Source organism: Carex rostrata, chromosome 7 (genome assembly GCF_964058835.1).
Source record: "Carex rostrata chromosome 7, lpCarRost1.2, whole genome shotgun sequence".
Taxonomy (NCBI): domain Eukaryota; kingdom Viridiplantae; phylum Streptophyta; class Magnoliopsida; order Poales; family Cyperaceae; genus Carex; species Carex rostrata.
The window spans coordinates 10,722,138-10,794,226 of NC_135924.1; the positions used below are offsets into that span (position 1 = coordinate 10,722,138).

Consider the following 72,089-nt stretch of genomic DNA (forward strand, 5'->3'; position numbering starts at 1 on the left):
CTACGCTTTTATTCTTATCTTGCAGGAAACAGATGAAAATGGAAAGAAAATATGTTTTCTGACTTTTCTACACGGGTCGGACAAGTTTTGACACGGCCCTTGTCAGACAAATATGCCAGGAAATCTGGAAATTGGGAAAGAAGTCTGAATGAAGGAAAGTCGGTCTTGGGTCTATAAAAACGTGATTCCCTGGACCAGAAGGTGTAGCGGGGCATACTGGAGCAGACCTTAGCCATCGCTGGACGGCTGACTTGGAGGTGAACTGGAGAGGAGGAAATCGCAAGAATTCCGACGAATCTTCTTCATATTTTCGGGTTTTGTCATGGATTGTCTATTTATCTTTTGTTTTGCTGTTTTCGTAACTATGTTTGAGTAGTTTTCTTTGTTTCTAGGGTTAAGATGTAATCGAATGTTTTGTTTTGCATGATAGTTATTTGATTCTTGCGTTAGAATTTGTGTTTGTTTGATTGTGTTTGATTTTAATTGCTTAGATTAAGTTGTTTGATTTTTATTGGTTTGTCACTAGATGCATGATCACATCTAAAGCACATTCTCCCCTTTAAAATCTCTCAACCAAAGCTAAGTACATGAGGTAGGTTTAGTGATCCGAAAGGTGAAACCAAATAATAGCCGAAAGGTGAACATTTCCTCTTATCGACAGATAAGAGGTTACCTTTAGTATACCAAACAAGCAACTAGGCAACTCGGACCAATATACGAAAGTTGAGGTTTGGAACCATAAGAGGGTAAATATTGCAATTCCATACTAAGTCAATAAACCAATATACGACAGTTGAGGTTTAGAAACATTAGGTCTGGTCAATTGAACCCTACACAAAGGAACAACAGAAAGAAATAGTAACTGGTGCATTAACTCGAAGTCCACACGGACCGTGTACGACAGTACACGACTTGTGTAACCTGATACGACCCATGTAGGAAACTACACGGCCCGTGTTAGGGACTGAGAGGCAGAACTGAGATAAGTCTGAAACCTTGGAAACCCCTTTTTATTTTTATTAAACAAAACCCCAAAAATATTTATTGTTTTGAATATTATTATTTATCTTTTTAAAACACCAAAATCACATTTGCAAATTCAAGAGTTTATTTAATTTAAGTAAAGTCCAATTAAGTTTCAACCGTCCCTGTGGATTGATACCTGATAATACTACGCGATTAGGATTGTACACTTACAATCTGAGTCGAAAGTGTAATCAAGGTTAAAAAGTGTAACTTGCTGTACTGAAACTTTGTGCATACGCTTTTGTGTGAACATCTCCTCTATTATAAATTAAATTGATTATTTTATTTTATGGTTATTATTCACTGAAAGCTCTAAAAATTTATTTACCGATAACCCTAAATTAATTTTTATTATAAAAAAGTCCAATTAGATAGATATATTATTTTATTGGGAAAATTTCTAGTGTGCCCATGGAAACTTTCAAAATAGCCAATTTACCCATGAATACATGATAATAGCTAATATCCCCATACAAAACAAATTTCCTTTCTTCTATCCCCTTTCATTTATTTTACTTTTTATTTAATTATTTTAAAAAGTAAATTGACCACTATATCCTTTAAAAATAAATGGAGATGTCCATTAATTTTAATTGTTTCATCATCTCCTTATCCACTTCGTCGATATCACTTTGACAGAAATAAATTGAACAATTTTCATTTCTTTTTCTTACGGTGGAAAAAGTGTAAGAGATCCTTGGCCAAATCTCATCTATCAACTCTATCAAAATTAAACAAGAGAAAGAGAAGCACAGTGAAGGATCGGATGAACAACTTGTCAAAATTAAACAACCCTGTTGGATACAGCTACCCAACTCTTTAAAATTGACAAATTTCACCTATCATTTTCTCTTTTTGCGATCTCCTCATGTCTCCTATTAAATTATTCAACTTATTCATTGTATTAATTTGACTATGGAAGCTTCTTTGACACACTATAAATGCATACCATCTATTTCAATTTCACAAAGCCTTATTTGAAGAATCTTATTCTCACTATCAATCAAAATTAAACTCGAGAAAAGATGATTGTTGTGCAATGTCTGTAGTGTGGAGGCGGCCTCCTTTTTTTGTGCCAGAGTTGATGGAACTAGAGGGCTTGAGCCCTGCCCTTATATTAATTCTAGTTTGGTGAAGGAAATGTCATGCACACTTTGTTGGAGTGAAAACGCATAGCTCTATCTGATCCGATCCTTCACTGTGCTCCTCTTTCTCTTGTCTAAATTCGTTTTAGTTGATAGATGAGATTTGGTCAAGGCAATCTCTCACACTCTCCCCCGTAAGAAATTATAAGAAAATGACATGTAAAAGGAAATGGGAACTGTTTAGTTTTTATTCCTGTTAAAGTGATACCAACAAGGTGGGTAAGAAGAAGAAGAAACAATTAAAATTAATGGACTTCTCCATTCCTTTTTAAAGGATATAGTGGTCAATTTACTTTTTCAAATAATTAAATAAAAAGTAAAATAAATGAAAGGGGATAGAAGAAAGAAACTTATGTTTTTATGGGGATATTGGATATTATGGTAGTTTTATGGGTAAATTGACTATTTTGAAAGTTTCCATGAGTACACCGGAAATTTTATGGTTATTTTTCACCGAAGACCCTAGAAATTTGTTCGCTGATATCCCTAGAAGTTTATGGGTCTTTGGAGAAAAATGATAAAAAAATAAAATACAATAATATATATGTTATTGGACTTCTCTAGAGTAAAAATAAATTTAAGGATTTCGGCAAATAGACCTCTAGAGTATTCGATGAAAAATAACTATAAAATAAAATAATATATGTGTAATTGGACTTCTTTGTAATAAAAATTAATTTAGGGCTATCGACGATTAAATTTTTAGTATCTTTAGAAAAAAATGATAAAAAAATAAAATACAATAATATATATGTTATTGGACTTCTTTGAAATAAAATAAATTTAATGATATTAGCGAATAAAATTTTAGTGTGAAAAGTAACCATAAAAAATTATATATATATATATATATAGAGAGAGAGAGAGAGAAAGAGAGAGATAGGCTAATGTGCTTTCGGTAGCATATGGACCGAAATACACACGGTCCAAATTTGAAATTTCAAAATTCAAAAAGTCGATCTGAACCGTTCATCTTGTTCTCCATATTAATATGTGCTTGGAGACCAAATTTTACATTTTTCTGAATTTTTTTACTATTTATTAAGCCACTTTGAAAATCGTTGACCCAATGGTGGCTTCTGATTTTACTGTTTTGTTAAGCCACTGTTGGATCAGCAATTTTCAAAGTGGCTTAATAAATAGTAAAAAATTCAGAAAAATATAAAATTTGGTCTTCAAGCACATATTAATATGGAGAACAAGATGAACGGTTCAGATCGACTTTTTAGATTTTGAAATTTTAAATTTGGACCGGTAGCCCATATGCTACCAAAAACGTATTAGTCACTCTCTCTCTCTATATATATAGGGATGGGCTACGCTACTCCATGGAGTAAAACGCGTTTGTACTCCACGCCGTATTTTCATTTTGAAAATCCAAACGACCGATCAGGACCGTTAGATGTGATCTCTATATTGAAATGTGTTTGGAGACCAAATTTTATATTTTTTGGATTTTTTTTACTATTTATTAAGCATTTTTCAAAATTTCTGTTTGGCTGTGAACAGTAAAAAACAGTTAAATTTTCTGGACCATCGGATCAGCAATTTTAAAAAATACTTAATAAATAGTAACAAAATTTCAAAAAAATGTAAAATTTGATCTCCAAGCACATTTTAATATGGAGATCACATCTAACGGTTCGGATCGGTCGTTTGAATTTTCAAAATAAAAATATGGCGGCGTGAGCACCAACTCATTTTACTCCATGGAGTAGCGTAGCCCATCCCATATATATATAATTGGACTTCTTTGTAATAAAAAATAATTTAGAGTTATCGGCGAATAAACTTGTAGAGTTTTTGGTGAGTAATAACCATAAAATAAAATAATCAATTGAATTTATAATTATATCTCCAAATTTGCTATCAAATGATTTGTATCTTATGAGAAAAACCAAAAATATGAAAAAATAACGAATTATTTGAAAATTTCAAACTTCAAAGTTTAAAAAAAAAATGGGACCGCATCTTGAGGATGCAGACTCTATTAATGGTCCGCATTCTCTAGACACAGTCCTTATTAAATAGGTTTGCATCTACAGGGTGTGGTTGTGTCAAATTTCAAAATTTTCAAAAATGATGATTTATTTATTTATTATTATTATTATTATTATTATTTTTTAGAAATGACATTTTCAAAAATTTCAAACCGGATTCCTACTGAACAGCTGTGAAATAAGTGGAATAATTTCTTTAGAAAAACCTTTAAGTTAATTCAGAATAAGTTACTGCACATCTTTAAGTAAAATAGCTTAGAGTAACATTTACCTTACAATTTTTTCTCTTTTTATTAGCTTACTCTACATATCGACCAAGCTCCGACCAAACATAATCAGTCCAATCTAGCTTAGCTTGGACTACGTAATTAAGCTGAAGTAACTTTACTCCAGAACTAAACATGATGATAGTTATAATTTATTTGGTGGTAATCAAGGGCGGATCCAGAATTTTGATTAGGGGTAGGTACAAAATATTAACAAGAGTACAATTTTTTCTCTTAATGAATCAGAGCAAAGTAGTATATAGGGATCTAAAAAAGTCACGGCACAATACGGTTCCGTCAAGGCACATGTGTCGGTTACGTGCTATGACTCACGCATTCAGTGTCATGACCACCTTCTGTCAAGGCACATCACGCAAAAGATTTAGTCACAACACAACACATGCGGTCACGTATAATTAGGATCGTTAGATCTTAATCGAATGGTGAATCATGAATAAACTAACATAAATTATGAAAGAAATAGTTAAACTTGACCAAACCTGACAGGTCACATCATGGCGTGATTAACATTCTCTGACCATTCACGTGCCATGACCATCCTTCTAAATTTAGTCACCAGTACGACGCGACACGTGATCCAATTCACAGTACATATTCATATACTTAGTAGTTGATCTCTTTTTTCTCTTAACAAATCAACGATTCTTCTAAGTGGAGTAGTGAATCAGACTGTCTTTTTTTTTCTTTTACGCGGATTGATCTGGATTGATTTTTTTTTCGTACAATTTTATTCTACTGAATCATAAATTAAATTCAGAATAGACACTACCTCTATTCAGAGGTAGCGACAAGCGTCTAAATTTTTTTTTTCTAATCCCATTTGGGTCCTCCAGTACTGGTGGTAGCACAAGCTTCCAAATGGACTTGACAAGCGAAATAGTGCTGTGCTTAATACACGGAGCTAGTGAACTGCTCTCGGCTAAGGGCAGGGCGGGCATACCCGGGCACGAGCACGGGTAGAGGTCGGGCACGGGTATCACGGGTAGACGGGTATCTCGGATTTTTTTTTCAAAAACTGTGCCCTGCCCGTCCTATACCCGTGCCCGTTGTACCCTTGAGGGGTAGGGCGGTCCGGTCTGATTTTTTTTTTTTCTGTTTTTTTTCTATTTTTTTCTATTTTTTTTAACAGTGTCGTATAAATATTATTACGTGTTTATAATTCGACTTTTAAAATATGAATAGTTCAATATTAAATAATATATATATATATATATATATATATATATATACACACACACACACACACACATAAAATTATGAAGTCACATCTTTATAATTCCTACATAAATAAAATTTGTAACTTATATATAAAAATTATTCTTGCGAAAATTTGTATGTTTATTTTGTTAGTGTAATAATCTAGAAGTCAATAATACGATAATTTATCATAAAGCTTTGTTCATGAATTGGATGATTAATATCATTTTGTTGCCTTGAATATTATTGAATTTATGGATCATTTCGAGTTCATGATTGAAATTGTGAAACTCCATAATATAGATAATATATACTCTTAAAAAGTCACTGACCAAGGTAATTAGCAGGAACACTAATTACCGCGATAAGGTTAGTATGTAGATTAAAAGATGGTTAAGTTGTACAAACCACCTGACACGAGATGTCATTTTAATCACATAGATACATGTTCTAGGAACATGGTATTTGACAGACCCCGAATGAAACATTAAATAGAATTGTGTTCGTGTCATTTATGTTTTCATTCAGTGTCAAGTTCTACAGTATGAGGTATTCATCTTTCCTACTAAGAAATGTATATGTGTGATTGTTATCAAACGCTGTCGGTAAAATGCAGTTATAACTGTAGCTCTTCGGTATACATGGCTTAGCTGAGGTAGTGATGGTTTACCAAGAATACTATTTGTCCCTCGTATCTCTATACGAGCTATAGCTTCAATGGGCCCCTTGATAGAGTAAGATTATCTGCTAGCGGTATAATTACAAGAGTAATTATATTTGATAATCTGCTCAAGATCAAGAAAAGATTCAGTTAGCAAGGATGACACACATCTACCTTGAAACTAATCTGATAGCTATGAGACAGAAGAACAGACACAAGTAAATTGTTTACTGGATCGTGATATTGTACTGTATAGCATCATCTGTGTAATTGGATGGTCATGATGTGTTGCCAGATGCCGCTCATGATTATAGAAGTTAAAACAGTTTTAACTCTGTTTACCAACATAACACAGATCCTATTGGGTCACACCATATAGGAGTTAATCGGAGAATCTTATTGTGATTGATTATAAATTGGTTATGATCAATAGTAAGATGGTTATAATTAATTATACGTGTTATAATTAAATTATAAATGTTATGTAAAAATAACAAGCAAAAACATTGGTTAATTTATAAACGTGTGTGACACGTTGTATAAAAGTTAACCGGTTAATTTATAAATGTGCATGACACATTGTATAAATTACCGAAACAACAACCGCAAGAAAAATATATATAATTGTTCAGAATAATTATACGAATATTATTTGTATTCGGGCCGAGGGCATTCGGGTCTTTTCAGATTCGTCCTTATCCGCATGACATGTCATCAATCCTATCCAGATGACACGTCGTCGATACCGAAACAAACAACCGCAGAAAAATATATATAATTGTTCAGAATAATTATACGAATATTATTTGTATTCGGGCCGAGGGCATCCGGGTCTTTTCAGATTCGTGCTTATCCGCATGACATGTCATCGATCCTATCCAGATGACACGTCATCGATCTTATCCACATGACATGTCATCCTTATCCATTCAATGACATATCTTGTAAATAGGCCGAACTTGGAGGGCATTTTGGTCTTTTGGCAACCGACCCTAAACCCTATAAATAGGGGTGGAGGGGTAGAGAGAAATTTGCTAATTCACTCATACCGTTTCGTGTCGAAACGGATCGGTATTTTCTCTCTTTCTCGGTTTCTCTCCCAAATAGTGTTTCGGTTGAGAAAAAAAAGTTATATGTAGTTGACGTATAATCTTACGAGTTGTTGTGAGGTATATTTACGGGATCGATGAATAGTGTTTTATCGAATTTCGTGGTATGTCAATTTTGCATATTGATGAAACTGAGCAACCAAAAATTCGTGTTTACGGGTTTTCGTCTTTTTCCCATGAATAGTGTTTTTGCAGAATTTCGCGGTTTACGATATTTCTGGCAGAAGAAATAAATCGCTCTCCGGTTAGTTCTGCTGGATAACCGATAAAGGTATCACACGTGTGATACTCCGAGTCGATTACTTCCCTGGTGAGGCTCTACTCGCTCGGTCTGCATTCCAACTGTGATTTGGAAACAAGGTATAAATATGTTATATTAATCTATTTAATTGGTAAGTAGATTAAAGTTTTAGAAATCAATCATGGAGTAGATCTGTAAAATGATTAAATTGGGTTTTGATGCCAAAGGAGTGGTGAAGGTGGACCGCCTTGGAAAGTTTCCTCACATACCCCGTTTAATCCTGAGCTTAAGTTGGCCGTAGAAATTTTTGTTATACGGTCATTTCGCAACTTAAGCCTGAACGGGTTTTTGGTTACAGCACCCCGCGAAACCCAACAGTGGTATCAGAGCACAAGGCTCTCCCGCTGATTGATTTTCTAAAAGTTATAACTTATGCAAATTAGGTGCATATACCGCATATCAGTTTAATTCTTACATTTGCAGCTTAAGTTCAAAACCGATTAGAAATAAGATTTTCTTGGATCGGTTCTACCGACTAAGAAAGTTAAATTAGATTTAAGCTTTCTTTATGTTTTCTTATGAAATGTAAACTTTTATATTTCTTGGATCGGTTTTCCGACCGAGAAAGATAAAATAGGATTTTATGCTTTCTTTATGTTTTCGTTTTCAAAACTTTCAACTGCGTTTGAGTATATCTAAGAATGTGATGAAGCAATAAAGTACCCAAGTAAGAACTTCTAATCTCCACCCGTGAACGACAAGGTTAATGACAAGAAAAGTCTCGACTTTTCGTCTAACCCTCGTTTACGTGTCCTGATAGCTGGCCCAAAGGGGACTTTGTCACGTTACCAAATTACTCTATGCTTTTGAAATGACAAAATTTAGTGTAAGTTTTTGCCTTTTCGAAAACTTTCGGATAAGTAAAGTTCATCGAAGAATGTGATGAAGCAATAAAGTACCTGAGTAAGAGCTGTCATTTTCACACAAGAAAGAGATGGTTCTGTCTAGGAAAGATTGAGTCTAAGCGATCCTCGTGACCCCAATCTTTCCTGGGAGCCCCTTTCACGTGTTCTAATAGCTGGCCCAAAAGGAACTTTGTCACGTTACCAAATTGCTTTATGGACCGAAAAGAATATCTGATTTTAAAACATATAAATTGTTTATGTGCTTTAAATGGTATAAATAAGAACTGAGCATAGCTGCAAAATAAAGAATTGGTAACTGATAGATTATATACCCGACTTGGTCCCGTATATAAGTAAATTAGATTTACAGCTTAGAGTAAATTAGATTTACTGCTTTAAAATGAAAATGGGTAAAACTAGATTTACCGTCTTTCCAAGGAACCGTGAAAGAAAATTTTCTTTGAAGAAAAATATGAATGTGGGATCACATTTGGCATTGTTTTCTTTCTGACTTCCTTTCCACGGCTGCTTGCTGAAGCATATGAAAGAGGTCTTTTAAGAAAATGGAAATGCGATCATATTCACTATTCTTTCTGTCTGACTTCCTTTCCACGACTGCTTACTGAAGCATATGAAAGAGGTCTCTCAGGAAGATATAAATTGAATCACAATCGGTATTTTTCTGACAAGCAACTTTCACGTGTCCGTAACGCTGACCAAGGTCAAAATTACGAACTGAAAGAAATATACGTGACTCGGTCACATATATAGGTAAATCAGATTTACTGCTATCATATAAAAATGTATAGATTAGATTTACCGTTTTTATAAGAAACCATATAAACTACCTCTACAAGATAGACGGTAGCTAAAGTCAGTTACAAGAATTGACTGCTTAACAAAGCTAAGCGTATCAAGGAGGTACTGATAAGAACAGAAACTAATGGAGATCACATTTCGTATTCAGGACTTCCTTTCCACGACTGCTTAATGAAGCATATGAAAGAGGTCGTTATAAAGATACGAATAGAATCACATTTAGTCATTCTTACATATGCTGAGAAAAGAAAGTAATGGGGATCACATTCGATATTTTAGACTTCCTTTCCACGACTGCTTAATGAAGCATATGAAAGAGGTCGCTATAAAGATACGAATAAAATCACATTAATCGTTCTTTCTGATATAAGATAAGAAAAGAAATGGAGATCACATTCAGTATTCAAGACTTCCTTTCCATAATTGCTTAATGAAGCATATGAAAGAAGTCGCTATAAATATACGAATAGAATCACATTAGTCGTTTTTTCTGACATACCCCTTTGGAGATTGCTGGCACTGTTAAGCATAAACACCAACCCACTAATTAAGTATTATGCCCTTCCTACTCTATCCTCCTCACATCGTTGTTCATTGGTTGATGATTGAAACCTACTCAGTAGGCATCGCATTTTACCTTTGGTGGTCGAGGGTTATGTGAGACATAACAAAACAAAATAGAGTGAGGTTACTTACCGATGATTTCTAAAAGAGTTTTAGGCTCGGGGCAAAGTCTTCGTTAAATACACGTGATATTTTAACGAAACTAAGAATCACAAAGAGATGTGATTAGCAAGTTTTCTTACCTAAGATAACTGATAGCCATGATATGCATACACTGCCTTGGTTATTGGTGAAAACATGGATCTTGGTCCTACTGCAAAATGGGAATAGAACAAATTTGCAGTGGGAGTTTTATTATTGGAATAAAACATTACATGAACAAAGCTAAAATCTTTACATTAAACATTGTAGAAATATGGCTAAATAAACGTCTTTCTCTTTACGCTCCCTACTCAAAAGGTAGACATACATGAGAAAAGGGAATATATCCTAAATACACCGGTCCCTGCTTAAATAGTAGAGAGCAGCTCTGTCAGTACTCACACACTTCGTATGACAAGTGATGATGAGAAACTGGAGAAGCTTAACTGTCCGTTGAGCCACGAGTTGGCCACGGAAGTTATCCTGAACTCATTTTCTACCAGCTATTCGGAGTTCATTGTGAACTCCCATAAGCAAGAGTTGGATAAGAGCTTGCAGGAGCCCCAAGGGATGCTGAGGATCACTGATAAAGACATCGAGAATAGCTCTCATGTCCTCATGATCCAAGAAGGTGGGAAGAAGATCAAGAAAACAAAAGGGAAAAACGGCTATTAAGTACAAAGGCATAAGGAAGTTGGTTCCAGGAACGAACTCTCCCAAGATAAATGTTTCTGCTAACTCTGACTGCTATTTTAGCAATAGCAAAGGTCACTGGAAGAGAAACTGCCCGGAGTATCTTGGAGATATGAAGTTTGAGAATGTCTCAAAAGTCTCAGTCTCAAGTATTTATGTTATTGAAATTAATGTGGCGACCTCTCTTAATGATTGGGTACTGGATACCGGATCATGTGCTCATATTTGCACGAATATGCACGCACTAAGAGGAAGTTACGCAATAAGGAAGTACAACTCCGAGTTGGAAACGGAGCACAAGTTGCAGCCGTTACAGTCGGTAGAATAGAATTGTACTTGCCTAGCGGGTTTATTCTGGAACTAGAAAATGTCTATTTTGTTCCTACCATTTCTAGAAATATCATATCAATCTCGTGTTTAGAGATGAATGGTTTCTCGTTTGTTATAAAGGACAATAGATGTTCTATTTATAAAAATGAGACATATTATGGATCATCTTACTTGTTAAATGGTCTTTATATGCTAGAAATGGAAAACCCCGTGTTTAACATCAATAACAAAAGACTCAAAACGTTTCATGAAAGTATTGACTTACATGAAACATAAGTCTGAATCCTTTGACGAGTTCAAGGAATTTAAGACTAAAGTAGAAAATCAACTGAACAAAAGTATTAAGGCATTACGGTAGGACCGTGGAGGCGAATACTTGAGTTATGGTTTTCAAAACGTACTTAAAGGAATGTGAGATAGTCTCACAACTCACACCTCTAGGAACACCGCAATGTTACAGTGTTGCCAAGAAAATGAAACAAACCATGTTGGACATGATTCGTTCCATGATGAGTGACGCCACCCTTCCAAAATCATTTTGGGGACACGCACTAGATACTGCCGCACTAACGATAAATATGGTTCCATCCAAGTCAGTTGAAAAGACTCCAAACGAGTTATGGTTTGAGAAATCCCAAATATGTCTTATCTTAAAAATGGGGTTGCGAAATATTTGTCAAACGCTAGACGTCTGACAAACTTGATCCCAAATCTGACAAGTGCTTTTTCGTAGGGTATCCTAAGGAAACAAAAGGATATTACTTCTATTACCAGTCCGAGAACAAATTAGTTGTTGCTCGTCATGGTATACTTTTGGAGAACGAGTTTCTTGCAAAAGGAAGTAGTGGGAGTAATGTAATACTTGAAGAAATTCAAGATACATCACACAATACAATATCTGAACTAGATCAGATTAACCCACCTCTTGATTTTTTGGCTGATGAGCATCTGGAAGTACCAAGTCCACAAGTAGCTGTGGATGAGGTTCTAGTCCCGAGCTCAAGTACTTCAACGCAAGTTGAAGAAGAACTAGATCCGCAGATCGTTGTGGATCAAGTTCGACAGCCCGAAGAACAAGTGCTACGTAGGTCAACAAGAACAGTCCAAGCACCCGAGAGGTACTTGGGACTGCACGAGGTCTCAGTTTTTGACACTGAAGATCCTCTGACCTATGCGGAAGCAATGGATAGGCCTGACTCTGATAAATGGCTGGAGACCATAAGATCCGAAATATAGTCCATGTATGACAACACGGTCTGGAACCTAGTTGTACCACTTGGTGGGGTGAAACCCATAGCTAACAAGTGAGTTTTCAAAAGGAAAACATACATGGATGACAATATGACTATTTACAAAGCATGGCTAGTAGCGAAAAAGTTTCAAACAAATTCTGGGAATTGATGAAACTTTTTCACCTGTGGCTATGTTTAAGTCAATTCGGATACTCCTAGCAAATTGCCGCATTTCATGATGATGAAATATGGCAAATGGATGTCAAAACCGCCTTCTTAAAAGGAAATTTAAGAAGATGATGTGTATATGACAGAGCTTACGGGTTTTGAAGATCCAGAGAAAGCTGGGAAGGTATGCAAGCTTCTTGAATCCATTTATGGATTGAAGCATGCATCACGGAGTTGGAATCTTCGATTTGGCGAAAAAGTCAAAAAGCTTGACTTCGTCAGATGCGAAGAAGAATCTTATGTGTACAGAAAAACTAGTGGGAGTGCCATCGCCTTTCTTAATCTTATATGTAGATGACATACTCTTAATAGGAAACGATATTCCTCTATTGCAATTAGCCAAGTCTTCATTAAAGAAAAGTTTTCTCGATGAAGGACTTGGGCGAGGATGTCTATATACTAGGCATAAAGATCTACCGAGGTAGATCAAAGAGACTTATATGATTAAGTCAAAGCACGTACATTGACAAAGTGCTGAATCGGTTCAGCATGCAGGATTCTAAGAGAGGATTCCTGCCAATGAATCATGGTACACAGCTTAGCAAGACTTAGTGTCTTTCGACAACTGATGAGCAAAGCACTATAAGTAGAGTACCATACGCTTCGGCTATTGGCTCTATCATAAACGCCATGTTGTGCACTCGCCCTGATGTCTCGTACGCTTTGCGTGTGACGAGTAGATATCAGGCCAATCCAGGCATAAGACACTGGAATGCTGTAAAGAATATCCTTAAGTTCTTGAGGAGAACTAAGGATATGTTTCTCGTCTACAACATTATCACCTAATACGAGAGATCGTAAATATAATAAGATGTTTATAATTTAATTATAAAAGATATAATTAATATAAAGGTGATGTAAAGATATGTAGAGTTGACACAGTCAGCAACACAGCTGATCCACTCACAAAATCTCTTCCTTAAGCCAAGCACGAGATGCTTAATGCTTCTATGAGTCTGGAACACATAGAAGATTGGCTGTGAGATTTTCTCAGGATCTACGAGATCTTAGAGAATATAGAGTTTTGTATATAAGTAGGGCCTATGATGATTGGCTCCTAGCTTAAGTGGGAGATTGTTAGTGTAATAATCTAGAAGTCAATAATACGATAATTTATCATAAAGCTTTGTTCATGAATTGGATGATTAATATCATTTTGTTGCCTTGAGTATTATTGAATTTATGGATCATTTCGAGTTCATGACTGAAATTGTGAAACTCCATAATATAGATAATATATACTCTTAAAAAGTCACTGACCAAGGTAATTAGCAGGAACACTAATTACCGCGATAAGGTTAGTATGTGGATTAAAAGATGGTTAAGTTTTACAAACCACCTGACACGAGATGTCATTTTAATCACATAGATACATGTTCTAGGAACATGGTATTTGACAGACCCCGAATGAAACATTAAATAGAATTGTGTTCGTGTCATTTATGTTTTCATTCAGTGTCAAGTTCTACAGTATGAGGTATTCATCTTTCCTACTAAGAAATGTATATGTGTGATTCTTATCAAACGCTGTCGGTAAAATGCAGTTATAACGGTAGCTCTTCGGTATACATGTCTTAGCTGAGGTAGTGATGGTTTACCAAGAATACTATTTGTCCCTCGTATCTCTATACGAGCTATAGCATCACTGGGCCCCTTGATAGAGTAAGATTATCTGCTAGCGGTATAATTACAAGAGTAATTATATTTGATAATCTGCTCAAGATCAAGAACAGATTCAGTTAGCAAGGATGACACACATCTACCTTGAAACTAATCTGATAGCTATGAGACAGAAGAACAGACACAAGTAAATTGTTTACTGGATCGTGATATTGTACTGTACAGCATCATCTGTGTAATTGGATGGTCATGATGTGTTGCCAGATGCCGCTCATGATTATAGAAGTTAAAACAGTTTTAACTCTGTTTACCAACATAACACAGATCCTATTGGGTCACACCATATATGAGTTCATCGGAGAATCTTATTGTGATTGATTATAAATTGGTTATGATCAATAGTAAGATGGTTATAATTAATTATACGTGTTATAATTAAATTATAAATGTTATGTAAAAATAACAAGCAAAAACATTGGTTAATTTATAAACGTGTGTGACACGTTGTATAAAAGTTAACCGGTTAATTTATAAATGTGCAGGACACATTGTATAAATTACCGAAACAACAACCGCAAGAAAAATATATATAATTGTTCAGAATAATTATATGAATATTATTTGTATTCGGGCCGAGGGCATTCGGGTCTTTTCAGATTCGTCCTTATCCGCATGACATGTCATCAATCCTATCCAGATGACACGTCGTCGATACCGAAACAAATAACCGCAGAAAAATATATATAATTGTTCAGAATAATTATACGAATATTATTTGTATTCGGGCCGAGGGCATTCGGGTCTTTTCAAATTCGTGCTTATCCGCATGACATGTCATCGATCCTATCCAGATGACACGTCATCGATCTTATCCACATGACATGTCATCCTTATCCATTCAATGGCATATCTTGTAAATAGGCCGAACTTGGAGGGCATTTTGGTCTTTTGGCAACCGACCCTAAACCCTATAAATAGGGGTGGAGGGGTAGAGAGAAATTTGCTAATTCACTGATACCGTTTTGTGTCGAAACGGATCGGTATTTTCTCTCTTTCTCGGTTTCTCTCCCAAATAGTATTTCGGTTGAGAAAAGAAAGTTATACGTAGTTGACGTATAATCTTGCGAGTTGTTGTGAGGTATATTTACGGTATCGATGAATAGTGTTTTACCAAATTTCGCGGTATGTCAGTTTTGCATATTGATGAAACTGAGCAACCGAAAATTCGTGTTTACGGGTTTTCGTCTTTTTGCTGTGAATAGTGTTTTTGCAGAATTCCGCGGTTTACGGTATTTCTGGCAGAAGAAATAAACCGCTCTCCGGTTAGTCCTAGTGGATAACCGATAGAGGTATCACACGTGTGATACTCCGAGTCGATTCCTTCCCTGGTGAGGCTCTACTCGCTAGGTCTGCATTCCAACTGTGATTTGGAAACAAGGTATAAATATGTTATATTAATCTATTTAATTGGTAAGTAGATTAAAGTTTTAGAAATCAATCATGGAGTAGATCTGTAAAAGGATTAAATTGGGTTTTGATGCCAAAGGAATACTGAAGGTGGACCGCCTTGGAAAGTTTCCTGACATACCCCGTTTAATCCTGAGCTTAAGTTGGCCGTAGAAATTTTTGTTATACGGTCATTCCGCAACTTAAGCCTAAACGGGTTTTTGGTTACAGCACCCCGCGAAACCCAACATATTTGGCTAAGTACAAATGTATTTATTTATTTCTTTACACGAGTCCTTTTATTTTATTTTCAAATTCTCATTCGAGTTATATAGTTTCATAATTTATTTATATCTCGAAATTTTTAGTTTACATTTTAAATTGATAATATATTTTGGAAACGTTCATTTATTTTCAATAGGTATAATAAAATATAAATAAAAAATATCTTAAATCAATTACTTTAAAACAATAAAATATAAATAAAAAATTTCTTAAATCAATTACTTTAAATATAATTATGAATTATTTTAAAACAATAGATTAAAAAATAAAAGTTACCCTCCTCCTTTATTCCGGGCTTGGGACCGGCTATGTAAAATAACATATGCGGAGTTCTAACTTTTTTTTTGTTAGTAATTTTTCTTTAAAATGAATAATTTAAAAACTAATTGAAATGTTTAGAAATTTATAATTTTAAAAATAACCATAAAGATTAAAAGAGGTTAGAAATTTATACCGACACTACCTATCTAGAAGTTCTCAATCCTATACCATTCTTCACTCTCTTCTGCACCGTCTGAATCCGAAGTAAAAAAATAATTTAAAAAACAAAAAAAAAAAAAACAGAAGTAAAAACAGAATTTAAAAAACAGAATTTAAAAAACAGAAATTAAAAAACAGAAATAATAAAAAAGAATTTAAGAAACAGAAATTTAAAAAACAGAAATAAAAACAAAATTTAAAAAACAGAAATAAAAAAACAGAATTTGAAAAACAGAAATAAAAAACAGAATTTAAAACAGAAATTAAAAAAACAGAATTTAAAAAACAGAAATAAAAAAAACAGAAGTAAAAAAAGAATTTAAAAAACAGAAATAAAAAAACAGAAATAAAAAAAAAGAATTTAAAAAACAGAAATTTAAAAAACAGAAATAAAAAAAGAGAATTTAAAAAGCAGAAATTAAAAAAACAGAATTTAAAAAACAGAAATTAAAAAAATAGAAGTAAAAACAGAATTTAAAAAACAGAAATAAAAAAAAGAAGTAAAAACAGAATATAAAAAACAGAAATTAAAAAACAAAAATTAAAAAACAAAAATTAAAAAACAGAATTAAAAAAACAGAAATGAAAATCTAACCTATTCAAAACAAATTTAACATTTTCAAAAATAAAATCTAACCTATTCAAAACAAATCTAATTACTTCACATATTCAAAAAAATAAATCTAACCTATTTTTTTAACCTATTAAAAATAAATTCGAATTTCAAAAACAAAATCTAACATATCCAAAACAAATCTAATTACTTCACATCTAACAAATCCAACATAAACTAAATAAATATAACATATTCAACAAATCTAACAAATCTAACATAAAATAAATCTAACAAATATAATTACTTAACAAATCTAACATAAAATACATCTAACAATTCTAATTACTTAACATTCAATAAATCTAGCATAAACTAAATTCACTCTACAAAAATAAATTAATATAACATGAAATAAATGTAACCTTTAAATCTTGCGGAAAAATCTTACGGGAGGTGCCCAACTTCGTAATTTCTATACCTTCGTAATTCAATTTGTGGATTTGTAGAATGAATAAAATTTACAACTATATTTTTTTTAAACAATAAATTTAAAAATTGAGAATAATAAAATTTGAGAATTGAGATTGAGAGAATGTGGAGAGGAAAAGGGTTAGAGGGGTGTATTTAAAGAAAATATTGGAGGAGGAATAAATTTTGAAATTAAAAAAAAAAAAAAACCGGGGATTTGACGGGTGGATCCGGCTGGGTTTGATTTGAACCGGCGAGGGGAGGGTTGTTTGAAAAAAATTGAAATTCAAATTTTAACGGGTAAACGGGTAAGGGTACAAGGGTATACGGGTAAGGGTACACGGGTATACGGGTTTACGGGCACGGATAAACAAGTAAGGCGGTTAGGGGGTATTTTCCCTAAATGCCGGGTCCAGTCCGTCCTATACCCGTACCTGTGTACCCGCCTATACCCTTGGCTCGGGCACGAGCAGACCGGACATGGGCTGCCCCAGTGGGTGTTGTCAATACACTACACGGAGCCATCTGTCCCTATATACTAATTAGCATTGTTCCCAAATCCCAATTTCAACTATTTTTTTTTTTTTTTTTAAAACTTGGTAGTGGCTACTACTTGCGGAAGTACAATATTTAATGACCCATTCCAATTCTAGCTACCAGCATAAATGCGAGTTGCTAAGTACACAGCATCTTTTAACTACATTTCATGAACCAATTAGGGAGAATGATCGATACTGATGGAAATACAACAACGGATTTAGTCTTTTCAATTTGTCCTCTTCTTCTTGTCGTCTATGATGAAAATGAGATATTGTGTTCATGAGATTTCATCTCAATGGTTAACCATTTGAGTTATTAGTTTGGCTTCCCTCTAAACTATTTTCTATTGAATAGAGCTGTACTATTTTCTGCACTGCAAATGGGATCTTTTTTTTTTGTTGGAAAAGTGGGTATGCCACTACTTTTATTAAGAAACTAAAATCTAAATATCAAGGCTATGTTTGAATGTACTGAGAATAGCGAGAATAGCATTGTTCTGATCAATCCAAACACACTCAATTGCTATTCGGAACAGTGAGAATAGCGTTGTTCCGCTATTCCTACAAAAAGTCGGAATAGCAATTGGTGTTCTCTCAAATGTTCAATCCAAACAATATTTTTGCTATTCCAAATAGCACCACATCAACACTATTCTCACACTCTTCCAAAAATCACTATTCTCAAATAGTAGCTATTCTAGCTATTCTAGAGTGCATCCATACGTATCCCAATAGCACCATACCCGGTACCATGAGGAAATGCTTAATCCTAAAGTTTTACTACATATATAACTAATCAAAGCATCGGTAACATAAATAGTTTGTTACCACATAACCAAAAACAATTTGGTTTCTTTTCTTATTATTTATAAGATCTTTGTAGTTATTGTGTTGAGAAATCTAGGTGAGCCTTAACATTAATTTGACAGTATCAGATTATAAAAGGTTGGAGTTCGATCGTGATGAGTGTGATTCATAAAAAAGTCAAAAACCGTTTGATCTGAATTGATTGGTGGTCACTGGTCAGGCGTACTGCTCTCAGTCCCTCATGGATTTGCATAGTGGAGAAGCACCTATCATGTGAAAAACCAGAATCTACATTTATCATCCTTGGCTGATGTCCCTTTCCAAAAGGGACATAAGCATTTAATAAGCTAAAATCTCGATCGTGCAAGTTCAAGAATCCACTCTGTATCCTACCCGTCAATGAAAGCCGGGAAGAATAAGGAGTTCTCCTCATAGGCACTGTAACACTGTCTCTGATTCTCTGAAACGCAGTGTTAAATATTTTGTGGTATTGTCTCAGCTTTTGATCAACTTGGTCTCTTTTTTGGAGGATTCTCGGGGGACAGAATCTATATTTTATAAACTGAGATTTTAAAAAAAAAAAAAAGGATAGGGAGGTGATAAATGTACCCCCAACTCTATTTTTTTATCAAATTCCTCAACTAACGATTTTTAACTGGGGTTATTTTTTAGAAGGTCGCTAGTGCATTTACGGTTGACACTAGCTGAGACATACAAATCATTATATCTACACTTGCAAGTTTTTATATATAACATATTAAATCTTTATAAATACTGGACGTGTTAGCTCTTTATGAATGCTAGACAGCTAGTGCTAGTTGGCTTTAATTTGAATTGAAATTTTCCATAAATGTCGTGTATCAAATGTAGGACTAACTAGTGTAAAATATTAAAAATTCATTGATTTTAGAACTTTTATTAATACTAGTATAACTTTATACCTAATATATTAAGTCTTTATATCTAGCATATTAAGTTTTTATACACGACATATCAAGTTTTTACAATATTCAAAGTGAAAGCTTTTAAAGGGTTCAAATTGCAGTTACATACATAATATATCAAGTCTTTATAATCTATCATATGAAATATGTATAACTAACATATCAAGAAGAAGAAAAATAGAGAAGCGAACATAACTCATAAATACTTCGATATGAATCTCATTTGAAAGATAAAATCGAGTACAAGATATTCGTATATTTAAATTCGTAAAATTTCTTACATATTGTCAGAAAAAATAGATGAGATTGAACGAAGAAAAAAAGAGTGAAAAAAAATCTTTCATTTTTTTTTAACCAAAATAAAGTAAGTTAAAATAAATCAATAAGAGTAAGGCTAGGAAGCTACCGGTAGTTAAGACAACTCTTTGCTACCCCTTTTTCCACCATTTGTTTAACTTTGATATTCGTGCTGGCGATAGATGCTGAGAAAATTAACAGAGACGGAATACATCTCTCATTCTCTCTGTTAGCGAGTTACTCCATCAGTCCATCTATCCTTCCCCTACCCGTCAACCCCTCTCTCTCTGCCTAAACCCTACCTCTCCTCTCACGCTAGATTTTCTCCTCTCGCTGCCCTCTCTCGGCAGGCTGAAGCTCTCCTCTCACGCTACCCTCTCTCCAAAAATTAGGTATCTCTCTATCGGAGCTTTACTGATTCTGTTTAGATCTAATTACTTTGATTGTGGCTAATTTGATTTGAGGAATAATAGAGATTTGTTTTCTTTTTTTTTAAGAAATTGAGCAGACCCTAGTGTCAGAAATTCCTATAATATCAATCTAGTTAGCAGCCCATAAATGTAAGATTAGAAGGCACCTTCTGATGATTTTCAAGATAGAAATATATTTACATATATATTGAATTGTGAGTTCTAGTTTTTAATGAAAATAATTTAGTTTAACTATCTCTATGAGCTTGACTGTCTGTTTAGACCTGATTATCTTGTTTTTGGTTAATTCAATTAGAATAAAGATGGAAATTGGCTTTCTTGAATTTTTTTTGCAAACCCTTGAATCAAGAAATATTTTTTCAGAAATGTGAGCTTATGTTATTTTCAGGAATTTACTTTTCTTATGTTATTTAATTAGGTAATGTATGTTTCGAGAAATGTGAGCTTCCAATTCCAAATTTGGAGGAAGGCGAGATTGGAGGTAATGAGAAATAGAAAGAGAAAGATGATGTTGTAGGTAATGAGTCTGAGGAGAAAGATGTTAAAGGTGATGAGTCTAAGGAAGATGATGTTGGAGGTGATGAGAATATGGAACTTTTTGTTGGAATGGAGTTCGGTAGTGATCTTGAGGCGCGACAATATTGCTGAATTTAAATATTGCTGAAATTTTGCTGAATTTTTTGTTTGTACATGTTACATTTTACTTCGAAAATTTTGTTGTTACATTTTCTATTAGTACATGTGTGCACTCTAATTGTTACTTTGAATGAACTGTTATAAGCACGTAAAAGGACAATTTTGTCATAACTTTGGCATAACAGGAGCAATCTTGCTGAAAATAAGCATACGTTAAAGGGCAATGTTGTTATTAATCACAAGTCACCATACATCAACTAACTAAACATCAAGCACTACATTGCATGCAATTTAAAGATAAAAACAAATTCAACAACAGTATGGCTTCCTAGTTATGATATCTTTAACAACACTATGGCTTTGACATCTCTGGCAAAGAGGGCACGACACATCTTTCCTTGCATTGTTGTTTATGGTTGGCTACTCATCTTACCTAGTAAATTAAATAATTTTTTAGAAAGGAATATTACAATTAGACAACGCATTCATTCTTGCTTTAACAGTTAATCATACAAGAATAGTACACACATTTAATAAATTAAAAGACATTACCTATATACATGTATTTGATAAATTAAAAATCTACATCAGATTTCAGAATAGTACAAACACTAACACAACACTACTGGTACATGTGACCAGCGGGAAAGACAAGAAAATGGGCATGGAACTTGACTGCTACATAAACAGTCCCAAAATGACCTTTGAATCCTCAGGAAAATCTAGAAAACTCTGCACAAATATCATGCCAAGCATTTTGATATTTGATTTTGCATTTTTAAGATTTTTCTACTATTTCAATATATTTTTGAACTTCACCTTTTTCAATTTCCAGTTTCTGCTAGTTTTGTACATGAACTGCTAGTACCATAAAACTACCCTTAGAAAACCTTCTGCCAGTCTGAGCTCTGAACATCCGAAAATTCCCCAATAAATCATGCATATAGAACATGTTTTAACATGCATTTCCATATAAAGAACTTCCAATTTGACTCAGTAAATTGATCACAACAAAATTTTGAAATCAGAATGTTAGAAAGGGTAAACTGGTTGTTACAGTCAAGATATATGCTCAAAATTGATGAAACATATATCTAAAATTATGTAAAAGTTGTAAATAGACCAATCTAGAAAAATAGTAAAAAAAAAAAAAAAAACAATTTCTCCTGGATATAATTAAAGGAAAGAAATCTAAAGATCAAAATTAACCTTACAAATTGAATCTGTGGCAGCTGATAGTGTGCATGCACAGTGATGACTAGTACATGTGGTACAAACTTGATCAGCTCAAAATATCCTGAGAATTGAGTGCTTTATTGTAACCTGCTCATAAAGAAATTTTTCTTTAGAGAATATTGATCCAAAAATGAATAGCCTTTTCATGATTCTGAGGTTAAATTGACAGTCTGACACTAAAGTCAATAAAGCTTGATTGTAACCTAAAATTTATAATTAACTACTATTCCCCCCCTTTATCAACTGATTAAATTAATTGAATGAAAATAGTTCAATAATGGTTCAATAATTATTTTTGTGGAAAATGTTCACAGTTCAATAATAATGGGTTGACATCAAATTAATTGAATGCAAATATTTTTAATTCCAGTGATCACATTCAAGCCTGATTTTGACATAACATTGTATTGTATTTCAAATTGAACTCGAATGACCAAAATTGATAGAATCCTAAACTTATCAAACTCAGAGCTAGGTCTAGCTCGACCAGTATTAAAGTTTTTGCAAGTTTTAAAAAAAGACGAGGTCCTAATAAGAAATAGTCAGGCTGAGAAAGATACCTGAAGAGGGGGCTCAGTTCACATGCGGCAGAGAGGGATGGCTCGCATGGGGTTGGGGTAGCGGCCGAAGGGAAGCTAGGTCGCGAAATCGCACACTGAGGAGGAGGAGGAGGAAGGATCGCCCGGCTATTAGCTGTGAGAAGGGGGTGGGAGTAAAGGGGTCGCTAACAGAGAGAGAGAGCGAGAGTGTGTGTATTCCGTCTCCGTTACTTTTCTCAGCGCCTATCGCCAGTGTGAATATCAAAGCTAATCGAACGGTGGAAAGAGGGATAGCAAATAGTTGTCTTAACTACCGGTAGCTTCCTAGCCTTACTCAATAAATAAAGGGGGCTTGTGGGTAGATTGAGTGGCGAAGACCTGGAGGACAAGAACGTTTCTTAAAATAATTATGTAGGAGTGAAGTTCAACAAGAACAAACTCAAATGAACTATCTCTTTTTTGAATAAAGATTGAGATTAAATCATCAAATTATTTGGTATCTATAAGAAATTTTTTATCCGGATTTTGAAGTTTTAATCTCTCAGACATAAACTATTGTCTTTGCCACTGGACAAAATACTAATTCTCGAAATAAAGTATCTTAGCACAATTAAATTAAGATCAGGTGTTTTTGGATTTCTTAATAAAATTGGTGGATTACTCCACTATTAAAAAAAGAAAGATAAGGAAACAAAAATGGAAATAGGTACGATATCACAAAGACTTTGATCTTCATCGTTGGAACCGTTGTAAAAGTTTGAATCCGGTCTGTTCGTGCATTACGTATTTGGACTGAATTAGTCTGAATTCTCATCAGACGGTCCAAATATAAAACTCAACGGTAAAACGGTAAGATAATATAATATAAGCATCCGGACTTACACAGCCAGATATATTATACGAGGAAATTTGAGTAGAACTATGGTGTTCTTAAGTTTACTAAGGATTTGGTGAATTCAAGTCTAAAATTCGTCAAATCAGTTTCAAACGATGAATCTGAACCGTTGAATTCCGTCTACTTTACGAGTGATGCGTCTATATATGAAAATTTTAAACATTTGAATTAATTTAGTATCAAGTCAAGTGGTCAAAATTAGAATGTTAATAAATTAATTTTAATGCATTCATTTTTTGAACGCTTTTTGACCACTTGACTCTATGCAAAATTAAGTTTTTTTACATGTAGACGCATCGATCACTCGTAAGGTGGGTGAGTTTCAACGGTTCGGATTCATCATTTGAAGTCTATTTGACAAGTTTTAGACTTGAGTTCACAAAAAGACTTGATAAACTTAAGAACACCCTGGCTCTACGGACGAAATTTTGTTACAAATATCAGTTAAGCATTGTAAAGTCCCGACAAAATTTCATATCCTAATAAGGGCAATACTGAAAAGGGTAGTTTTCTGAGTTGAGGATTGTACAGTTTAAAGTAGAGCCGAGGAGGTTGGCATTTAAGAGGTGAATAGTGTGTTTGTTTAGCAAGACCTTTCAAATGATTGATTTGTAAAAAACAGTCTGTTGAATAGTATTGATATAAAAATTTGCCAACTTCTCAATCTACAATGATCCTTAAATGTAAGGACTCTGATAATTGTCCACAACTCTTATCTCTCTGTTGTTCTCTCAATTTTATTTGTTCAATCCCGTTTACATTTCTCATAATCTATAAAGAATTTTGCGAATCTAAAACCATGAATGTCTTCTATGCAATTTTATCTTTCAAATGAGATCCATAATGACATATTTTCGAACTCGTCGTCACACAAGTATTTATCGTAATTTAAGTATTTATACCTATGTGGTCAACTATTTTTGTTAGAGAAGTTTTGACGTAGGGACGATTGGGGAAGATTGATGCGGAGATGCAGGCTCTACGATTGGGAATAAATACTTACAAGTATAGGTATAAATACTTGCACGATGAGGTATATAAATACTTGTGTGACGATGAGCCCGAAAGTATGTCATCATGAATCTCATTTGAAAGATAAAATTGCGTAGAATATGTTCATTGTTTTAGATTTGTAAAATTCTTCATAGATCATGAAAAATGTGGACGACATTGAAAAAAGAAAAAAAAATTCATATCTAAAAACATGTATGATTCTTCTCCTCATGTAGTTTGAGTGGTCCCCTCATATAGTTATATCAAGTTAGATATGCAAGTATTAATATCTTAGTCTGCAAGTATTAATTTATTATCTTCCAAGTATTTATACCTATGAATTTAATTAAACTTGGAAAACCACAGTATTTTGAATAAATTTAATTAAACTAGTTAGTTAAGTTAGTTTATCAAAGTTAAAATCTGTTTAAGAGATGAGGGGATGAGAGTGGGGTTTCATATAATTATTCTAAATGTAATCTCATTCATATATTTAAATTTCATAATATCTAATTAGAATACAAATTAAACTATTCTCAAAATATTAGTAAAATACGTAGCGTATATATGAGAACAACATCAAATACTTTTCGTACTAAATTTTTGTATGCTTTGACTAATTTAACAAGTAAATATTATCATGAACAATAAAGTTTGTAGACTTGAATTTTAATCAAGGTTCTAAATAGCGATTATAGCGGTATAGCGGGGAGACAAAAAAAAAAAGTTATTGCGAATAGCATAGCTATAGCGGAAGCTATCACACATAGCGATTTTCCCTTTTCAAACTTTATATTCTATATTTCTACTAATTATCAACATAATCACTATTTGAAAGAGAAATAAGTACATACTAGCCATTTATTTAAAAACAAGATTGAAAACTATATAGTAATGAAATGCATAAAGAAATTCATTTTAGAATAGAAGTGTTAGGAGCATAGATTACGAATTAGGAGGGACAATTGTCATAGATTGAGAAGTTTAGAAGAGTGATGATTAGAACTAAAAGTTTCAAATGAGAATTTTAAGGATTATATCCTTCTCAGATATTTATTATTATAAGCCTGCTTGTGCAATTTGAGACGGTCTATAATTATATATATCCCTAGAATCTAAATTTTCTAGTTCCGCTGTGCCTGTATATATATATGCATATATTGCTTTCAAGTTCCAAGCAAAAAGGTTTCTGGCATTTTGCGAAGTTCTGATTATTCTCAGTAGTCTTATTCCTTCATTCCTGTCTCGTTTATCGTTTATACTGGTATGCTGTCTTGTACAGAATAACTCTATAATTTAAAACTAAAAGTTTTGGAATGATGACTTTGAACATTTAAATTTCAGAAACCCATCTTGACATCATGAGAAAGTACAAACATTAAATGCAATGATGAAGTGTAGTTGCATGGTACTGGAATTTGGACAGCATTTATAAATGGCTACGTATTACAAAACAGCATGAAAGACGTGTAGCTCAGACTCACACTTCTTATTACTATATATAGGCCTGGCACTGCACAATCTCTCTTTAGAGAAGAAACCCAACACACTAATATGCAAATGGAAACTAAATATTTATACATCTTTTTACTTCTTGTCAATGTATCAGTGCTTCAGTCAAATGCTGCGGTGCCACAGGTGCCGGCACTGATTGTGTTTGGTGACTCAATAACAGATCCAGGTAATAATAACGGGTTGCAATTCAGCTGGGCGAAGTGTAATTTTCCGCCTTACGGAAGAGATTTCAAAGATCAGAGAGCAACAGGAAGATTTAGCAATGGAAAGATCCCACCAGACTTCTTAGGTAAAACAAATTAAACCAATTTTGTAATGATTTTCTATAGTAAAAAACATTTGATAAATGTCATTATTTTTATCTAGTTGTATGAACGCAAAGGGTTAGACCGTGAATATGTCGGTCAGTTAATTATCTTTTTGCTCATTGCACCATTTACTGGTGGTTACTGGCTCTTTCATGACCCATCTGCAGAGAACTTATCCTGTACTTTTCTGTCAGTTTTTTGGATTTTTGTTGGATTAAATTGAATTTTATCATTTCATTGTGTTAGTTTGGTAATTTACAATTGGGTTAGTTCTGTGTCTAACTAGCAAAAAATGTTAACATGGAAGTGGTCAAATTTTAATGCAGCTTCTCAGCTTGGGATAAAAGAATACTTACCGGCATACCTGGATCCAGAACTGAGTGACGAGGATCTGCTAACTGGTGTAAGCTTTGCTTCAGGTGGGGCCGGTTTCGACGACATATCAGCTAAATTAGCAGTACAGCTTATATTGATTGTTTAAATTATTGTATTAAAAGACAGTTCTTATTTCTACTTTGCTATATTAACATTTTATTTTATATATATACTTTAGTCTGCTTACACACTGTGGGATCAACTACAAATGTTCAAGGAGTACAAGATAAAAATAGAAAAGGTGGCAGGAATTGAGAGAGCCTCCAAAATAGTCAGCGATAGCGTTTACCTTATATTCCTTGGGAACAATGATATAATGACCACATATTTCTCAACCAATATTAGATCAAATTATGATATTCCTTCTTACGTCAATTATTTAGTTCAAGCAGCCTCAAGTTTCAACAAGGTACACTATTTTACCAATCTTACCTATAAGCCCTTCTTTGTTTTACCTTTCTTCTGTATTTTCTTGGTTAATTTGTTGTGCAATAAAGGGAAGGCATAAATTGGGTATAATTGAGGCTAGTCAGCTTCAATTGTAAAATAATTATTCTTCGTGACAAAAAGAAATACAAAACTCATTATTTGAGAATGATTTGGATTATTAAAATTTTGATCAATAATTGGACTAAATTTTGTTGAATTTAACCCTAGTGATGGTAACTCAGTTTTGCAATAGTGCGCACTATGAAAATTTGGTAACAGTACTGAATTTTCATTAGTTCAGACTAATTAAAATGAGGGAATCAATTAAAATTTATACACATCTTTCTCCATTACAGAATTTGTACGATTTGGGGGCCCGAAATATCGCCGTATTGGGTGTACCTCCACTAGGCTGCGTGCCCGCGGTACGAACTCTGAGAGGAGGCATAACAAGAGAATGCGTAGACATCTATAACGAAGCAACGTTACTGTTTAATACAGAATTATCAGCTGAGATGACGAGGTTGGCCCCTGAGCTTCCCGGGAGCAAGATAATATACATGGATGTATACAGCATACTGCTTGATCTTATCATGAACTCATCTCATTATGGTACAGACTATATCAGTTGAAAATTTAAGCTCAGAAAAGTTTCATCAATGAGATGTGTTCCACATGTGCTGGTTCACCGTTTTCAAATACGTTTGAGTGAGGCTATGGTAATAGAAATCACTTGATTTGAAAATTGTAGACCTTCCAAAAACAGAGAATTTGTACATATACATCTAAATATAGTAAAAAAAAAATCTAAAAATTATGTAAAATTTGGTTTGAAAGTACATTTTCATATGTATATCATGTTTAACCGTTAGTAGAAATTATTTGATTTGAAAATTGTAGACCATCCAAAAACAGAGAATTTGTACATATATATCTAAATATAGTAAAAAATAATTTATAAATATGTAAAATTTGGTTTGAAAGTAATATGAATATCATGTTTAACATTTAGTAAAGAGAATTTGGATTGACTATTTACATTTTAAAAATAGAAATATGGATCCAAAGCACGGGCTGATCAGTAATATGTATATACCATAGTCTCTTCTGGTTTTATTGATTATGGAGGTATTGATGGATTGGGTTTTCTGTAGAACAAATATTTTAATTAATACTCAAATAGCAAAAGGACTGGGCCAATTGGGCTTGACGGTTCTAGACAAATAAAGGATATTATAAAATTGAACTGAAAGAGTATCAGGTGCCAGAAAAAGAATGTATTTTATATTTGCTCTGAGCCTCTGAGGTTATTTCTCAATTAATGAGGTTTGGTATTTATTTTAGGGTTTGATGAAGTAACAAGGGGCTGCTGTGGCACTGGAGAGATAGAAGCCACACTTTTGTGTAATGAAATAAGCCCTTGCACGTGCGAGGATGCATCAAAATATCTATTTTGGGACGCTTTTCATCCCACTGAGAAAGGATATGAGCTCCTAATAACTCCACTGGTCAAAAAATATTTACCTATTTTTGGTTGATTCCGGTAGTCCACTCAATTTGATAAATATTATTTTCCGAACTCTTTCGGGTTTTTTTTGAGAGGCGATTTTTTCTTTCGTCTTGCCATTAATAAGTTTGTATTTCAGTGCTGTGTAGTTTCAAAAGTGAAGATATTGTGTGATTTGTCTTGTGAACAGAAACTATTTGTTGAGGGCCTTTTTCTACTGATACAATGTCAATATAAATAAAGTATTTCATGGTGCTCAGGCAATTAAGTTAGGTAATTTTAGGGCAAAGATATTAATATAGTTGTTTTTTAAGTAAAGTTGAATATCAAACCACTCAACTGCTTTGCTTTAAGATCTATAAGAGATTTTTCATTTGTGTTTGGAATTTATGACTTCTACACATAAAGTATTATTTTGACTACTAGATTAAATATTGATTCTCTTAAATTAGTTTTTTTAATGTAATGCTATTTTGATTTTATAGTTTGTGTGTAACTAAAACTGCTCTATTAAAATATTTGTGCAAATTATGAGGGCAAGATGGTCATTCTCACTTGCCCAATTCAGCATTGACTTACAATTTGACCGCCTCATCTAGAAAGAGGAAAGAAAAGGGAATGCTATTTGAAGAGCATCAATTGAATTTTTAAATGTTGAGAGAAAACTTTCTCTATTAATTCTAGTTTTATCCTTGGCTTAATTAAGAAATGAAACAAGCCTTTACTTTCTTTCCAACTTAATTAAGAACAAAAGTTAACAAAAATAATGGGCCTCGCATGAGAAAAACATGCCTTCGTATTAAGTAACTAATATTTACTTTCATATTTTGTACAGATTGAAGATATATCTAAAAGCCTCACGAGCCAGAGTGACGCTACACCTACTATAGTCTCATCATCTTTTGCGTTTTGATCTGATAATTTTTATTTCTCTTTATCTCTACCGCTAAAAGTCAAAGATTCAGAAGAAAGTTCGATTTTTCCACAAAAAAATTAAAGCTAAATTAAAGTTTTACCTAATTCTCAGCACTAAAAAAAAGAACTTCAATTCATTTGCCGCAGATAGTACTTATCATAATACAATACTCCAATTAAAGGTCTTTGCAGCGTTATAGTAGTGTCTCCATATAACAAGAAAAGATGGTAGTTGCAACCTTAATACAATACTCCAATATAAGGTCTTTGTAGCACTCTAGTAGTGTCTCTATATGACAAGAGAAGATGGTAATTGAAAACCTAATACAACACTCCAATGTAAAGTTTTTGTAGCACTCTAATAGTGACTTTATATGGCAAGAGAAGAGGGTAGTTGTAATGATAATACAACATTTCAATTGAAGGTCTTTGCAGAACACTAGTAGTGTTTCTATATGGTAAGAAAAGAGGGTGGTTGCAACTCTAATACAACACTCAAATTGAAAGTCTTTGTAGAACTCTAGTAGAGTCACCATATGATAAGAGAAGAGGGAAATAGTAACTCTAATACAACACTCTAATTGAAGGTCTTTGCATCATACTAGTAGTGTGTTCTATATGGCAAGAGAAGATGATAGTTTCAACTCTAATACAATACTCCATTTGCATGTGTTTGCAACACTTTAGTAGTGTCTCGATATGGCAAGAGAAGAGTATCGTTGCAACTCAAATACAACACTCTAATTGAAGGTCTTTGCAGCATACTATAGTAGTGTGTTAGAAACTTTAAATACCATAATTTTTAAAAAATAGTTAACAGTTATTTAGAAATCCTTTTGAGTTTTGGGCATTTATTTATTATTATATTATTTATGATTGAAGCTATTATGTATTTAAGTTTATTAAACTAATTCGTAACTTTTGACTTTAAAATTTATTGAATCGATTTGAAATGATGAATTAAAACCATTTCAATCAATATACTTTATGAGTGATACTTTTATATTCTAAATTTATAAATTTATTTAGTATAAATCAAACTGTCAAAAATTAAAATTTATAAGTTATTTTAATACACTCATTCTTCATTATTTTTAACCGTTGAAATTTAAGCTAAATAAAATTGGAACTTACCAATTTAACATATAAACCATGGAGGAAGCAATATGGATCCAACATTTGCCGCCCCTAGTCCAGAAGTTCTTAAATAAAATATACTTTAGGTAACTGTGCTATTTTAAAAATAAATTCAAAATATGCTTGTTTTTTATAATAATTGTAAATTATGTGTCTGAAAATATTACCCCATCCAATCACAATTTCTAGCTCACATCAATTGTTAAAGAGGAGGGTTCAAATGCCTCCATGTTTTTGTGCCTCCATCATGCCTTCATCTCTCTCCATTATTTTCAAAGTTCAAACAGTCAATCCGAACCGCTCAACCTAACCTCCATACTAAAATATGTTTGGAGGCCAAATTTTATATTTTTAGGAATTTTTTTTACTATTTTTTTAGATAGGTACAAAAATACTGTTTTTAGATGGTTTAGATTTACTGATTTTGTACCTATCTAAAAAAATTTCAAAAAATATAAAATTTGGTCTCCAGACATATTTTAGTATGGAGGTTAGGTTGAGAGGTTCGGATCGACTGTTTGAACTTTGAAAATGATAAAGAAAGATGGAGGCATAATGGAGACACAAAAACATGGAGGCATTTGAACCCTCCTCATTGTTAAATAGATCAATTTTACCTGTAGAAAATTTTCCTTTAAAATTGGTAATATAGATTTTTCGAATTAAACTCTCTAGCCATCTTAATAAGGTTAAGTTTATACTAACATCACTCATTGTTTATTTACAGTTCTCTATGTTATCTTTGTTTTCTCCTTTTATAATAAAATTTCTATTTCTTTTTTTGAGATGCCTGCCAACCCAATAATTCTCCCATACAAATATACAATAACTAAATTCTCATAGAAAAATGAGTACATTTCAAATATCATATCTTTTTTGTTTCATTGTGCCTCATATTTTATATTCATTTTTAAAGTTCAAACTGTTGATCCTAACCACTCAACATGATATCCACATTAAAATATGTTTGAAGACCAAATTTTATATTTATTATAATTTTTTTATTAATGTTTTAAATGGGTACAAAATCACAGTGTTTTTATGGTTTAGAAAAGTGATTTAGTATCTATCTTAAAAAATAGTAATTTTTTTTCACAAAAATATAAAATTTGGTCTCCATGCATATTTTAATAATGATATCATATTGAGTGGTTCTGATCGACAATTCAACTTTGAAAATAAAAATATAATATATGAGGCACAATAAACCATAAAATCCACGAGGCATTGAAACCAAAAAATTACATTACCGGTACATATTGGAGAAGCACCTAGAAGCACCTATTATGTGAAACACAGGAATCTACATTTATCATCCTTGGCTGATGTCCCTTTCCAAAAGGGGCATAAGCATTTAATAAGCTAAAATTCTCAATCGTGGAAGTTCAAGAATCCACTCCTTTATATCCTACCCGTCAATGAAAGCCGGGAAGAATAAGGAGTCCTTCTCATAGGCACTGTAACACTGTCTCTGATTCTCTGATACGCAGTGTTAAATATTTTGTGGTATTGTCTCAGCTTTTGATCAAATTGTGCTCTCTTTTTTGGAGGATTTTCGGGGGACAGAGAATCTATATTTTATAAACTGAGATAAAAAAAAAAAAAAAGGATAGAGAGGTGATAAATGTACCCCAACTCTAATTTTATCAAATTCGTCAGCTAACGATTTTTAACCGGGATTATTTTTTAGAAGGTTGTTAGTGCATTTACAATTGACACTTGCTGAGACGTACAAATCTTTATATCTATACGTGCAAGTTTTTATATATAACATATCAAATCTTTATAAATACTAGACGTGTTAGCTCTTTATGACAACTGGCGCTAGTTGGCTTTAATTTGAATTGAAATCTCCCATAAATGTTATGTATCAAAAGTAGGACTAGCTAGTGTAAAATATTAAAAATTCATTGATTTTAAAACTTTTATTAATACTAGTATAACTTTATACCTAACATATCAAGTCTTTATATCTAGCATATTAAGTTTTTATACACGACATATCAAGTATTTTAAATATTCAATGTGGAAGTTTTTAAAGGGTTCAAAATGCAGTTACATAGTATGTCAAGTCTTTATAATCTATCATATGAAATATGTATAACTAACATATCAAGAAGAAGAAAAATAGAGAAGCAGACATAACTCATGAGTATTTCGGTATAAATCTCATTTGAAAGATAAAATCGAGTACAAGACGTTCATAGATTTAGATTCGTAAAATTTCTTACATATTGTTAGAAAAAATAGACGAGATTGAACGAAGAAAAAAAGAGTGAAAAAAAAATCTTTCATTTTTTTAACCAAAATAAAACAAAGTAAATTAGTAAGTTAAAATAAATAAAGGGGGCTTGTGGGTAGATTGAGGGGCGAAGACCTGAAGGACAAGAACGTTTCTCAAAATAATTATGTAGGAGTGAAGTTCAACAAGAACAAACTGAAATAAATTCTCTTTTTTGAATAAAGATTGGAGATTAAATCATCAAACTATATATATAGTATCTACAAGGAATTTTTTATCGAGATTTCAAACTTTTAACTTCTGAGGCATAAACTATTATCTTTGTCACCGAACAATACTAATTCTCGAAATGAACTATCTTAGCATAGTAAAATTAAGATAAGAAAACAAAAATGAAAATAGGTATGATATGATCACAAAGACTTTGATCTTCATTGCTGGAACCGTTGTAAAAAGTAAGCTAAGTTTGAATTTGAATCCGGTATATGTTCGTGCATTTTTTTTTAGGGTAAGGTAGCAACTTGCTATCTTACGGATTTTCATTGATAAAAAAATATTTACAAGCCAAAGGAGGCCTTTCAAAAAAGAAAAAGTGGAATTTATTTACACCTCAGTGGTCTACTATTGTAAATTTACATCTCGTTTTCAACAATTTTTATCCCATTGGTGAACTTCGCCAACAGTTTCTCGAGCCAGTATCAATGCCGGCTTGGATTGTTGGGAAAATATCCTTCTGTTTCGTTCGCGCCATAAGGCCCAAAGGCCCGCCGCCCAAGCAGTGTTCCACTGTTTTGGTGTATTATGAGGCCGCAGGTGCCATAGTTGAATGTGATTGAATGCGACGGGGGGAATGGGTCCGAGCTGAACCAATAGGAATAAAGTCCACCAGAGGGCCTGAGCGTAAAGGCACTCCCATAGGAGATGATCCGCAGTCTCCATAATATCTTGTCCGCATAGAGCACAACCTGAGATGAATATGCCACCTCGCTTACATAAAATCTCTCTCGTCAAAAGCTTATTTTGTAACATTACCCAGAGGAACACTTTGACCTTGGACGGGGCCTTGATCTTCCATAATCTAGTGTAGAAGGGGCACGTGACTCCACTGTTGTGTAGAGCTTTGTATGCTGAAGAGGTTGAGAAAACTGCAGATACCTCCCACCTCCAAGTAGTAGTGGCCGCGGTGGTATCCCGAATCACTGAGGCATTATAGAATGGGACAAGTCTCTGAAGATCTTTAATGAAGAAAAATGTGTCATTAGTCGATCGCAATTGCTCCATGCTTGAGGAATTGTAGAGCAGCTGGACTGTCTGAGCCCAAATGCTTCGTTCGTTAGTTTGGAGGATCCATATCCATTTGACAAGCAGTGCATCATTCTGTGTTTGGAGGTTCATTATACCAAGGCCACCATTCTTTTGGAGCATGCATGTTCTTTCCCAGTTGACCAAGCAATTAATTGCTTTGCAGGTTTCATTACCTTTCCAGAGGAAGTTCTGCCTGATTCTGTCAATGTGCTTGATAGCCCATTTGGGAAGCTGTAGCGCTTGCATATAGTGGAGAGGCATGGAGGAAAGAACTGATTTAATTAAAATCAGTCGCCCCCCGAAGGAGAGGAGGGCCGATTTCCAGGATGATACCCTTGCTCGGACCGTCTCAATTAGTGGTAGGTAGTCGATTTTCCTCGGTTTTTTGATTGATAGCGGCAGACCGAGATACTTGATGGGAAGATGTGAGGCGGGACTCCCTAAGATGGACTGAATTGTTGGTATGAGACCTTGGTCAACCGCAATGGGAACGAACGAACTCTTGGCCTGTTGATTTGCAAACCCGTTAGTTTCTCATAGATGGAAAGAATCAACGATACTACTTTCAAGGTTGTCGGGTGAGCCTCTGCGAATATAATTGTATCATCTGCATATTGAATCGGTTGTGGCTTTATAAAGATTGGTGGATGCATCGCCGGGAGTGAATTGGTTATGAGCCAGTTGAGTGAGTCTGCGACTATGATGAACAGTAACGGTGATAGCGGATCCCCTGACGTAGACCTCTTGTATACCGGAAAAAACATGTTTGGCTCCCGTTGACTCTAACCGCTGAGGAAGATGAGCGGAGAATATTGAGGATTGATGCGGACCATTTCGGTGGGAACCCTCGCTCAATCAATAAATTGGTGAGATAGCACCATGATACCGTATCAAACGCCTTTTCAAAGTCTACTTTGAAAAGCATCCGGACGGTCCAAATATAAACTCAACGGTCCAAATATAGAATCGTGCATTATAGAATTGTATATACCGAATTAGTCCGAATTCTCATCAGACGGTCCAAATATAAACTCAACGGTAAAACGGTAAGATAATATAAGCATCCGGACGTCTTACACAGTCAGATATTGTAACGCTTCTGAATTCGGGTATATTTTAAATTTAGAATCCAATTTGAATCAAAATAAAAATAAGAATAATATATATAGTTCAGAAAATAAATAGCAAAACGTTTTATTAATTTACATGAAAGTTATATCTAAATTCTGCATATAAATTTTAATTATGCATTTCTTAGCCCAATTAGTAAGCCCAAATTAGAAATATGCAATCCTAAGTTTAGCCCACATCCAATAATATAACCAACCAAAGTCTCTCCTCTCTTCTCATTCCCAATTGTTTCCTTTTCAATTATTCCTGTAAGTCTTTCTCTTTCTCTTTCTCTCTTCTTGGCCGCCCCCCCATCTCTTTTTGGATGCCGCCGGCCCTCCCTCTCTCTTGTTCTCCCTTGTGCCGCCGCCCCACTTCTCTCCCTTGGCTGCTGACTCGCTGACCCGAGCCCCACCCTTGGCCGCTGACCCGAGCAACCCCAAGGCCGCCAGCCCCCTAGGCCGACAGCCCCCTGGCCGAACCCCTCCCTCTCTCTCTTCTTCCCCTTGCCGCTGCCGCCGGCCACTACCCTAGCCGGACCCCTGCTGGCCGAACCACAGCCCTAGACCGGAACCCAAACCCTAGACCCGAACCCATTAACCCTAGACCCGAACCCATTAACCCTAGACCCGAACCCATTAACCCTAGACCCGAACCCATTAACCCTAGACCCGAACCCATTAACCCTAGACCCGAAACCCATTAACCCTAGAGTGTGATCCTATGAACCAAAATTTTCTTCAGGGGGCAAGCCCCCTAAGACCCCTGTAAGGGGGGCCGCCCCCCTCTAACCCCCGGCCCGCTTACCGGCAAGCGGAATCGCCGATTTAATATACGGGGTAAGGAAACCAAAACCTAAACCCAATAACCCAATATCCGAACCGAACCCCTTCCCTCTTTAAAGTCAATCAAATTAGTACGAGAATCAAGGTTAATACCAATTTAATAATATCAAATTGAATTGTGGGGGAAACTGAATTGAGGGTTTTAATTATGTATAAATTCTTTGGATTTAAAAAGAAATAAGAAGTTAATTAAGCGTTTAAAACTTAGGAGCAAACCGCGTGAATTTAGGAGACGCTGAGAATACGCGAGATCCTGACAACCGCTCAAACGAAGGCACTGAAAATACAGGTGCGGGTTCCTAGTCTTTTTACAAATAATACAAAAAATGCATGGATTGAGGTAAGTAGTCCTTTTTCTTAATCTGGTGGATAAACTGCATGTTGTGAATGTCGAACAATCGTTTGAATTTGTGTAGAATTGCATGATAGGAACTCTTGATGCATGAAATTGAATTGATAGGAATTGAATTGTGAATTTGAGAATGGGGAACTTGAATGAATCGTTTTAAATTGGGGCCGTCCGTGTGAGGCGGCTCTGCATGTGTTTTTGAAAAGCGGGCTGTCCATGTGTGGCAGCCCAGTGTGTGAACAGGACAGAACAGAACAGAACAGAACAGAACAGAACAGAACGGGTCGCCAAATTCGCGGCGGTTCGCCGGATGGGTCCCCGAAATGGCCCATCCAGAGTGTGATAATCGGGTCGTCCTTGCGTGGCGATTCGCCTGGTTTTCATGTACGGGCATGGATTCCCAGAGTGTGGAATTTTAAAACCTTTTGAAATGAGTTAAAAAGGGGCGGGAATAAAAACTGGTTATTTTAAAGTGATTTGCATATCCGAATTGATAGGGACATGGGGAAAAATTCAAAAACCTTCTTTTTATGTTATTTGGGGAATTAAATGCATTGATTTGTAAAAGCACCGGGCTGGAACTAAATTCCGCACTGAGAGTTAGTTCGATCTCTCACCGTACCACCTGTTATGTGGGTTCCAGGAAACGAAAAAGAAAGCATGGAGGAAGGCCGCGGGTGAGGAAATTAGCGGAAGTTGTTAAGATAGCCACTCTCTGTTTATTTTATATTTGTATGAACAATATATTGTGTGGACATGGCAGTGACTGTTTGACTAGCCATGTCTGACATATTGTCCCTTTTCTGTTTGTTTGTGAACTCCATTTATTTTTAAATAAAGTGGCTTGTTGAATGTTTTTATTGATGATGTATGTGATGTGCTTAACGCCTAGCGCATAAATGCGCGGCGGGTTGTCCGGGGGTGTGACAGATATATTATACGAGGAAATTTTGGTACAAATATGAAATATCAGTTAAGCCCTTAGTACATGAATTTTTGTCGCGACTTTACAATGCAATCGGGATAAGCCTAAATTTTGGAGAAGCACCTATTATGTGAAAACACCGGAATCTACATTTATCATCCTTGGCTGATGTCCCTTTCCAAAAGGGGCATAACTCATAAGCATTTAATAAGCTTATGTAATACTCTCTGATTCTCTGAAACGCAATATTTTGTGGTATTGTCTCAGCTTTTGATCAAATTGTGTTCTCTTTTTTTAAGGATTTTCGGGGGACAAAGAATCTATATTTTATGAACTGAGATAAAAAAAAAAAAAAAAAAAAGGATAGGGAGGTGATAAATGTACCCCAACTCTATTATTTTTTTTTTATCAAATTCCTCAACTAACGATTTTTAACTGGGATTATTCTTTAGAAGGTCACTAGTGTATTTACAGTTGACACTAACTGGGATGTACAAATATTTATATCTATACGTGCAAGTTTTTATATATAACATATCAAATCTTTATAAATATTGGACGTGTTAGCTCTTTATGAAGACTAGACAACTGGCGTTAGTTGGCTTTAATTTGAATTGAAATCTCCCATAAATGTTTTGTATCGAAAGTAGGTTTAGCTAGTGTTAAATATTAAAAAAAAAATTATTTTAAAACTTTTATTAATAGTAGTATGACTTTATATTTTATAGTTTATACCTAACATATACAGTCTTTATACTTAGCATGTCAAATTTTTATACATGACATATCAAGTATTTTAAATATTCAAAGTGAAAGTATTTAAAGGGTTCAAAATGCAGTTACATAATATATCAAGTCTTTATAACCTATCATATGAAATATGTATAACTAACATGTCAAGAAGAAGAAAAATAGAGAAGCGAACATAACTCATAAATACTTACACAGCCAGATATATTATACGAGGAAATTTTTGTATAAATATGAAATATCAGTTGAGCCCTTTTCAGTAATGCCCTTAGGATATGAATTTTTGTCGCGATTTTACAATGCAATAAGGTTATCAGGATAAGCCTAAATTTTGGCACAGTATGATAGTTTGCTAAACAAACACACTATTCGATTCACCTCTTAAATGCCAACCTCCTCGGCTCTACTTTAAACTGTACAATCCTCAACTCAGAAAAAGAATAACTGTACAAGAGATGTCACTAACAACTACTGTTGTTAAATCCGGACCGGATCGTATACAGCAGCTCTCTTTCAGGTTCTGTTCATTTAGAACGTTTTTGCTATCAAACCGCCGTGATTTTTAGTTTTACCCATTTTAATAAATATTTTATTAAAAATAATCAGGTTTTAGAAAAATTTATAAAAATGTCCAAACCGTACATAATATTTGCGGACCGGAATTAAAATTCCGGACCGCACATAATATTTACGGTCCGATTTTTTTTTTTTCGAATTGGGTGAAGTTTCGTACGAAAATTGACCAACATACAGTATTCATATCTCATGATCTGTTTGTATATTTCATACGAAACTTCATAGCCTTGTTCTATGATGTCAAGACTATATGTCGGTCAATTTTCATGATTTTTGGAGATGTTTTGCTATGTTATCCAGGGGTGCAAAGTTGGTCTCATAATGCACTCCTTTAGCAGTTCGGGCAATTTCTGAGACCTGATATCTCACGATCTGTTCAGAGATTTCGTACAAAACTTCATAGTCTTGTTCTATGATATCAAGACTACATGTCGGTCAATTTTCATGATTTTTGGAGATGTTTTGCTATGTTAATCAGGGGTGCAAATTTGGACTCGGAATGCACTCTTTTAGCAGTTCGGGCAATATTTGAGACCTGATATCTCACGATCTGTTCAGATGTTTCATACGAAACTTCACAGCCTTGTTCTATGATGTCAAAACTACATGTTGGTCAATTTTCATAATTTTTGGAGATGTTTTGCTATGTTAACCAGGAGTGCAAAATTGGAATCAGAATGCACTCCTTTAGAAGTTCGAGCAATTTTTGAGACCTGATATCTCACGATCTGTTCAGAGATTTCGTATGAAACTTCACAGCCTTGTTCTATGATGTCAAAACTATATGTCGGTCAATTTTTATCATTTTTGGAGATGTTTTGCTATGTTAACCAGGGGTGCAAATTGGGCTCAGAATGCACTCCTTTAACAGTTCGAGCAATTTTTGAGACCTGATATCTCATGATCTGTTTGGAGATTTCGTACGAAACTTCACAACCTTGTTTTCTTCGGGCAATTTTTACCGACATACAGTCTTGACATCATAGAACAAGGTAGTAAAGTTTCGTACGAAATCTCTATACAGATTGTGAGATACCAGGTCTCAAAAATTGCCCGAACTGCTAAAGGAGTGTATTATGAGCCCAAATTTGCACCCCCTGGTTAGCATAGCAAAACATCTCCAAAAATCATGAAAATTGAGCGACATGCAGTATTGATATCATAGAACAAGACTGTGAAGTTTCGTACGAAATCTCTGAACAGATCGTGAGATATCAGGTTTAAAAAATTGTCCGAACTGCTAAAGGAGTGCATTCTGAGCCCAAATTTGCACCCCTGGTTAACATAGCAAAACATCTCAAAAAATTATTAAAATTGACCGAAATGCAGTCATAATATTATAGAACAAGACTGTAAAGTTTCTTTACGAAATCTCAGAACAGATCGTGAGATATCAGGTCTCAAAAATTGCCCGAACTGCTAAAGGAGTGTATTATGAGTCCAAATTTGCACCCCTTGGTTAACATAGCAAAAAATCTCCAAAAATCATGAAAATTAATCGACATGCAGTCTTGATATCATAGAACAAGATTGTGAAGTTTCGTATGAAATCTCTGAACAGATCGTGAGATATCAGGTCTCAAAAATTGTCCGAACTGCTAAAGGAGTGTATTCTGAGCCCAACTTTGCACCCCTGATTAACATAGCAAAACATCTCCAAAAATCATAAAAATTGATCGACATACAGTCTTGACATCATAGAACAAGGCTAAGTTTCGTATGAAATCTCCAAACAAATCATGAGATATGAAGACTGTATGTTGGTCAATTTTCGTACGAAACTTCACTCAATTCAAAAAAAAAAAAAAATTCGGACCGTAAATATTCTGTGCGGTTCGGAATTTTAATTTCGGTCCGCAAATATTCTGTACGGTTTGGATATTTTTATAAATTTTTCTAAAACTTGGTTATTTTTAATAAAATATTTATTAAAATGGGTAAAATTAAAAATCACGGATCAAACCGGTAAAAAACCGAAATAATGAGCTGGTTCAGAGTGGTGCAAACTCACTTTAATTCTTCGGTTTCCTATAAAGGGACTGGCAGAGTGGCAGCAGCCTACCAGGTACATGTACAGTGACAGCTCAGGAGGTGTTACTCAGGACGAGGACAGCGGGGTATGGAACCGTTTTGATGCATGATGGGTTGGCATTGGAATGAACTCTGCTCCTTTTCTCAGAGGACCCTCCTATTCTCCAATCCGAACCGTTTAAAATCGATCAAACGGCTTCAATTACATTTTTTTTTGTTTCAATATAATATATTAAAACAAATCAGATGTAATTGAAACCGTTTGATTGATTTTGAACGGTTCGAATTGGAGAATAGGAGAGTCCTCCTCCTTTTCTCAAAAAAAGAGCAGATTGGCTTCCAGTTGGCATTAAATTTAGTCTTTAGATTGCTACAAAGTTAGTTGTATTTTGGGATAATAATCTGTGTTATATTTCTGATGTGAACTGATTTTTCTGGTATTTTTTCAGGCTAGCAGTTAAAAGTAGTTTTTTTTAGCTTAATAACTGTAATTGAATAATGAAGCAAAATACCAGTGGTTTGGTATTTGTGCTTATGTACCCACGGTTTATATAATGAAATCAGTGAGACATTGATCTCACTTTATATAAAAAAAAAAAAAAAATGAGCCGGTTCAGATAAAGTGATAGAAAATGACTACGCTTTTGGAACCCTACACTATCAGTACATAATCTGATAATCACATGTAGTCCGAAAGTACATACTACACTACATAGTACTGTGTTATAATTATTAGGAAGGGAAGGGTTTCTATTGGTAAAAAAAAATAAAAAAAAATTGAGAGATATTAGTCAAAAGATGGTTTAACATGTAATATTTGAACTCGATCAACGAACTACAGCTACGGGTTATTATTAAAAACAAAAAAACTAGTATTTATTTAGAACCAGGGTGTGTTCTGCAGTTTATCCAAAATATATCGGATTGACTTCAAATAAGACGAATTCAAATCTTTGAAATCAATCTACTTCACGAATGATGTGTGTACATGCAACATTTTAAATTTTTTGAATGCATTTAGTACAAAAGTCGAGCAGTCAACATTGATGAGAAAATGAATGCATTAAAATAACTTATAAAAACTTCACATTTCAATAAAAAAAAAGTGAAACATATTTTAAAATAACTTATAAAAACATCATTTGGTGCATTCATTTTTCATTAATTTTGACTGCTTGATTTTGTACTAAATAAATTTTAAAATTTGCATGTGCATACATCATTTGAGAAGTACATTTGTTCCAACATTTTGGATTTGTTTCGTTTGAAGTCAATCTAATAAATTTTGATGTTATGCTCACCAATTCTTTTAGTGAGCACAACACATCCTAATTCTACTCAATTTAATATTCTGAAACTTGCACATAATTTTAAAATAACAATTGTTATCATTTAATTATTCATTCTAAATTTTGCATCTTTTTGTAATTTGTAGAGACCCTCTATCATTTATTAAGAACATAATTTATTGTTCTTTGGAGTAGAACTAGGGTGTTCTTAAGTTCACCAAGTTCTTTGGTGAACTCAAATTTAAAATCCATCAAATCGACTTTAAATGAAAAATTTGAACCGTTAAACCCCGCTTATCTTATGAGTGATGCGTCTACGTGTGAAAATTTTAAACATTCAAATTAATTTAGTATAAAGTCAAGCGGTCGAAAAACGTTCAAAATATGAATGCATTAAAATTAATTTATTAACCTTCTAATTTTGACCGATTGACTTTATACGAAATTAATTTGAATGTTTAAAATTTTCACATGTAGATGCATCACTCGTAAGGTAGAAGAGTTTGAATGGTTCGGATTTGTCATTTAAAGCCGATTTGACATGTTTTAAAGTTGAATTCACCAAGGTGCTTGGTGAACTTAAAAACACCCTAGTTCTACTCTGTTCTTTGAGAATAACCTCTTCATAGATATGAAAGAAAAGAGTTACTGTACCTTCCTCCATAAAATAAAATTCAATAGTTTATAATTAAATTAGTATTTTCATTTTATTAAGATGCTAATATTTTAAAATATATTTATAAATTCGGTCTTATATTATATTATTAAATATATATGTATAATTTTTCACAGATATTATATAAAAAAATATGATTAGTTTGTTGCAATTCTCATATCTCATATCTGATATATATTATATGACAATAGAGCGCAAGAGAGATTGTCTAGAAGTTTTGAGTGTTTATTAAATTGCCAGCGCATTTTTTTTTTTTTAAAATCAAATTGCTTTCTCAAAAGTACTGGTCATACACAAGACCTCTAATTATTGATTTGTAATAAATAGTCTTTTGAATAATCTTGATAAAGACCTGACAACTTCTCAATCTACAATGATCATTAAATGTAATCTCATTCATATATTTAAATTTCATAATATCTAATTAGAATACAAATTAAACTATTTTCAAAATAATAGTAAAATACGTAGCGTATATTAGGGCTGCAAACGAATTAAACTTACCCCAGTTTGAGTTTGGTTTGAATTAATTTCGAACTAAGTTTGGTTTGAATTAATTTCGAATCAATTTTTTTATAAACTCAATTTCGAATCTTTTATGAACTTTTTTACGACAAAGAAGAGTGATCGTAGTCGCCAAAAGCGAGAGGTGAAAATCGTTTAGGATTTTAGAACTGAGAGCGAGGGTTACAACTTACGAGTTATGACTTATGGCTGGATGGCTTTATGTTTTAACTTTTAAGTCATCAACGGAAATCAACGGTTCACGTTACTTTGAGATTCTAACTAGAATAGTTTGCGAACCTATTTCGAACGAACCAGGTCCAGTTTGAATTTTGTTTGAAATAATTTCGAACTATTTTGAATCGAATTTTTTACAAACTTTTTCGAATCAAACTCGAATCGAATCACGAACTACGAATTTTTTGTCCAGCCCTACTTATATATGTGAACAACATCGATCAAATGCTTTTCGTACTTTATTTTTGTATGCTTTGACTAATTTAACAAGTAAATATTCTCATGAACAATAAAGTTTGTATAATTGATTTTTAATTTATAAATAATAATGAAAATACAATAAGTATATATCCTTTTGAAAGAGAAATAAGTACATACTATTTATTTACAAACAAGATTGAAAACTATATAGTAATGAAATGCATAAAGAAATTCATTTTAGAATAGAAGTGTTAGGACCATAATAATTATTTAACTTTAACAAAATTAATAGTAAGATTACGAATTAGGAGGGACAATTGTCATAGATTGAGAAGTTTATAAGAGTGATGGTTACAACTAAAAGTTTCAAATGAGAATTTTAAGGATTATATCCTTCTCAGATATTTATTAATTATTATTATAAACCTGCTTGTGCAATTTGAGACGGTCTATAATTATATATATATATATAGAATCTAAACTTTCTAGTTTGGCCGCGCCTGTATATATGCGCGCGCGTGTATATATATATATATATATATATATATATATATATATATATATATATATATATATATATATATATATATATATATATATATATATATATATATAGGACTTGGCTACAGTGCTATGGGTAGCTAAGAGGCCTCCTGTGTTACGGCTCAATATTCGACTTTTCAAAATTCTAACGGTCGATCCGAACCGTTCATCTTGTTCTCCATATTAATATGTGCTTGGAGACCAAATTTTACATTTTTTGGAAATTTTTTACTATTTTTTTAGATTTATTGAAAATCGTTGTTTTTCAGACAAATCTGGACCATAAAAAACAGTGACATTCAATAAATCTAAAAAAATAGTAAAAAATTTCCAAAAAATGTAAAATTTGGTCTCCAAACACATATTAATATGGAGAACAAGATGAACGGTTCGGATCGACCGTTAGGATTTTGAAAAGTCGAATATTGAGCCGTAGCACGGGAGGCCTCTTAGCTACCCATAGCATATTAGCCAAATCCTATATATATATATAGAGTACGGTTAACGCGCTTCCTCTAGCATATGGGCCGAAATGCTTCCGGTGGAAATTTGAAATTTCAAAATTCAAAAAGTCGATCTGAACCGTTCATCTTCTTCTCCATATTAATATCTGCTTGGAGACCAAATTTTACATTTTTCTGAATTTTTTTACTATTTATTAAGCCACTTTGAAAATTGTTGATCTAACGGTGGCTTACCAAACAGTAAAAATCAGAAGCTACCGTTGGATCAGCGATTTTCAAAATGGCTTAATAAATAGTAAAAAATTTCAGAAAAATGTAAAATTTGGTCTCCAAGCAGATATTAATATGGAGAAGAAGATGAACGGTTCAGATCGACTTTTTGGATTTTGAAATTTTAACTTTCCACCGGAAGCATTTCGGCCCATATGCTAGAGGAAGCGCGTTAGCCGTACTCTATATATATATATATATATATATATATATATATATATAAGATAAGCTAATGTGCTTTCGGTAGCATATGGGTCGAAATACACATGGTCCAAATTTGAAATTTCAAAATTCAAAAAGTCGATTTGAACCGTTCATCTTGTTCTCCATATTAATATGTGCTTGGAGACCAAATTTTACATTTTTCTGAATATTTTTACTATTTATTAAGCCAATTTGAAAATTAATGATCCAACGGTGGCTTAACAAAATAGTAAAACTATTGAATTAGCGATTTTCAAAGTGGCTTAATAAATAGTAAAAAAATTCATAAAAATGTAAAATTTGGTCTCCAAGCACATATTAATATGGAGAACAAGATGAATGGTTCAGATCGATTTTTTGAATTTTGAAATTTTAAATTTGGACTGTGTGTATTTCGGTCCATATGCTACCGAAAGCACATTAGCCTATCTCATATATATATATATATAGAGTACGGCTAACGCGCTTCCTCTAGCATATGGGCCGAAATGCTTCCGGTGGAAATTTGAAATTTCAAAATCCAAAAAGTCGATCTGAACCGTTCATCTCCTTCTCCATATTAATATCTGATTGGAGACCAAATTTTACATTTTTCTAAAAATTTTTACTATTTATTAAGCCACTTTGAAAATCACTGATCCAACGGTGGCTTAACAAAACAGTAAAACCATTGGATCAGCGATTTTCAAAGTGGCTTAATAAATAGTAAAAAATTTCAGAAAAATGTAAAATTTGGTCTCCAAACAGATATTAATATGGAGAAGGAGATGAACGGTTTAGATCGACTTTTTGGATTTTGAAATTTCAAATTTCCACCGGAAGCATTTCGGCCCATATGCTAGAGGAAGCGCGTTAGCCGTACTCTATATATATATAGAGAGAGAGAGAGAGATGGGCTATGGTGCATTGCAATGCATGAATCCCCTTATGCATTGCACTATAATCACGGATTTAAAGTCTAAACGACCGATCCGAACCGTTAGATGTTTAATCCATATTGAAATGTGCTTGGAGACCAAATTTTACATTTTTTGGAATTTTTTTACTATTTATTAAGTATTTTTGAAAATTGCTGTTTTGCTGTGAACAGTAAAAAACAGTAAAATTTTCTGGACCATCAGATCAGAAACTTTCAAAATTGCTTAATAAATAGTAAAAAAATTCAAAAAAATATAAAATTTGGTCCCCAAGTACATATTAATATGAAGAACAAGATGAACGGTTCAGATTGGTCGTTTGGACTTTAAATCCATGATTAATAGTGCAATGCATAAGAGGGTTCATGCATTGCAATGCACTATAGCCCATCTCTATATATATATATATCTATTGCTTTCAAGTTCCAAGCAGAAAGGTTTCTGGCATTTTGCAAAGTTCTGATTAGTTTCAGTAGTCTTATTACGGTCCGTTCATATATTCCTGTCTCGTTTATACTGGTATCCTGTATTGTACAGAATAACTATAATTTAAAACTAAAAGTTTTGGAATGATGACTTTAAACATTTAAATTTCAGAAACCCATCTTGACATCAGGAAGTTCATGACATTAAATGCAATGATGAAGTGTAGTTGCATGGTACTGGCATTTCGACAGCATTTATGTAAATGGCTACGTAGTACAAAACGAATTCGTATCCTCTGCATTAACTCAAAAAAGAATCTTTTGGTTAATGTATATGGACCGTCCGATCTGCTTTAAGATTCGTACGGATTAGATCCGCACTAATATAAAAGGGCTTCTTGAATTATAGACTCTGGCCGGATTAACTCCGTTTAAAATATACGGCCAAGATGCATCAACTCAAAAGATGCTCTTTTGAGTATGCAGACACGGACACGTAGAAAACAGCATTAGAGACTTGTAGCTCAGGCTCACACTTTCTTATTACTATATGTAGCCTTGGCATTGAACAATCTCTTTAGAGAAGAAACTCAACACACTACTATGCAAATGGAAACTAAATATTTATACATCTTTTTACTTCTTGTCAATGTATCAGTGCTTCAGTCAAATGCTGCGGTATCACAGGTGCCGGCACTGATTGTGTTTGGAGACTCAATAACAGATCCGGGTAATAATAACGGGTTGAAATCCAGCTGGGCGAAGTGTAATTTTCCGCCTTACGGGAGAGATTTCAAAGATCAGAGAGCAACAGGAAGATTTAGCAATGGAAAGATCCCACCAGACTTCTTAGGTAAAACAAATTAAACCAATTTTGTAATGATTTTCTATAGTAAAAAACATTTGATAAATGTCATTATTTTTATCTAGTTGTATGAACGCAAAGGGTTAGACCGTGAATATGTCGGTCAGTTAATTATCTTTTTGCTCATTGCACCATTTACTGGTGGTTACTGGCTCTTTCATGACCCATCTGCAGAGAACTTATCCTGTACTTTTCTGTCCGTTTTTTGGATTTTTGTTGGATTAAATTGAATTTTATCATTTCATTGTGTTAGTTTGGTAATTTACAATTGGGTTAGTTTCTCTGTCTTACTAGCAAAAGATGTTAACATGAAGTGGTCAAATTTTAATGCAGCTTCTCAGCTAGGGATAAAAGAATACTTACCGGCATACCTCGATCCAGAACTGAGTGACGAGGATCTGCTAACTGGTGTAAGCTTTGCTTCAGGTGGGGCTGGTTTCGACAACATATCAGCTAAAATAGCAGTACAGCTCATATTGATTGTTTAAATTATTGTATTAAAAGACAGTTCTTATTTCTCCTTTGCCATATTAACATTTTATTTTATATACTAATTTAGTCTGCTTACACACTGTGGGATCAACTACAAATGTTCAAGGAGTACAAGATAAAAATAGAAAAGGTGGCAGGAATTGAGAGAGCCTCCAAAATAGTCAGCGATAGCGTTTACATTATATTCCTTGGAAGCAATGATATAATGACCACATATTTCTCAACCAATATTAGATCAAATTATGATATTCCTTCTTACGTCAATTATTTAGTTCAAGCAGCCTCAAGTTTCAACAAGGTACACTATTTTACCAATCTTACCTATAAGCCCTTCTTTGTTTTACCTTTCTTCTGCATTTTCTTGGTTAATTTGTTTTGCAATAAATGGTAGGCATTCTTCATGACAAAAAGAAAGAAAAAACAATAATTTTTCTTCATGACAAACTCATTTATCTGTGAATGATTTGGATTTAAAAATTTTGACCAATAATTGGACCAAAATTTTGTTGAATTTAACTTTAGTGATGGTAGTTTTGCAATAGTGCGCACTGTGAAAATTTGGTAACAGTACTTGAAATTTTCATTAGTTTAGACTAATTAAAAAATTTGAATGAGGGAATCAATTAAAATTTATACACATCTTTCTCCATTACAGAATTTGTACGATTTGGGGGCCCGAAATATCGCCGTAGTGGGTGTACCTCCACTAGGCTGCGTGCCCGCGGTACGAACTCTGAGAGGAGGCATAACAAGAGAATGCGTAGACATCTATAACGAAGCAACGTTACTGTTTAATACAGAATTATCAGCTGAGATGACGAGGTTGGCCCCTGAGCTTCCCGGCAGCAAGATAATATACATGGATGTATACAGCATACTGCTTGATCTTATCATGAACTCATCTCATTATGGTACAGACTATATCAGTTGAAAATTTAAGCTCAGAAAAGTTTCATCAATGAGAAGTGTTCCACATGTGCTGGTTCGCTGTTTTCAAATACGTTTATTGTCTTTTATGCATATTTTCGTTTGAGTGAGGCTATGGTAATAGAAATTACTTGATTTGTACATATATATCTAAATATAGTAAAAAAATCTAAAGAATATGTAAAATTTGGTTTGAAAGTAACCGTTAGTACAGAGAATTTGGATTGACTATTTATATTTTAAAAATAGAAATACGGGCTGATCCGTAATATGTATATTACCATAGCCTCTTCTGGTTTTATTGATTATGGAGGTATTGATGGATTGGCGTTTTTGTAGAACAAATATTTTAATTAATACTCAAATAGCAAAAGCACTGGGCCAATTGGGCTTGACGGTTCTAGACAATTAAAGGATATTATAAATTTCAACTGAAAAAGTATCAGGTGCCAGGAAAATAATGTAGTTTATATTGCTCTGAGGTTATTTCCCAATTAATGAGGTTTGGTATTTATTTAGGGTTTGATGAAGTAACAAGGGGCTGTTGTGGCACTGGAGAGATAGAAGCCACACTTTTGTGTAATGAAATAAGTCCTTGCACATGCGAGGATGCATCAAAATATCTATTTTGGGACGCTTTTCATCCCACAGAAAGAGGATATGAGCTCCTAGTAACTCCACTTGTCAAAAATTATTTATCTATTTTACTCTGATTCCGATGGTCCACCAACTTTGGTAAATATTATTTTCCGAATTCTTTCGGATTTTTTTTAGAGGCGATTTTTTTTTCGTCTTGCCATTAATAAATTTGTATTTCAGTGCTGTGTAGTTTCAAAAGTGAAGATATTGTGTGATTTGTCTCGTGAACAGAAACTATTTGTTGAGGGCCTTTTTCTACTGATAAAATGTCAATATAAATAAAGTATTTGATGGTGCTCAGGCAATTAAGTTAGGTAATTTTAGGGCAAAGATATTAATATGGTTGTTTTTTTTAAAGTAAAGTTGAAGATCACACCACTCAACTGCTTTGTTTTAAGATCTATAAAAGATTTTTCATTTGTGTTTGGAATTTATGACTTTTATACGGAAAGTATTGTTTTCACCACTAGATTAATATAGTTTTTTAATGCAATGCTATTTTGATTTTATAGTTTGTGCATAGCTAAAACTGCTATGTCAAAATGTTTGTGCAAATTCTGAGGACAAGATGGTCATTCTCACTTGTCCAATTCAACGTTGACTTACAATTTGACCGCCTCATCTAGAAAGAGGAAAGAAAAGTAGAGTGTTATTTAAAATTTTAAGAATTATATCCTTCTCAGATATTTATTATTATAAGCTTGTGCAGGGGTGAATCTAGGATTTCTGTCAGGGTAGGACATTAATTAGGTTCAAATAGCTAATCGCATTTAAACCCAAACCTATTGGATACACAATTTCAACTCAATGCTTACAACTATATTTATTATAAAATTTGTTATAATTAATCATAAAATCAATTGACACAGCATTGAAATATTTTTCCTAAACTAATGAAATGGCATAATTCATAGTGAGATTGTTCTTAACCAATTAGCAAATCAAAGTCAAAACTTAGATAAAAATTTAACTAAAATATAAGTATTGAATAATAAAAGTCGTAAAAAGTTCAGCCGACTCATTTCTTCATAATTGTAATAGTACGTCCCACTTTTAGACATTCCTTGTTCTCTTATTCTCTTTCATTCTATTTACAAAATAGAGTATCACAGATCCGAAAACAAAACAAAATATGCAAAAATCGACCACAACTAAGAAGGAATCGGTTCAAGAATCGGACTAACTTGAACCAGGGGTAGGCACTAAATCAGATCAAGAGTAGGCACATTGAACAATTAGCATTGAATTGACATAAAAAATTCAAATCCAGAAGTAGACAAGTGCCTACCCCACTTTTCATGTGGATCTGCTATTGAGCTTATGCAATTTGAGATGGTCTATAATTATATATATCTCCACTCCAATTGAAGGTGTTTGGAACACGCTTATAGTGTCCCTATATTGCAAGAGAATATGGCATTTACAACCCTAATACAACACAACAATTGAAGGTGCTTGGAGCACCCTAGTAGTATCTCCATATGGTAAGATAACATGACATTTACAACCCTAATAGAACACTCTAATTGAAGGTTTTTGAGCACTCTAGTAGTGTCCCTATATGGCAAGGTAATAGGTCATTTACAACCCAAATATAACACTCCAATTGATGGTATATGGAGCACTTTATAATGCAAGATAATAGGGCAATTACAACCCTAATACAACACTCTAATTGAAGGTGTTTCAAGAACTCTAGTAGTGTCCCTATATGGAAAGCTAATAGGGCATTTACAACCCTAATACAAAACACTCCAATTGATGGTACTTGGAGCACTCTAGTAGTGTCTCTATATGGCAAGAAAAATGGTATTTACAACCCTAATACAACACACCAATTGAAGGTGTTTGGAGCACTCTAGTAGTGTGTTTCTATGGCAAGATAATAGGGCTTTACAACCCTAACACAACACTCCAATTTAAGGTTTTTGGAGCACTCTAGTAGTGTCTCCAGATGGCGAGATAATAGGGCATTTGCAACCTTCATACAACACTGCAATTGAAGGTGTTTGGCGCACTCTAGTAATGTCCCTATATTGCAACATTACAACCGAAATACAATACTCCAATTGAAGGTACTTGGAGCACTCTAGTAGTGTCTCTATATGGCAAGATAATAGGGCATTTACAACCTTAACACAACACTCCAATTAAAGGTTTCTGAAGCACTATAGTAAAATGGAGAATTTACAATCAAAATACAACACTTTAACTGAAGGTGTTTGGAGCACTATAGTAGTGTCTCGATATGGCAAGATAAGAGGATATTTGTAACCCTAATAAAAAACTTTAATTGAAGGTTTTTAGAGCATTCTAGTAGTGTCTTTATATAGAAAGATAATAAGGCATTTACAACCCTAATACAGTACTCCAATTGAAGGTGTTTAGAACACGCTTGGAGTATCCCTATATGGCAAGGTAATAGGGTATCTACAACCCTAATACAACACTCTAATTGAAGGTTTTTGGAGCACTCTAGTAGTGTCCCTATTTGGCAAGATAATAGGGTAGTTGTAACCCAAATACAACACTCCAATTGATTATGTTTGGAGCTTTCTATATGGCAAGATAATAGGGTAATTACAACCCTAATACAACACTCTAATTGAAGGTGTTTGGAGTACTCTAGTAGTGTCCATATATGGCAAGCTAATAGAGCATTTACAACCCAAATACAATATTCCAATTGAAGGTGTTTGGATCACCCAAGTAGTGTCTCTATATATCAAGATATCAGGACATTTACAACCCTAATACTACACACCAATTGCATATTTTTGGAACACTCTAATAGTGTCTCTATACTGCAATATAAGATGATAGTTGTAACCTAATAAAAGACTCCAATTGAAGGTATCTGGAGCACTCTAGTGGTGTCTACAAATGGCACGATAATAGGGCATTTACAACCCTAATAAAACACTCCAATTGATTTTGTTTGGTGCACTCTAGTAGTGTTTCTATATGGCAAGATAATAGGGCATTGACAACCCTAACACAACACTACAATTGAAGGTTTTTGGACTACTCCAGGAGTGTCTTCAGATATCGAGATAATAAGGAATTTACAACCGTAATACAACACTCCAATTGAAGGTGCTTGAAGCACTATAGTAGGGTGCCCCTATATGGAAGGATAATCGGGCATTTACAACCCAAATAAAACACTCGAATTGATGTTGTTTGGAGCAATCTAGTAGTGTCCCTATATGGCAAGATAAAGGGTAGTTGTAACCCTAAAAAAAAGACTCCAATTGAAGGTGCTTGGAGCACTCTAGTAGTGTCCCCAGATGGCAAGATAATATGACATTTACAACCCTAATAAACTATCCAATTGAAGGTATTTGGACCATTGTAATAGTGTCCTTATATGGCAAGATAATAGGACATTTACAACCCAAATACAACACTCCAATTGAAGGTGTTTGTAGCACTCTAGTAGTGTCTCCAAATGGCAAGATAACAGGGCATTTACAACCCTAATACAACACTCTAACTGATGGTGTTTGGAGCACTCTAGTAGTGTCTCTATATGTCAAGATAAAGGGCATTTACAACTCTAATACAACACTCCATCTGAAGGTGTTTGGAGCACTATAGTAGTGTGTTTATATGGCAAGATAATTGGGCATTTAAAACCCTAACACAACACTCCAATTGAAGGTGTTTGGAGCACTCCAGTATTGTCTCTATTTGACAAGATAATTGGGAATTTACAACCAAATACAACACTCCAATTGAAGGTGTTTGAAGCACTCTAGTAGTGTCTCTATGCGGCAAGATATTAGAGAATTTAAAACAGTAATACAAGACAACAATTAAAGTTGCTTGGTGCACCATACCTCAAGATGGTAAGATAATAGGGCATTTACAACCCTAATACAGAACTCTAATTAAAGGTGTTTTGAGCACTCTAGTACCCTATATGGAAGGATAATCGGGTATTTACAACCCAAATAAAACACTCCAAATGAAGTTGTTTGGAGCACTCTAGTAGTGTCTCAAAATGGCAAGATAACAGGGCATTTACAACCCTAATACAACGCTCCAATTTATGGTGTTTGGAGCACTCCAGTAGTGTCTCTATACGACAAGATAATAGGGCATGAATAACCCTAATACTACACTCCAGTTGAAGGTGTTTGGAGTACTCTAGTAGTGTTTTTATATGGCAAAATTAGAAGGCAATTACTACCCTAAAACAACAATCTAATCAAAGGTGTTTGGAGTACACGAGTAGTGTCTCTATATGGCAATATATGAGGGTTGTTGTAACCGAATACTAGACTACAATTGTAGGTGATTGGAGCACTACTAACCCTAAACACTCCAAACCCAAATACTGCAAACGAATTGAAGGTTTTTGGAGCACTCCAGTAGTGTCTCTATATTGCAATATAAGAGGGTAGTTGTAACCGAATACTTGACTCCAATTGAAGGTGTTTGGAGTACTCCAGTAGTGTCTCTATACGGAAACATAAGTGGGAATTTACAACCCCTAATACAACACTCAAATTGAAGGTGTTTGGAGCACTCTAGTAGTGTCCCTATACAGCAAGACAATAAGGCATTTACAACCCTAAGACAACACTCCAATTGAAGGTGATTGGAGCACTCCAGTAGTGTGTCCAGATAGCGACATAATAGGATATTTGCAGCCCAAATACAACACCTCAATTGAAGCTACTTGGAGTAGAGTAGTTTGTCCAAACGGAAAGATAATAGGGCATTTACAACCCTAATACAACACTCCAATTAAAGGTGTTTGGAGCACTCTAGTGGTGTGTTTATATGGCAAGATAATAAGACATTTACAACCTTAATACAACAATTCAAATGAAGGTGTTTGGAGCACTCCAGTATTGTCTCTATACGACAAGAGAATATGGCATTTACAACCCAAATACAACATTTCAATTGAATGTGCTTGGAGCACCCTAGTAGTGTCTCCATATGGCAAGATAATATAGCACTTTCAATCCTAATACCACACACAAATTGAAGGTTTTTGGAGCACTCTAGTAGTGTCTCTATATTGCAAGATAATAAGGCATTTACTACCCTAGTACAACACTCCTATTGAAGGTGTTTAAAGTACTCGAGTAGTTTGTCCAGACGGAAAGATAATAGGGCATTTATAACCCCAATACAACACTCCAATTGAAGGTGTTTGGGGCACTTTAGTAGTGTCTCTTTATGGAAATATAAAGGGCATTTACAACTCTAATACAATACTCATTTTGATGGTGTTTGGAGCACTTTAGTAGTGTGTTTATATGGCAAGATAATGAGGCATTTACAACCTTAATACAACACTCCAATTGAAGGCGTTTCGAGCACTCCAGAAGTGTGTCTATATTGAGAGATAATAAGACATTTACTACCCTATTACAACACTCTAATTGAAGGTGTTTGGAGTACTCTAGAAGTGTCTCTATATGGCAAGATAATATGGCATTTACAACCCTAATATAGCACTCCAATTGAAAGTGTTTAGAGCACTCTTGTAGAGTCTCTATATGGCAAGATATTAGAGTATTTAAAACCGTAATACAAGACAACAATTGAAGTTGTTTGGTGCACCCTAGTAGTACCTCGAGATGGTAAGATAATAGGGCATTTACAACCCTAATACAAAACTCTAATTAAATGTGTTTGGAGCACTCTAGTAGGTGCCCCTATATGGAAGGATAATCGGGCATTTACAACCCAAATAAAACACTTCAAATGAAGTTGTTTGGAGCACTCTAGTTGGGTCTAATATGACAATATAATAGGTCATTTACAACCCTAACACAACACTCCAATTGAAGGTTTTTGGAGAACTCTAGTAGTGTGTCCAGATGGCAAGGTAATAGGGCAGTTACAACCCTAATACATCACTCGAGTTGAAAATGTTTCGAGCACTCTAGTAGTGTTCGTATAAGGCAAGATAATCGAGCATTTACAAACCAAATACAACACTCTAATTGATAGTGTTTAGAGCACTCTAGCAGTGTCTCTATTAAGAAAAATAATACGGCAATTACAACCCTAATACAACACTCTAATTGAAGGTATGTGGAGCACTCTACTAGTGTCCCTATATTGAAAGTTAATGGGGCATTTACAACCCAAATACAACATTCCAATTGAAGGTGTTTGGAGCACCCTAGTAGTGTCTCTATGAGGCAAGATAACAGGGCAATTTCAACCCTAATACTACACACAAATTGAAGGCTTTTGGAGCACTCCAGAAATACTACACACGAATTGAAGGCTTTTGGAGCACTCAAGAACTGTCTCTATATGGCAATATAAGAGGGTAGTTGTAACTGAATAATGGACTCCAATTGAAGGTGTTTGGAGCACTCCAGTAGTGTCTCTATACGGAAATATAAGTGGGAATTTACAACCCCAATACAACACTCGAATTGAAGGTGTTTGGCGCACTCTAGTAGTGTCCCTATACGGCACGACAATAGGGCATTTACATCCCTAATACAACACTGCAATTGAAGGTGTTTGGAGCACTCGAGTAGTGTTTCTATATGGCAATATAAGCAATATAAGAGGGTAGTTGTAACTGAATACTGGACTCCAATTGAAGGTGTTTGGAGCACTCCAGTAGTGTCTCTATACGGAAACATAAGTGGGAATTTACAACCCCCAATACAACACTCGAATTGAAGGTGTTTGCAGCACTCTAGTAGTGTCCCTATACAGCTAGACAATAAGGTATTTACAACCCTAAGACAACACTCCAATTGAAGGTGATTGGAGCACTATAGTAGTGTGTCCAGTTGGCGACATAATAGGATATTTGCAGCCCAAATACAACACCTCAATTGAAGCTACTTGGAGTACTCAAGTAGTTTGTCCAGACGGAAGATAGTAAGGCAAGATAGTAAGGCATTTACAACCTTAATACAACACTCCAATTGAAGGCGTTTGGAGCACTCCAGTAGTGTCTCCATATTGAAAGATAATAAGACTTTTACTACCCTATTACAACACTTTAATTGATGATGTTTGGAGCACTCTAGGAGTGTCTCTATTAGGCAAAATAATACGGCAATTACAACCCTAATACAACACTCTAATTGAAGGTGTATGGAGCACTCAACTAGTGTCCCTATATGGAAAGTCAATGGGGCATTTACAACCCAAATACATCATTCCAATTGAAGGTGTTTCGAGCACCCTAGTAGTGTATATGGCAAGCTAATATGGCACTTTCAACCCTAATACTACACACAAATTGAAGGTTTTTGGAGCACTCCAGAAGTGTCTCTATATGGCAATATAAGAGGGTAGTTGTAACTGAATACGGGACTCCAATTGAAGGTGTTTGGAGCACTCCAATAATGTCTCTATACGGAAAGATAAGTGAGAATTTACAACACCAATACAACGCTCGAATTGAAGCTGTTTGGAGCGCTCTAGTAGTGTCCCTATACGGCAAGACAATAGGGCATTTACATCCCTAATACAACGTTGTAATTGAAGGTGTTTGGAGCACTCGAGTAGTGTTTCTATATGGCAAAATAATAAGGCATTTACTACCCTAATACAACACTCGAATTGAAGGTGTTTGGAGTACTCGAGTAGTGTCTCCAGACCGCAAGATAATAGAGCATTTACAACGCTAATACAACACTCCAATTGAAGGTGTTTGGACCACTCTAGTAGTGTGTTTATATGGCAAGATAATAAGGCATTTACAACCTTAATACAACACTCCAATTAAAGGTGTTTGGAGCACTCCAGTATTGTCTCTATACGACAAGAGAATATGGCATTTACAACCCAAATACAACATTCAAATTGAATGTGCTTGGTGCAACCTAGTAGTGTTTCCATATGGCAAGATAATAGGACGCTTTCAACCATAAGACTACACACGAATTGAAGGTTTGTGGAGCACTCTAGTACTGTCTCTATATTGCAAGATAAAAAGGCATTTACTACCCTAATACAACACTCCAATTGAAGGTGTTTAAAGTACTCGTGTAGTTTGTCCAGACGGAAAGATAATAGGGCATTTATAACCCTAATACAACACTCCAATTGAAGGTGTTTGGGGCACTTTAGTAGTGTCTCTTTATGGCAATATAAAGGGCATTTACAACCCAAATACAACACTCCTTTTGATGGTGTTTGGAGAACTTTAGTAGTGTGTTTATATGGCAAGATAATAAGGCATTTACAACCTTAATTCAACACTCCAATTGAAGGCGTTTCTAGCCCTCCAATAGTGTCTCTATATTGAAAGATAATAAGGCATTTACTACCCTATTACAACACTCCAATTGTTGGTGTTTAGAGTACTCGAGTAGTTTGTCCAGACGGAAAGATAATAGGGCATTTATAACCCCAATACAACACTCCAATTGAAGGTGTTTGGAGCACTCTAGTAGTGTCTATTTGTGGCAGTATAAAGGGCATTTACAACGCTAATACAACACTCCAATTGAAGGTACTCAGAGAACTCTAGTTGGGTCTCATAGGACAAGATATTAGGGCATTTACAACGTTAATACAACACTCCAATTGAAGGCGTTTGGAGCACTCCAGTAGTGTCTCCATATTGAAAGATAATAAGACATTTACTACCCTATTACAACACTCTAATTGATGGTGTTTGGAGCACTCTAGGAGTGTCTCTATTAGGCAAAATAATACGGCAATTACAACCCTAATACAACACACTAATTGAAGGTGTATGGAGCACTCTACTAGTGTCCCTATATGGAAAGTCAATGGGGCATTTACAACCCAAATACATCATTCCAATTTAAGGTGTTTGGAGCACCCTAGTAGTGTCTCTATATGGCAAGCTAATAGGGCACTTTCAACCCTAATACTACACACAAATTGAAGGTTTTTGGAGCACTCCAGAAGTGTATCTATATGGCAATATAAGAGGGCAGTTGTAACTGATTACTGGACTCCAATTGAAGGTGTTTGGAGCACTCCAGTAATGTCTCTATACGGAAAAAAGATAAGTGAGAATTTACAACCCCAATACAATACTCGAATTGAAGCTGTTTGGAGTACTCTAGTACTGTCCCTATACGGCAAGACAATAGGGCATCTATATCCGTAATACAACACTGTAATTGAAGGTGTTTGGAGCACTCGAGTAGTGTTTCTATATGGCAAAATAACAAGGCATTTACTACCCTAATACAAAACTCGAATTGAAGGTGTTTGGAGTACTCGAGTAGTGTCTCCAGACGGCAAGATAATAGAGCATTTACAACCCCAATACAACACTCCAATGGAAGGTGTTTGGACCACTCTAGTAGTGTGTATGGCAAGATAATAAGGCATTTACAACCTTAATACAACACTCCAATTGAAAGTGTTTGGAGCACTCCAGTATTGTCTCTATACGACAAGAGAATATGGCATTTACAACCTAAATACAACATTCCAATTGAATGTGCTTGGAGCACCCTAGTAGTGTCTCCATATGGCAAGATAATATGGCACTTTCAACCCTAATACTACACACGAATTGATGGTTTTTGGAGCACTCTTGTGGTGTCTCTATATTGCAAGATAATAAGGCATTTACTACACTAATACAACACTCCAATTGAAGGTGTTTAAAGTACTCAAGTAGTTTGTCCAGACGGAAAGATAATAGGGCATTTATAACCCCAATACAACACTCCAATTGAAGGTTTTTGGGGCACTCTAGAAGTGTCTCTTTATGGCAATATAAAGGGCATTTACAAGCCTAATACAACACTCCTTTTGATGGTGTTTGGAGCACTCTAGTAGTGTGTTTATATGGCAAGATAATAACGCATTTACAATCTTAATACAACACTCCAGTTGAACGTGTTTGGAGCATTCCAGTATTGTCTCTATACGACAAGAGAATATGGCATTTACCACCCAAATACAACATTCCAATTGAAGATGTTTGGAGCACCCTAGTAGTGTCTCTATATGGCAAGATAACAGGGCACTTTCAACCATAATACTACACACGAATGGAAGGTTTTTTGTGCACTCTAGTAGTGTCTCTATATGGCAATATAAGAGGGTAGTTGTAACCGAATACTAGACACCAATTAAATGTGTTTGGAGCACTCTAGTAGTATCTCCAAATGGCAAAATAACAGGGCATTTACGACCGTAATATAACACTCTAATTGACGGTGTTTGGAGCACTCCAGTAGTGTCTCTATACAGCAAGATAATTGGGCATTTACAACCCCAATACAACACTCCAATTGAAGGTTTTTGGTGCACTCTAGTAGTGTCTCTATATGGCAATATAAGAGGGTAGTTGTAACCGAATACTAGACTCCAATTGAAGGTGTTTGGAGCACTCTAGTAGTGTCTCAAAATGACAAAATAACAGGGCATTTACAACCCTAATATAACATTGTAATTGACGGTGATTGGAGCACTCCAGTAGTGTCTCTATACGGCAAGATAATTGGGCATTTACATCCCCAATACAACACTCCAATTGAAGGTTTTTGGGGCACTCTAGTAGTGTCTCTATACGACAACATAGGGCATTTATATCCCTAATACAACACTCTAATTGAAGGTGTTTGGAGCACTCCAGTAGTGTCTCTATATTGCAAGATAATAAGGCATTTACTTCCCTAATACAACAATCCAATTGAAGGTGTTTGGAGTACTCGAGTAGTTTGTCCAGACAAAACGATAATAGGGCATTTACAACCCTAATACAACACTCCAATTGAAGGTGTTTGGAGCACTCTAGTAATGTGTTTATATGGCAAGATAATAGGGCATTTAAAACCCTAACACAACACTCCAATTGAAGGTGGTTGGAGCACTCCAGTAGTGTCTCTATACGGCAAGATAATTGGGCATTTACAACCCAAATACAACACTCCAATTGACTGTGCTTGGAGCACTCTAGTGTGGTCTCATATGGAAAGATAATAGGGTATCTACAACCATAACAAAACACTCCAATTGAAGGTTTTTGGAGCACTCTAGTAGTGTCTCCAGATGGCGAGATAATAGGGCATTTACAACTCAAATTCAACACTCCAATTGATGGTGCTTGGAGCACTCCAGTAGTGTCTCTATACGGCATGATAATAGGGCATTTACAACCCTAATACAACACTCCAATTGAAGGTGTTGGGTGCACTCTGGTAGTGTCGTTATACGGAAAGATAATAGAGCATTTACCACCAAAATACAACACTCCAATTGAAGGTACTTGGAGCACTCTAGTAGCATTTACCACCAAAATACAACACTCCAATTGAAGGTAATTGAAGGTAAATGGGCATTTGCCACATTAACACAACACTCCAATTGAAAATTTTTGGAGCACTCTAGTAGTGTGTCCAGATGGCAAGGTAATAGGGCATTTATAACCCTAATATATCACTCGAATTGAAGGTGTTCGAAGCACTCCAGTAGTGTCCCTGTAAGGCAAGATAATTGGGCATTTACAACCCAAATACAACACTCCAATGGATGGTGTTTGGAGCACTCTAGTAGTGTCTCTATTAGGCAAGATAATATGGCAATTACAACGCTAATACAACACTCCAATTGATGGTGTTTGGGGCACTCTAGTAGTGTCCCTATATGGCAAGACAATAGGGCATTTAAAACCCAAATACAACATTCCAATTGAAGGTGTTTAGTGCACGCTAGTAGTTTCTCTATATGGCAAGATAACAGAGCATTTTTAACCCTAATACTACACTCGAATTGAAGGTTTTTGGAGCACTCTAGTAGTGTGTCTATATGGCAATATAAGAGGGTAGTTGTAACCGAATACCAGACTCCAATTGATGGTGTTTGGAGCACTCCAGTTTGTCTCTATACGACAACACTCCAATTGAATTTTTTTGGAGCACTCCAATAATGTCTTTATATGACAAGATAATAAGGCATTTACTACCCTAATACAACACTCGAATTGAAGGTGTTTGGAGTACTCGAGTAGTGTCTCCAGTCGGAAAGATAATAGGGCATTTACAACCCTAACACAACACTTAAATTGAAGGTGTTTGGAGGACTCTAGTAGTATCTTTATATGGGAAGATAATAGGGTATTTACAACCTAAATACAACACTCCAATTCAATGTGTTTGGAGCACTCTAGTAATGTCCATATATTGCAAGATAATTGGGCATTTACAACTCAAATACAACACTCCAATTAAAGGTGCTTGCAACACGATAGTAGTGTCTCTCTATGGCAAGATAATAGGGCATTTAGAACCCTAACACAACACTCCAGTTGAAGGTTTTCGGAGGACTCTAGTAGTGTCTCCAGATGGCGAGATAATAGGGCATTTACAACCCTACCACAACTATCCAATTGATGGTGTTTGGAGCACTCTAGTAGTCATTCCAGATGGGAAGATAATAGGGCATTTACAACCCAAAGACAACACTCCAATTGAAGGTGTTTGGAGCACTCTAGTAGGGTCTTTATATGGCGAGATAATAGGGCATTTGAAACCTTAATACAACACTCCAATTGAAGTTGGTTGGAGCACTCTAGTAGTGTCCCAATATTGCAAGTTAATAGGGCCTTTATAACCCAAATACAACACTCCAATTGAAGCTACTTGGAGCACTCTAGTTGTGTCTCCAGATGGCAATATAATCGGGCATTTACAACTCTGATACAACACTCCAATTGAAGGTGTTTGGAGCACTCTTGTTCCCTATATGGCAAGATCATTGGGTGTTCACAAGTCCCATACAACACTCCAATTAAAGGTGTTTGGAGCACTCTAGTAGTGTAATATGGCAAGATAATAGGGCATTTACAACCCTTAACTCCACACTCCAGTTAAATGTTTTTGGATGACTCTAGCAGTGTCTCTAGATGGCAAGATAACAGGGCATTTACAACCCTAATACAATACTCCAATTGATGGTGTTTAGAGCACTCTAGTAGTGTGTCTATACGACAAGATAATAGGGCATTTACAACCCTAATACAACACTGCAATTGAATGTGTTTGGAGCACTCCAGTAGTGTTTTTATATAGCAAGATAATAAGGCATTTAAAACCCAAATACAACACTCCAATTGAGGGTGATTGTAGCACTCTAGTAGTGTGTCTAGGTGGCGAGAGATACTAGGGCATTTGCAACCCAAATACAACAACCCAGTTTAAGGTACTTTGAGCACTCTAGTAGTGTCTCTATATGGCAAGATAATACGGCGTTTACAAACTTAGTACAATGCTCCAATTAAATGTTTCTCCTGCGCTCTGGTAGTTTCTCCAGATGGTAAGATAATCGGGCATTTACAACCCTAATACAATACTGATGGTGTTTGGAGCACCCCAGTAGTGTCTCTATACAACAAGATAATAGGGCATTAACAACCCTACTACAACACTCCAGTTGAAGGTGTTTGGAGCACTTCAGTTGTCTCTCTATACGACAAGAGAGTTGGGCATTTACAACCCAAATACAACATTCCAATTGAAGGTATTTGGATTACCCTAGTAGTGTCTCTATATGGCAAGATAAGATGGCACTTTCAACCCTAATACTACACACGAATTGAAGGTTTTTGGATCACTCTAGTAGCTCTCTATATGGCAATATAAGAGGGTAGTTGTAACCGAATACTAGACTCCAATTGAAGGTGTTTGTAGCACTCTAGTAATGGCTCCAAATTGCAAGATAACAGGGCATTTACAGCCCGAATACAACACTCTAATTCACGGTGTTTGGATCACTCCAGTAATGTCTCGATACGACAAGATAATTGGGCATTTACAACCCTAATACAACACTACAATTGAATGTTTTTGGAGCACTCCAGTAGATTTTTTATATGGCAAGATAATAAGGCATTTACAACCCTAAGACAACACTCCAATTGAAGGTGATTGGAGCACTCTAGTAGTGTGTCCAGATGGCGAGATAATAGGATATTTGCAGCCCAAATACAACACCTCAATTGAAAGTACTTGGAGTACTCGAGTAGTTTGTCCAAACGGAAAGATAATAGAGCATTTACCACCCTAGCACAACACTCTATTTCAAGGTTTTTGGAGCACTCTAGTAGTGTGTCCAGATGGCAAGGTAATAAGGCATTTACAACCCTAATACAACACTCCAATTGAAGGTGTTGGGAGCACTCTAGTAGTGTCTCTATACGGCATGATAATAGGGCATTTACAACCCTAATACAACACTCCAATTGAAGGTGTTGGGATCACTTTAGTAGTGTCTCTATACGGAAAGGTAATAGGGCATTTACAACCCTAATACATCACTCGAATTGAAGGTGTTCGGAGCACTCTAGTAGTGTCCCTGTAAGGCAAGATAATAGGGCATTTAAAACCCAAATACAACACTACAATTGATGGTGTTTGGAGCACTCTAGTAGTGTCTCTATTTAGGAAGATAATATGGCAATTACAACCCTAATACAACACTCTTATTCAACGTGTTTCGAGCACTCTAGTAGTGTCCCTATATGGCAAGACAATAGGGCATTTAAAACCCAAATATGACATTCCAATTGAAGGTGTTTGGTGCACCTTAGTAGTTTCTCTATAGGGCAAGATAACAGGGCATTTTCAACCCTAATAGTAGACACGAATTGAAGGTTTTTGGAGCACTCTAGTAGTTGTAACCCTAATAAAAGACTTCAATTGACGGTGTTCGGAGCATACTAGTAGTGTCTCTATATGAAAAGATAATAAGGCATTTACAACCTTAATACAGCACTCCAATTGAAGGTATCTGGAGCACGCTTGTAGTGTCCCTATATTGAAAAATAGTATTACAACCCTAATACATCACAACAATTGAAAATGTTTGGAGCACCCTAGTAGTATCTCCAGATGGTAAGATAATAGGGTATTTACAACCCTAATACAACACTCTAATTGTTGGTGTTTGGAGCACTCTAGTAGTGTTTCTATATGGCATGATAATTGGGCATTTACAACGCAAAGACAACTCTCCAATTGATGGTGTTTGGAGCACTCTAGTAGTTTCTATATATAGAAAGGTAATGGGGTGGTTGCAACCCTAATACAACACTCCAATTGAAGGTCTTTGTAGCACACTTGTAGGGTCACCATATGGCAAGAGAACAGGGTAGTTGCGACCCTAATACAACTCTCCAGTTGAAGGTGTTTGCTGCACTCTAGTAGTATCTCCATATGGGAAGAGTAGAGTGTAGTTGCAACCTTAATACAACACTCCAATTGAAGGCCTTTGCAGCACTCTAGTAATGTCTCCATATGGAAAGAGAAGATGGTAGTTGCAACCCTAAGACAACATTCCAAATGAAGGCGTTTGCTGCCCACTCTAGTACTGTCTCTATATGGAAAGAGAAGAGGGCTGTTGAAACCCAAATACAACACTCCGATTAAAGTTCTTTGCAGCACTCTACTAATGTCTCCATATAGCTTGAGAAGAGGGGTGTTGCATCCCTAATACAACACTCCAATAGAACATGTTTCCAGCAATCTATTAGTGTCTCCATTTGGTAAGAGAAGAGGGTAGTTGCAAGCTTAATACAACACTCCAATTGAAGTTGTTGCCAACACTCTAGTAGTGTCTAAATGGAAAGGGAAGAGGGTGGTTGCAACCCTAATACTACACTCTAATTGAAGGTGCTCGCAACATTCTACTAGTGTCTCCATATGGCAAGAGAATAGGGTAGTTGCAACCCAAATACAACACTCCAACATAAGGTATTTGCAACATTCTAGTAGTTTATTCATATGGCTAGAGAAGAAGGTAGTTGCAATTATAATACAACACTCCAATTGAAGGTCTTAGTAGCACTGTAGTAGTGTCTCCATATAGCAAGAGAAGAGGGTAGTTGTAACCGTAATACAACACTCCAATAGAAGGTATCTCCAACATTCTTGTAGTGTGTTCAAATATCTAAAGAAGTGGGTAGTTGCAACCCTAATGCAGTACCCCAATTGAAGTGTGTTCATATATCTAAAGAAGTGGGTAGTTGCAACCCTAATCCAGTACCCCAATTGAAGGTCTTTGCAGTACTCTTGTAGTGTCTCCATATGACAAGAGAAAAGGGTAGTTGCAACGCTAATACAACACTACAATTGATGGTCTATGCAGCACTCTAATAGTGTCTCTATATGGTAAAAGAAAAAGGTAGTTGTAATCCTAATACAACACTCCAATTGAAGGCGTTTAAAACACTCTTGTAGTGTCTCCATATAGCAATAAAAGAGGGTAGTTGCAACCTAATACAACACTCTAATAGAAGGTGTTCGCAACACACTTGTTGTGTATTCATATGGCAAGAGAAGAGGGTAGTAACAACCTTAATACAACACTCAAATTGAAGGTGTTTGCAGCACTTTATTAGTGTCACCGTATGGCAAGAGATAAGGATAGTTGCAACACTAATATAACACTCCAATTGAAGGTGTTTGCAGCACTCTAGTACTGTCTCCATATGGCAAGATGTGAGGGTAGTTGCAACCCTAATACAACACTCTAATTGAAGGTGTTCGCGATACTCGAGTAGTGTCTTCATATGGCAAGAGAACGGCGTAGTTGTAACCCTAATACATAACTCCAATTGAAGGTGTTTGTAGCACTCTATTAGTGTCTCTATATTGTAAGAGATGAGAGTAGTTGCAACCCTAATAGAACACTACAATTGAAGATGTTTGTAACACTCTAGTAGTGTCCCCTTATAGCAATAGATAAAGGCAGTTGCAACCCTAATACAACAATCCAATTAAAGGAGTTTGCAGCACTCTAGTAATGTCTCCATATGGCAAGAGTAGAGAGTAGTTGCAACCCTAATACAAGACTCCAATTGAAGGTATTTGTAGCACTCTAGTAATGTCTTCATATGGAAAGAGAAGATGGTAGTTACAACCCTAATAAAACATTCCAAATGAAGGTGTTTGTTGCACACTCTAGTAGTGACCCCAGATGGTAATATAATAGAGCGTTTACAACCCTAATACAAGACTCTAATTGAACTTGTTTAGAGCACTACAGTAATGTCTCGATATGGCAAGATAATAGGGCATTTACAACCCAAATACAACACTCCAATTGAAGATGTTTGGAGCGCTCTAGTAATGTCTCCAAATGGCAAAATAATAGGGCATTTACAAACCTAAAACAACACTCGAATTAAAAGTGTTTGGAGCACTCTAGTGTGTCTATATGGCAAGATAATAGAGCATTCACAATCCAATTGATGGTGTTTGTACCACTCTAGTAGTGTCTTTAGATGGCAAGATAATAGGGCATTTACAATCTGAAGACAACACTCAAATTGAAGGTGTTTGGAACACTCTAGTAGTGTCTCTATTTGGCAAGATAATAGTGTATTTACTGCCCTAATACAACACTCTATTCGAAGGTGTTTGGTGCACTCTAGTAGTGTCTCCAAATTGCAAAATAATATGGCATTTACAATCCTAATACAACTCTCCAATTGAATTTGTTTGGAGCACTATAATTGTGTCTCCATATTGCACGATAATAAGGCATTTACAACCCTCATACAACACTCTAATTGAAGTTGTTTGGAGCACTCTAGTAGTGTCCCTATATTACAAGATAATAGGGCATAACCCTCATACAACACTCCAATGGAAGGTGTTTGCAACACTCTATTAGTGTCTATGTATGACAAGAAAAGATGGTGGTTGCAACTTTAATGCAACACTCCAATTGATGATCTTTATAGCACCCTATTAGTGTCTTGATATGGCGAGAGAAGATGGTAGTTGCAACCCTAATACAACATTCCAATTGAAGTTGTTCACAACAATCTAGAAGTGTATTCATATGGTAAGAGAAGATGATAGTTGTAACCTTAATACAACACTCCAATAGAAGGTGTTTGTGACATTCTAGTAGTTTTTTCATATGGCGAAAGAAGAGGATAGTTGCAACCCTAATACAACACTCCAAATGAAGGTCTTTACAATATTCTAGTAGTGTCTCCTTATGGTAAGAGAAGTGGGTAGTTGCAACCCTAATACAACAGTCCAATTGAAGGTGGTTGCAGGACTCTAGTAGTGTCTCCATATGGCAAGAGAAGAGGGTGGTTGCAACCCTAACATAACACTCCAATTGAAGGTGTTCGCAACAGTCTAGTAGTGTCTCTATATGGCAAGAGAAGAGAGTAGTTGCAACCCTAATACAATACTCAAATATGTTGTTCGTACAATAATCTTTTACGTCTATTTGACTAATTTGCAAAAACATACAATTATTGAATTTTACGATTTCTTCTATTTTAAGAACATATAGGTCCAAGAAGAGAAAGAACTGCGATGAAATATGCTTGGACTGAAGAAATCACGAAGACTTTTATCAAGAATATAAAATGTAAATTCAAAAGATTGATAAAGTATGTGTGAGGTTGATCAAAGTGGGATAAAACGTTATGAACGTTTACAAAACGTTGGTAACGTTTTATAATGATCAGAAGCTTCAAAAATATCAAAAGAAAACCAAGTTATAACGTTAGAACGTTTTATAAAACGTTGTAACGTTTTACAAACGTTATAACGGTTATGAAACGTTGTAACGTTTAACAGGCTCAGAACAACTGAAGAACAGGTGTTCAGTATAAACTAGAAACGTTGGAACGTTTAGAAAACGTTATAACGTTTATAAAACGTTGTAACGTTTTATAAAACGTTGAGCAACGTTTTACTAAGCTGTCAGAGAATTAAAACCCTAAATCGCATTTGAATAAAACGTTGGTAACGTTTTATATCAAACAGCTCATTTTTGAGCTGCCACTATAAATAGATTGAAGGGATCACTTTCAAAAGCACCTTAGCCGACCCTAATTATTTCAAAAGTGATTTTCTGAGAGCTTAGAATCCACCATTGTTGTGAGAGCCTATAACTTCAAAATCCCTCAAGCAACCTCAACCTACTTCACCAATCTAGCTATAGATTAGGTTAGAGTAAGCTATTGAGTGTTTCTCTTGTGTTCCTAGATAATCGAGACCTTGTTCTCACCTCTTTGAGTTGGCCGTTTGACTTCCCGCTTGGTGTGTAAGGGCTCAACGGTTCACAAGTTGTAATCCTTTCGTATTGGGTAATAGGAAGGCGCACCTCACAAGGTTGCGAAGCCCCGGAGACGTAGGCCTTTGTTTTGCCGAACTCCGTTATCACCCCGCGTGTCAAATTTCTCTAAACTCATCTCTTTACTTTCAATTGCAATTTAATTTCAGTTTTTGAGCAATTAGAGGTGCCCCTAAGTGTAACAAAGTGGTATCAGAGCAAGTTACTCGAATTAAGACACACTTAATTGGAGATTAGATCAACTTGACAAATGGCACCTTATAGATCCGTGAAAGAACCCCTAATTTTTGGTACTACTACCAAAAATTTCATGCATTGGAAGAAAACCATGATCAATTACTTGAATATCCTTGAGGTATGGTATGTGGTTGAACAAGGGTATACACCAACATACACAAGTGTAGCTACCGAGGGTTCAACCGATGCCAAAATTGAGACCATCATTTCCAAACAAACCAAGAAAGACAATGATCTAGCAACCAATGCCATATTCAATTTGGTTAGTGAATCGGTAGCCTCACTCTTTGGTAGTGCATCAAGTGCGAAAGAAATGTGGGATGCTCTTGTAAACCGGTATGAAGGGAATACCCAAATCAAACGAACCAAAATAACCGGTTTAGAAGCAAAATTTGAAACCTTTAAGGTTGAAGATGGTGAAAGCATTGAGGATATGTATAATAGACTTATGCATATCCAAAATGAGTTTACCGAATTGGGAGAACCACTTTCTAACAATAAACTTGTAGGTAAGCTATTAAGGGTGATGCTCATGAGGGATAAATGGTCCGGGTTGGTGAGTGCTCTAGAGGCAATCCAAGGCACGCACGACACATTCACACCGGATGACCTCTATGCTCATTTTAGGAGTTTTGAAGAAAAACTTCGACAATCCGGTGATTTGAAGCAAAGCTCAAAGTCCAAAACCGTAGCTTTTCCGGCACAAAACCGAAACTTTCCAAGCTCCTCAAACACCCGTCTCTCAAATGATCAATTTATCAACAAAATTGATCATGAAACATCCAAGGATGCTCTTCTCTTATCCAAGATGTTTCAAGGAATGCTTGATTTTGAAAGAAAATACAACAAGGAACGAGAAGAGAAGAACAAAAGGGTAATGTGTTTCGCATGCCATAGAGAAGGGCATTCCATTCAAACATGTTTCAAGCTATTTCCACAATTGAAGAACACGGATGGCGAAACCCAACAAGATAGAAAACCAAGACAAAAGTATGACGGGTATAAGAAGAAGAAGGCCAAAGCTTTGCAAGCCTTGTTCTCGGATAGTGAGACGGAACAATCCGACACGGAATCGGATAATGAAGAGGAGATCAACCTTGCATTGATGGCAAGTGTAGATGAAGATTCCTCAAAGATTGACATAGACTCAATTATAGCTAGCAAGAACATCACCGATGAAACAACCATCAACTTTCTCATGGAACTTGTTAAATCAAGGAATGCCAAGAAGGGAGATGAAGGAGTCAACACCTCAACAAACTTTGCTAGTGAGGTACATTCAACTCTTAGTCTTGATGGTTATGAGACCGAACTTGAATTTGTAAATGAAGGTGGTGAAGAATATAGTGGTGAAATTGATATTGAAAATTGTATCATCACAAATGAGACCAATAATGACTTGAATATGAATCGGTTAGATACCAATGATACAAGCACTTTCAATAGTGAAATTCTAATGCACTATGATAATGAATCTAGGTTGAAATCACTCCTTGATGAGTCAAATAGAATCTTGGTTGAGAAGGAAGGTATTATCCAAAAATTAATTGCAAAAAATGACATGCTAGAACTTGAAAATAAAAAATTAAAAGTATCTCACTTAGGTGAAATAGGCATTTTAAAAGTTAAAGTTCAAATTTTGGAAACCGAAATTCGGGCATTGAAATCTCCTAGTGAATTATCAAAAGTCACTAGTCTAGATCCCTACTATGTGAGCAAATTGATAAATGATCAATCCTATTATAAAAATGATAGAGTTGGTCTTGGATTTGAGAAGGGTAAATCCTCACTTATATCTAATCACATGCTAAGCCCTAAAGAAAAAGGGGAACATTCTCAAACTTCAAGTATTCCAAATGAAAAGCTAAAGTTTAATTGTGAACAATATTCAAATTATCAATTCTTTACCAAAAATGGTTTGACTCCCTTGAACAAGGAGTCATCCAAATTGAAGTCCTCTCATGCCTCAAATGCTAATCAAGATAAAAAGTCACCTAATTATGCATTTAGATATAAGTATAATAAAAGAAATTTCAAGAACAAAAATACTTTTCAAAATAGTGATAAGAACATGTTTAATCCAAAGGGGTCAAACAAAACTTATTTCAAAGGACCCGATGGATGGTTTTATGAACTTAAAAATAAAAATGCTTTACAAAACCAAACTCAAAGAAATGGTGTAGCTAGAGATGTTCCCCAACATCACAATAGATTTAATTCTAACAAAATCAAAAGTGTTGCATTCAAAGTTGCAAATAGGTCACATGATAGTAATAAGAGTAGTGTATGTGAAGTGAAGTACCAATCCATTCTCAAACAAGGTTCTACTACACTTAAGCAATCGACTACAATATGCAACTATTGTTGTAAATTTGGCCACACTTCCTTAGAATGTGGATTTAGGAATGTAAACAACAAACATAATGTTGTTTGGGTTCCTAAATCTATTCTATCTTAGGTTCACACTTAATCTCCCCTAAAAGTTTTAAAATTGCCAAATACAAAGGGGGAGATTAAAAGCAAGGTATATGTTAGTTACTAACTCAATAATAACTAATATATACTTTGTAGGTGTGTTTGATTTCATCTCAAAAGGAAAGTGCTTGGATCATTGATAGTGGATGCTCACACCATATGACCGGTGACAAATCAAACTTTAAATTCTTAGAACCATATGATGGAGGTACGGTTACCTTTGGAAACAATCAAAGGAAGAGCTCTATTATTGGTATAGGCTCAATTGGTAACCAACACTTGACCATATCCAATGTATATCTAGTTGATGGATTAGACTATAACTTACTTAGTGTAAGTAAGTTATGTGATTCGGGATACTATGCCAAATTTGATGCTAATGCTTGTCACTTAGTTAGATCTTCGGATGATGCTCTAATCTATTCGGGTAAACGAAAGAAAAATGTGTATTACTTATATTTTACTCATTTTGATTCCGGTGAAACTTGTCTAAGTGCCGTATCTAGTGGATCATGGTTATGGCATCGTAGGTTAGGTCATGTTTCAATAGATACCATTAAGAAATTGATCAAACTAGACCTTGTGCGTGGTTTACCAACACATAAATTAGAACTTGA

The 72,089-nt window shown here is 34.9% G+C and overlaps 2 protein-coding genes and 1 long non-coding RNA gene across 4 annotated transcripts; 2 read left to right on the top strand and 1 right to left on the bottom strand.

Annotated features, from left to right (window-relative positions):
• Positions 1-21,296: 21,296 nt before the first annotated feature.
• On the bottom strand, positions 21,297-23,028 carry LOC144557625 (uncharacterized). Its single transcript, XR_013512721.1, has 3 exons — positions 22,884-23,028; positions 22,297-22,410; positions 21,297-21,515 (listed from the first exon to the last, which is right to left on the bottom strand). It is a non-coding gene; the product is annotated as an uncharacterized LOC144557625 (long non-coding RNA).
• A 3,213-nt stretch (positions 23,029-26,241) lies between these two features.
• Positions 26,242-29,058, top strand: LOC144557577 (GDSL esterase/lipase EXL3-like). Its single transcript, XM_078306167.1, has 5 exons — positions 26,242-26,554; positions 26,900-27,030; positions 27,127-27,357; positions 27,734-27,989; positions 28,722-29,058. The coding sequence occupies exons 1-5, from the start codon at positions 26,305-26,307 to the stop codon at positions 28,913-28,915; spliced, it is 1,062 nt and encodes a 353-aa protein (XP_078162293.1). The 5' UTR covers positions 26,242-26,304; the 3' UTR covers positions 28,916-29,058.
• Positions 29,059-47,384: 18,326 nt separating this feature from the next.
• On the top strand, positions 47,385-49,969 carry LOC144557578 (GDSL esterase/lipase At5g42170-like). Of its 2 annotated transcripts, XM_078306169.1 has the most exons (5): positions 47,385-47,652; positions 47,998-48,128; positions 48,224-48,454; positions 48,812-49,067; positions 49,603-49,969. In XM_078306169.1, exons 1-5 carry the CDS (start codon positions 47,403-47,405, stop codon positions 49,794-49,796), a joined length of 1,062 nt encoding a protein of 353 aa, XP_078162295.1. In that variant the 5' UTR covers positions 47,385-47,402; the 3' UTR covers positions 49,797-49,969. The 2 variants fall into 2 exon arrangements, with proteins under 2 accessions (XP_078162295.1, XP_078162296.1); XM_078306170.1 differs by lacking the exon at positions 48,224-48,454.
• The last annotated feature ends 22,120 nt before the right edge of the window (positions 49,970-72,089 follow it).

Excerpts from the sequence above, each read along its gene's own strand:
- LOC144557577 (XM_078306167.1), top strand. The coding sequence starts at position 26,305 with ATGCAAATGGAAACTAAATATTTATACATCTTTTTACTTCTTGTCAAT. Across the intron at positions 26,555-26,899 it reads GATCCCACCAGACTTCTTAG|CTTCTCAGCTTGGGATAAAA; the intron begins GTAAAACAAATT and ends ATTTTAATGCAG. Across the intron at positions 27,031-27,126 it reads ACATATCAGCTAAATTAGCA|TCTGCTTACACACTGTGGGA; the intron begins GTACAGCTTATA and ends TATATACTTTAG.
- LOC144557578 (XM_078306169.1), top strand. The coding sequence starts at position 47,403 with ATGCAAATGGAAACTAAATATTTATACATCTTTTTACTTCTTGTCAAT. Across the intron at positions 47,653-47,997 it reads GATCCCACCAGACTTCTTAG|CTTCTCAGCTAGGGATAAAA; the intron begins GTAAAACAAATT and ends ATTTTAATGCAG. Across the intron at positions 49,068-49,602 it reads CATGAACTCATCTCATTATG|GGTTTGATGAAGTAACAAGG; the intron begins GTACAGACTATA and ends GTATTTATTTAG.